Raw genomic sequence first — 63625 nt, forward strand, 5'->3', positions numbered from 1 at the left:
TAAACAAAACCCAAGAATATACCTGCTGAAAAAAAGATATTGGTAAAGTTCAGGTGTCTGACCAGTGCTTACGTTTGTGACTATATTTATATCTGAAAGCAGAAGCAGTAGACAAATCTCACTGAGGCACTCTCTCTCATATGGTCTCCCATATGTGGGGCTCTGCCCTGAACCTGCCCCGCTCTTGGTGGACCTGAAGCTTGGTCCCTCTCCTAGGGCAGGGATGATGGTCATGGTCTCACCAGCAGCCCATTGCACCTAGGTACTCTATAACTTCAGTCAGGACACTCTGGTTAAACAGACTTACATCACACAGCATGTGTTTTCTTTATCTTAGAGGGGAAAAGCACAGGCTTTGCATATTGCTTGCAGCAACAGGGCAGGAGGCTGGGAGCCTCCTTTTCTTCCTTTTTCTTCCCACCTCTTTTACCCTTCCCCAGCACCTCACTGGGTTTGGCATCAGAGAAATAAACTGCATCATCAGCTTATTACATCTGACCACTTTATTTTTAAAAGTCCGCAAACACAAAATGCTGCTAAAGTTGTTTCAGCTTAGCTTAGCATCTGCGCCCATCAGCTCTTGTGTTTCTTTGTAATATTAAAATTGTGTATTTTGGTTCTGCAGATTTACTACTTGGATGTTTTTCAATATCTTAATTTTTTTTGAGACCTTAGAATGTTAGACAGTTTGGGTTAATCTTTTTGCCTTTTATATTCTCATCATTTCGGTCCACTAAAAATAAAGTATAAATAATTGGCTTTACTCCTATCTGCTCTGGTTAAAGTTTTGATAACTTAAATGTGGGCAAATTCTTCTCTGAAGCCAATTAAACTAAAGACTTTTGTAAAGAACAGGACTTAAAGTAGAAAAAACAGATACAATATCATATATTAAATAATGTAGGATTCCATTCCTTTTACCACAATAATAGCCTTGAAGGGTTTGCTTTCACAAATGAATTCAACCCTGGTGAAAGTGATATAACTCAGCTGAAATCAGTGGAGTTTGCAACAGCTCTGAACTTTGATTCACTGTTTTTCTGAAATGGTTTAAATTTTGGTATGTAATTTAATAAAGACAAAATGGAACCGTCTATCCTAGCTGCTACTGAGTAATTTAATACACCCTCTTTCTAGCTATAAACAAAAAATACTATATCATCTATAGAAATACCCTCTTTGGAAGGAGACTGTTATGGGAAGTCTTAAACTAAAGTACATTCTTAAAGTATATGCTCTTGTTATCACGAGAGACACTGACTTAAAATGCCTGGATCTTGAGTATGCTCATTTTCCTCAGTTTATGAAGTTATGACATCCCCTGCTTTGTTGCTGATGTGCCCTCACAGCCATACAAAAGCCCTCCTCCGTGACCTGGCAAGAACTGCCCTGGACAGAAGGGAGGAGGAGGTGCTTGTTGGACCTCTTGGCTATCCTGCTCTCTCCCACTGCTGTGAGACTAGCATTTAAATCCTGTAGACACAGCACAACTCGGAGTGGTCAGATCCTGCATACCTCTGCAAGGGTTCCACCTAAGAGAGCTTCCTCTGATTGTGCTTTACCTATGTACCCAGAAGATCCTATCAGTAATTTCATGCCAGTGTGTTTCATATCAAGAAACTCCCCTTCCCCAGACAGATCAGCCTTCCCAGCTGCAGGGCCAGGATGCAGGGAGGAGGAGGAGGAAGGGCAGCCAGCGAGTAGGGAGATGTGATAATGTTGGTGCGCCAGCCAGAAGTTTGCCTTTGCTAGCCTAGATTAATTAGATATGTATGTGGTTTAAGTATGTATTTCAGAATATAGAAGGAGAATAAAAAAAACAATACAAGACGTGAAGGAGCTATAATCTTAATATTTAGATATTCCCAAATGATTTATACATGATTTATTTCTCTGTGTTTATTTTAAGCTCAAAAGACTGCTAGAGGGCAAAATGACATGCCTTATCCCCAGGTCTTATACCCAAGACTTACTTACATTGGATGTGCAGTGCAACACAGTCCTTCTGCTCCCTCAGCCAGTGCTAGGCAGGATACAAAAAACCTGGAATAAATACAAACGTTCATTATTCAGAGTGCTGGTATGGTTTTCAGAAGTGTGCGCGTGAAGTTATTTCTGCGTCTTTGCCATTACTGCCATTTCACTGAGTAACAGATACATGCAAAGGACTGGTTATAGGCAGAACTAACTGTGTGCCCAGGCAAACATTGCGTTCTGACATGCCCACGATTAAAAATCGGACCTCATATGTTCATAACTGACAGCCAATACCTTGGGGGCAAACCAGATATTAGCAGGAAGGGTACATGAACTTTTCTGTAAGTAACTATTTGAAAATGCCAGCAATAACACAGACTATTAAATATACCATGGTAGCTGTCTTGTTGCTGCCTTTGCTTACAGAGAAATTCTTAAGGTATTAATTAGGCTAAATGAAATTTACCTTTAGTTTTTGAACACTGAATTTGCAAGTTGTTTAAAAGAATGAACATACCCAGACATTTTAGTCAGTAACTCCAACAATCAGTCATTTAATGTTTTATTCAAGAACGTACTATTCCTATCAGAAATACTAGAAGTGAGATATAAACTACTGTTTTTGTTCTGGACTACATTGGTCAAAAATGAATTGACTGGTTTTGATGGACCTTTGCTACTAGGTGATTGGTGCAAGCAAAGTCAGAATCAGACCAGGATTATTTTTGCAGGAGACACCTTTAGAGAACAGCCAGCAAAAGCACCTGTAGCATCTGTAGGCATTTATTAAACTAGTGTCAAAACTGATATGTTCGCTTCATGAAGCAATTCCCTAGCCCTAGGAAATGGCATTGGAGAGAGGGGAACTCTTCAAAAAGCAGCTAAATAATCAGCAGCAATCCTAGCTGTGATAATAAAATTATGCAGAAGACTCTTCAAAGACCAGCGTTATTGAAGGTTTCTCCTAAATGACCAGAAGCAAGACCTGTCCATTAAGACTGTAGCTATTGCTGAGATAATTAGCTTTGAGAAAGCTTCTTGGAGTGTATGCGACTTCCTTTCTTCTCAGCAGAAGTAACTGTATTTCCTCTCAGAAAAGGAATTTCATTTGCTTTCTTTACATTATGGCCAAAGTAAACATACAAGAAATCTCAGGGCCAAATCATATTTTTTTTTAATTATTATTTTAAGGCAAAATAAGACCCCTATTCTTTAATGTTTCTTACCAGATAAAGCCACACAATTTGTCATGTTCTCCCCATAGAGGGGAAAAGCTCCTATCTAATCAGGGAGTGCAGATGTCACAAAGTTAGGATTTAGGTACACAGAGTAATTTTGTCTATCACTACTGTCACAGTACTAACTTACAGCTTTTTGGCCACTGCATAAGGATTCACAGCTTTCACTTAAGCACGCAGGCTCCCTATATATTGTAAACACATGCATACTCTGTAAGTAACTTGACTCTGACTGATCTCTAAAACCAGATGATCTAAAAGATGCTACCTCAGTATAGCATGCTAGAACTGCAGCATAGGCAAGTGCCCAGTTTTCAATATGAAACATTGAGGATATGAAGGAGATTTAAATTCTATATCTCAGAGGACATGTGCATCATAAAATACAAAAGAAAGAAATGATGCCTTCAACTACAATAGGGCTACTGATAACGCAAACCTGCTCTGCTAAGTAATACAACAGAGTAAAGAACACAGCTTTTGCTTTACACTTTAAGGCAGTAGTTCCCACTATCTCTGGTGTTCTTCCTTTTCTGAGAACTCTCACACATGTATGTGGATCACACCCACAATCCAGACTACCTGTTTTAGAATTTACAAACCAGAATTCCCCATAAGAAGCTGCAGCACGGGGACCATATTTCCTTCTTATTAATATTCCAATAGGCATATGGAGACAATCTTATTTGCGGGAGTTAAAATAATAACCTATCTTCTATTAAAAAAGCAAGTCAATAAGAAAACATACAAATTTTGCCTAGACATTGATACCATACCAATTCAGAGAATCTCCATTCTGAACTTCAGTTCTTCAGAGCTCACTTTGCTCCTTTTACGCTGTGTGGAACAGGAAATGCATTGATCTAATCCAGGTGTTACAGACAACACTATCATCAGGAATTTGTTTTCTTATAATCATTAGCTGTAGATGCTATCAAAAAGTGAAGCACAGCTGAATCCTTTTATCTAAGCCTCCTGCTTTGGTAGGGCTTTCTATTGCCTCAGTATTCCGCAACAGGTTATTTTTCTTGGGTCATTTACTTCTGGTCCCAAGTAGCATTCAATAACTGCAGAAAAAATATTTCCTTTGGTATCCGAATTCCACCTACTGAGCACACTCTAAGGTGAACCTCCTTCCAGCTGCTCATTACCTGCAAGAGTCTCTTTAAAGTACAACTTCCTACATTGAACTTTATGGCTACAATATAGGAGCAGAGAACCTTTCACCATATGGTAAAACGTATGAGTAGGGTACTGCTTCCACCTCTTCTTGGGAGATATTTTAAAAGAAAGTAATGAACGTTGCTATATTTCACTTGAAGTCTAATACGGTAGACACACTGTATATGTAGGTATATATTTGTACACTCACTCAGGCAGGATAATTTAAGGAATACCGTTATCAATTACTTGAAAGGCAAAATCAGAACTTGAGCTTCCAGACGTAGAATCATAGAATATCCCATACTGGAAGGAACCTACTTTGTCCTACTTTGCTCACAGCAGAACAGTGCAGTGGAGGAAAGAGCTGCTCAGTACCCTGAATAAGAAAGAGTCAAGTTGGAGCAATGGATGGGCACAGAGTCTCATCTCCAGGTCAGCTACCCGTAACAGTTTTTAAAATACCTTGTCCTATGACAATTTTTATGACCTGTGCAAAATATGCAGGCTTAGTTTGCTCTCTGGGATATCCCAACTGCAACTTAAACTTCACTGTTTGATCCTGTTGATATAAATGAAACTGTTGTCAGCACCCAGCATTAATGGCATATATATGTACAGGTCTATTCTGTTATTTCTCCTACCAGACTGTTTCTCCTTGGACAGTGAGGTCAGCACACTGGTCACAGCATCACATGGGGGCACACATCTTCTCTGTAGCTAGGATTCAGCTAGAATATGGCAATGCTCCATAACATTGTCTGGGTGTTAAGCTATCATCCAAGCCTCAAGGCACTTGAATTCTTTCAGAGTACTCTATTTCATTTTCCTTGCCTTTGTGTGAGGAGATTTCTTGCTTTCATAGGCTGGATCTTGGTTTTGATCCCTCTAGGACTGGTTTGCACAGTTATTTACTCCAAACCCTCCGCATGGACAAGGCTGTGCAAGTCTCTGCCTCCAGCACATTAATCCTCAACCACCTCATGAGACTGAAATCAACGAGAAATTTTTTGAATACAATGTCACTAGTGGACAAGTAAAATGATATAGATGTCAAGGCTGATGAAAGGCAAAAATATGGGAGAAGAGCTAAACAAAACCATGAGGAAGTACACAAGGCAAGCAGCTCTGTCAATGCTGGCCACTCAGGTTTTTCTATGGTGAGCCACAGGCTGTGCTTCAGACATATAACAAGGCCACCGTCTTTCCATAATTTTCATTTCTCGCCTTTCTCAGATCTTTTTAAATCTATATTTATAACATTTTTAAAGGGGTGAGAGAAGGGGACAGGCAATCAATTGATCATTAATCTCCCATCTTGCTGTCAGAAATGAAAACAGTCTTTCGACAGAGTTAATTTAATTATTTTTTATGAGAGTCTTAAATCTCATTAAGAGCATTATTTAGTAACAGAAAATCCCCAGGAGTGGAGGCACTGGAAGGCAAAGCCGAACCTTTCTTCATATGAGCATTCCCAGCTCCCTTGCCCCAGAGCTCTCTGCTCCTTGAGCAGAGCTTGTGCCCTCTCTCTTCAGGGGAAAAAAAAATCAAACTAGCAGAGGAAAAAGAGAATGGGGCACTTGGAAATGGAGCAGCAGAAAGATATGATTTAAAAGCCACCTAAGAAAATTCATTTGTATGATAGAAAGACAATTTGGTTTATCTAGCTGAAATCATGGGCTAATTTCTGTGTCTTCTCTTGAAAGACTGGGATCAACTGTTAGTTGATGAAGGTAGACATATGTCTGGTGTGCATGTTCCCGGTATCCCTAGGCAGGTAACAAAGGAAAACCAGCAAATGCTAACTGGACAGATTCTGCTTGGATAACACAATTCACCTCAAATAGAAGATGGCTGCTTTCCAAGAGGCCACAACAAATGCGAACTCGTATTCAGCCTCTCCTTGAAGACAGAGGTTTTCACTGAAACAGAGCAAAACAACAGAAATGTAGAAATGTGAGGGACTACCTGGAGTACAAAAGGGCTTTTTTTAGTATATGTGCGCTTTCTCTCAAGGGGTGAAGTAGCAGCAGACTAGAACAACAATGTGAAAGGTTTTTTTTGTTTGTTTTTGTTTTAATTGCTTCTCATCTGGCTGCACTCAATACCACCCCTTTGTTGTTGTCTCCTTATGTTTTGTGATTTGGGTAGCACCCATTCTGCTTTGTCTCTCAGCCCACAATGAGATAACATGCGGTGTCACACCAACCACGGGCATTGGGCCCAAACTGAGGACCGGCTAAAAGCAGTGCCATCAGGAGCACCTCTGCTGGCAGGAATTGCTTCTAGGTCCTCTCAAGTGTTTAAAACCTCAGATTCCCATTGAGATCAACACAAATGTAAAAGACTCAAAGAAGCTGCAAGTTCTGTGGCACTGGGAGCCCTGGAAACACAGAAGTGGTGGTGTCCTCCAGCGTACCAAAGGAGACTCAATGTGAACATCTGTATCTACATCCTTTTAACGTTTGTGTTGCAAAGGATGAAGTGCATGGGGAAGGTATAAGGCAGAAACATGGCTGCATTCTGTTATTATCTAGCAGCTAAACATGGAAAAGCAGACATAAAAAGAGGAGTAAGATATATGAATAAACCCTTCTGGAGGAACAAAGAAACCTCTGCCTGGAATTTGGCCCTCTTGACAAATCCTTAATCCATAATGCTTGCCTCAACCTTGTTCCAGTCTTGGGTTTATTGACCGAAAATGCTAGGCACATGCGAGAGTGTTTAAGAGAGGCATGTGCTTCATGTCACACTTATCTTTTAGAACAGGAAAAAGGAGGACAATTGTTTTTCCTCCATGTTTCAGCTTCAGCCAAAATCTGAAAGGGATGATAGAATAGTATCTAGGTCTGCTCTTTTAGGCAGTTTTTATGCTAGATAAAATTCAAACCAGAAACTATCCTACCATAAAAACAAACACAGAAAGATAAAAACTTTGTAGCAGAAAGTGGAAAATGATGGTTGTATACTGGATGTCCCTGTAGCTATTTGAGCTTCAGTATGAAAGTCATGAACAAAAAGAAATTGAGCTTTAACACTTGGAGCAGAGTTTATTGTGCTGAAAGTTTTGATTTGGGCCCCGAACCTCCGGGTCACTAGTAAAAGATATCTCAAGACTGAAAAAATCTTACACTAAAAGAATGCAAGATCAGGTCGGCTAGGGAATGCTTCCTTGCCGTGGCATAAAAGCTTGACTCTGGAGGCACTGACTGATTCAAATGCAAGGCTGAACCTGGGTCTGAGTAAGATCAAAAATGTGTTCTCTTCAGAAACAGTTGCCATGCTAAACCTCTTTGCTCACCATTTTTAATATGAAGAAACTGGGCTGAAATGCAAAGTTATTATGTTTGTTTTATTAATTTACTCTGTTTGCTCAACCTCATATGCAAGGAATTTCAGAGCATCACCAGAAGTACAGATGTCAGCAGTTGGCAGCCAGTGATTTCTGGTTGCTCAGAGGTCATTTTTCTCTTGGATTCCCCCTGCAAAAGGTTTGAAATTCACCATTTAACAATATCACATTTCATGCCTGCTTGCTACTTCAGGTCCAGGAACTAAATTTCTTCCAAATAATGTAACAGTAAAAGTCAGAGAGGTTGTTTGCTTTTTGATGTTGGATGGTTCCTATGTATGACTGCAGTGCCATAAACTGTTTGTACCTGTGATCAGATCATACATCATAAAATAAATAACACACACTTCTGCCCACAAATGGATTTTAAAAAAGTTTAGATTTTTTTTTCCAAAGTAGGAGATTAACAACTTAAATAATAATAATCATAATAATAACCATCATTTTAGATTTTGAAACAACATTTCTTGGTGATTTTATTTTTTACTAGCAAACAATTGGTTGCTAGATACTCCCAAAGAAATCTTATTCATCCCCACATTATCACTTCATTACATTTATTTACTTGGAGTTTAGCTTGAACTGTGTAGGAGTGAACAGCAACAATGATGCTGTCTGCTCCACGTTCAAGTTAGCTACTAAGGAAGTTCTGCATTTGAGGAAAGTGGAAAACAAAGTCACGCTGGATGTCAACACCACACAGATAACTGGTTATCTAGTCCTTGGGCAGGTAAGTGTGGGCACAAGACAGGCCCCCAGAAACCTTCTGTGTCTGACCAGCAGGTGTGGAACCACCTCTGTTTTGGGAATAAAGCACTCAGCTGTGACTGAGTCACACAGCTTGTTCCACAGCTCTTGCTGTAGCCCATGAACTGCCTTATACATGGAGGTACACTGTAGGTGTACATGTAATAAAACCGGCTTGCTATATATTGATATATTTAACTTTAAAACAAACTTGAAGCTTTTATTGTACTTTACAAGCAGAAGTTCAGCATTATTTTACTGGAAGTGTAATAACAGCCCAAAGTTTAAATGTCTTATTCTAGACACATAGGATGCCTGTGTGTTTAGAGCGATGACCCAGGAATAACTACCCACTCCCCAAATAAAGTTCTCTTCATACTGAAAATCTGCGAATGAACACCCAGTGAGTGTAATAGAGTTCTAAGGTTTCATCCAGACAGAAATGTAATAGAGATATTTCATCTGTTCCGGAGACATATATTTTAAAACAACAACATTACAGTTATGAAATTGATTTTTTTTTTCAAAAGGTGACATAATTGACGGCCACTTTTCTGACATCTAACTAAAAAGTACATCATGCAGATGAACTTAATAATATGGTGTTACATGCTGATCATCTGAGTTATAGCTGATGAGCATATTCTTCTATCAACAACAATTAATCAGTTAGCTTTAAAAAGTTAGTATACAGTGTTTTTCACCTCCAATAAATCAAACTGTAGAAAAACATAAACATGCAAGAGACTGTTTATAGATGGAAACTCTGACCTAAGGCTTTAAACAGACTCAGACCACCAGAGTTTTGTCCGCTAGCGATTCACATGCCCTGTGCAAACTGTCATCTGTGTGGCACTGGTGGCTTCTCAGATCAAATCCAGAGCACAGCCCCTCACAGCAGGGCTCTTTAGCACGGGGAGTGACACACCAAGTGGCAATAATGTGTTTTATGTCAGCAAATGCTCTTCGGGTCTCAAAAGGGCAAGGCTGCTCAGTACTTGCCCTGACTTCCTGACAGTAGGCATTGGTGAGCAGCTTAGCGGTGACACTCATCTAGCAGGAGTTTTTAACTAAAAGGACAACAACAAAAGTAATGGAGCTTTTTTCCTAAAGCTATTGCTTGAGCACAAGGGACGAATGGAAGAGAAAAATTAGGGAGAAGCTTGTAGCTATGAACAAAACTAAACTGGTAAAGACAGAATATAAATTTTTTCAGTGAGGAAAGAGCTTTCATAACAGCAACATAAAGCAAATGTGGCAATTTAAGAAATACAAAGTGCAAAAAACCAGCACCGAAAGATTTTTATTTTCATTTTTTACTTCCCTGGCAGTGGGACATTTAACCCCCCTGAAGGAGGTAGCAAGCCCAGGGTTTCAGATCTTTAGCTTGCATTAACAGGAGGAGAAAGGAATGGAGAGACTGGACACGGTTGGCAAGTCCATTTAACATGTCCTTAAAACTTTACTTCAAAATACCATAAATGCATTGTAAGACAGTATATATTCATATTTCCCACTACAGCATGGCTTATACAATGTGTCTCATGACATACTTCCATCAAAGCAAATCAACCCTAAGCAGAGGAAATCTACCTGAGGGATTTTGCCAGCTAATTCAAGACTCACCTGGAGGTGATTTCATAGGCACAAGGGTCCCCCATGCCCTTCTGTCAGAGATCCTTGTTGCAAAAACATCTAGTTGTTGCGACCTAGTGGAAGCGTTCTGGTCCTTTTTTCCTCACACAGCACAACCACAGCCTTGCATTTTGATTTTAAGCAGTAGCTGGTTTTGATTTCAAGCCCCCAGCCTTTAAACCACATGCGAAACAGGGCCAGGGCAAGCCACCTGCGAAGCAGGGCAGGACCTTCGAGGATCATGCCAGCATAGTTCACCAGACCTCACCTGGGGAATTTACCAACCTCTCTGGCTGCAATGACAGTCAGCGCTGCTTCGGACAAGAGGTTTTTTTCATTACAGAGAGATCTTTGTGCACAGATTATGAAGTCCAGATTTGATTTGCAGAGCTCCAGCCCAGAGTCTGAGGAGACAGAGTGACCATTGTCCTGAGCAGACCCAGAGCAGAGATCAGCCCAGCTTCTTGCTACCTTCTGGACCTACAGGAGTTAACAGCAGTAAAGGTGATTTGCTTGAATCAGTCTTTTATACACAGACACCAGACCCTCCCACAGAAAGCTTTAAAACCGCTGTGAACATCTTAGTCTTACCCAGTAAATCAAATAGACGTCCTAAGTTTTCAAATTTATGCTCTCATAATAATAATTCCTTGACAGTATTAGCAACCTCTTCCTCTGTGTAAGCATGCTGCTTTTCATGATCTTAAACAAGCTTTTTTTTTTTTTTTTTTTTTTTTTCATTACAAAGAGATCTTTGTGCAGAGATTAAGAAACTGCTCAGGAGGCTGATGTTCAAGATGTAGTCAGCATGTTACTGACACTGTGAACAACAGCTAAATAGGGAAGTTAGATGCCATAATGTGTACACATATACCTTGGGCCTGCCCCAGGTCTGCGGCTTCCCTGCCGCTGCCCAACCAAGGCAGATTTTTTTGTTTTATTTGCTTGCAAATTTTGCGCTGTTTTCACTCTGTCTGCTTGAATATCAGGTGTAGTTTAATTCTCCTGGCTGGTACAGCACTGAGCAAGTGCTGTGTGCAGTTCTGGGCCCTGCAGTACAAGAAGGACATCGAGGCCCTGGAGCGTGTCCAGAGAAGGCCTTTGAAGCTGGTGAAGGGCCTGGAACACTAGTCCTATGGGGAGCGGCTGAGGGAACTGGGGTTGTTTAGTCTGGAGAAGAGGAGGAGAAGAACCTTAATGATTCTATGATTCTATACAAGCTATATTGCTATGAATATATTCCTGTTGGAGAAGAACATTTGTGTTTCTGAGTTTTTTTTGTGTTCTGTTACTGGTTACATGATAGAAATAGATAAAAGAAAATATTATATACATGTAAATATACATAAAAAGAAAATAAAAGTAAGAAATATAAAATAAAGACATAAAATACAAAATAAATAGATAACATTAAAAAGGTAAAAATATGGTTAAAGGAAAAAAGGAATTCCCTGGAGAACAGGCCACCTCAGCACTGCAGAACTCCTAGCAGGCTTGCCCACTCATTTTGGCACAGGCTGCAGTGCCAGCTGAGGAAGGACAATGGTGGAAGGGTGGTCCAGGACCCTCACCAGACTGTCACGCAGAGTTCTTTGGTCCACTTACAGAATCATACACAAGTGACTGCAGAGTCTGTAAAAGCTGTTTACATGATATTTACATCCTTTTTTTTTTTTTTTTTTAAACAGAAACAGTATATTCTGTCATTTTTTTTGAAAAGGCCTAAACGTTCACTTTGGATTTAAATCATAAGGAGCCAGAACTGCCACTGAAATGTAACACAGATAAACATTACCATAATGTAATGTTACCATAATGTAATTAATTGATAAGTCATATAAAAAGTTTTAAATAATTTAAAAAAAAATTGAAAGTGTGAGGTAATTTCTTTTATTTCACTGCCATGAATTCCCTCTTTATCCTTTGCACTGGGGGAGAACAAGTGGATTCATTTTGGTCTCTGGCACAAAGCACATGTTATAAACACTACTTTTTTTACGGCCTCTTTAGCTCACTAAGGTATTCAAAGTTTCACTAGATTTCATTCTGTGTAAGATGCTAGGCACCTTTGGACATAGGATGCTTGGCAGAGGCTGCTCATGTTTTATTTGCCAAGACTCTAACAAGAATTTTGCCTTTGAATTGTTCTCCTACTTGCTGTAGGACCGCCTTGTCCTATGTCAATCCCCTTAACTAAAAAAGTATTTTTGACCTACCTATCATTTTCAGTTGGAGATTACGTAGCCTTATATCGGGGGCTGGGGGAAATACAATTTCTTGATTAATCTGATTTCTGGTTAGTGAATGGGTGGATTGTTGCTTTCTCAGCAGCTGTCTGCTATAGAAAACATAGCTCTAAATCACTCAGTGGAATTAGTTTCCTTGTTCTTTATACTCTTAAAAAAGAACAAGTAAGAAATCCGTATTCATATCTATACCCTAGAAAAATCTAACACGAGTTTTCATTACAGTCAGGCAGCCTTTACAGTCATGACATGCACTGAAATTATGATTTTGGAGTCATTATTAATACATAAATATGAATTACAAATTGAAACAATATTCCAAATTTTTCAAGAGAAAATTTTTTATTAGGCTGTTAACAAGTGAGTTTCAAATACCCCTGGCCTGGAAATGAATAGCGGTACTTCATACTTTGCCAAAAGCTGGAGAAAGTGGTTGGTCTCTGCATGAACTATGAATATAACCAAGAAGACAAGGTTTTTTGAATCAGTATATTCTTGAAACCCAACAGGTAAGCCTTTGATGAGCCATGCTAGAGACTAAAGCACCATAACATTGCGAGAGAAAAATTCACAAGTTAGCTCACTTAAAGGTAATTCAGCTCAGGTGTCCCTTTTTACTTACCCATACAAACTGTTATTCTGTTGTTTTGTACTAAATATCTGGACTACTGCTCATATTGTGGATGTCAAACAAGAAGAAATGCAGTCTATGAAGAGCAGACTGCAGTTATCCAAGGAGAAGAAGGAAATGTGATTTTAAGGAGGACCATCTGAAAGCCCTCAAACGGGATAGTTGATTAGTGAATGTTATGAAGTGACTATTTCAAATTCTTTAAATGTCAGTCTTTCTGCAACATGCAAAACTGATTTGATTTACTGAATATCAACATATTTTTATGCTTCTGGGTATTCTCATACCAAAACTTACTGAGGATCCATTCTTTTCTTATGTGAGGTTGTTGTATCTACATAGTTCTTAGTTTTTTTGTTTGTTTGTTTTAATTTCATAGTGTTTGAATGCCCTGTCAAAAAAATCAGTTTTGTTACAAATAATAGTTATTCATATTTACTGGACCATAGCAGGCAGGTAAAGACTCCATTATTTCAAATTAGAAGATTTATATTGAACAAGGAAAAGGGTTTGAGCATTGTAACCTAAGAGAGTTTGCCAAGAGGATTTTTTTCCCCCAAAGGGAAAGGTTCCCCCCATTCAAAGATTGAGGCCTTTGGATAGTTGCTTTCTGAACACACTCAGGAGCTGAGGCCCCTTAAGGATGACTTCATTTAAAGAACAAAACCTAAGGTTCCTATTGTCCTGATCACTGTCTTTCAGAACACAGAAAGCATTAGGAAAAGTGCATTTAAAACACAATGTATATGAAACCTGAAGAAATTCATTTAAAAAAAATATTCAAAGGACTATTACAAATGTATTTTTACTTAATTAGAGATCAAATGCTAACAAAAGCTATGTGAAGCTGCCTGAGATTAGAGTACTTTGCTATCCTATTTATGAAGTGATAATAGAAAAACAATAAAAATAAAAAAATAAAAACATCAAAAGCTGTTTGCTCTTGAATTAGTGCACAGATTGATGCATAAAACTACACAATCATGAATAAATGAATATTACCTTCAAAATTTCTTAAAAAAGGAAGTGTTGTAACGTCTCTTTTGTAACAGCTAACTTTTTTCTATTTTACAGACAGTTAAGATATGTGATAACTCCTCAGTTGTCACATTAACGTTAGTGTTTCTTCCAAGTTTTTTCTCTGGCTCCATACACTTCATGCTCTAAATACTACAGCTCCCAGTACTTATAAATGATTTACACAGATTACACAGTGCTTCATTTATGTATAGAAATTATACAAATGCATTGGAGTATGAATTGAGAAAACAGAGTTAGCTTTATGTACTATATTTTCCAGTTTCCATAGTACTTTCTTAATTCTGTCAAGTTAATTCATGTACTTCTAGACAGTTGACTTTTAAACAGACTCTGATTGTTGGTTCAAGACAATTATAATGAATGTTATTTGTTCCCCTTCATTACTATGCATTTGTAAATGGCAACAGTCATATTCCACCAAAGGAAAATAGTTTCCTATGATAGGAGAAACCTGGTTCTTTTTCTCAAAACTATATGTTTTCTTTCATGAACAGTACCCTCATAAAACTTAACCATAAGAGAGAACCAAGAAAGCTTACTGTAAACTTTGTTAGAGAGACTTTGATGTCTGAGAATATCTTGACAGTAGCAAGACCCAAGGGTCTAGTACTGTCCTGTACTGATACAGAACATTTTTTTTCCTTTCGTATCTTTTTAGTTGGTTCTTTCCTACCCTTCAGTGTGATCTCTCACCAGAATCAATGACTGCACTGTACTTCATATTGCTGCTAGATGGTATTCCAATCTAAGTCATAGAAACAGCAGAAGATTCGACTCTACAATTTATACTGAAAAATATTGGAGGCTGTGATCTGCTGAGATAGATATCACTGAGACCTCCATCCCCGTATGCAAAGGTACAACCAGAGAAAGTATTGGCTTTTCTCAGGGTCAAAAAAAAAAAAAAAAAATTATTAAAACCATTGTTACCAGAGATCAAAAATCTTCCAGATTTTCCTGGCTGGTCATTGTAAAGCTGACATCTCCCTTGGCATTTTTGCCCTCTTCTCTTGTACAGCTAGGAGCATCAGCACACCCATACCAGAATCAAAGCTCCGAATGTCATCAGGATCCCAATGTTTCTCTTCTCCAAAATGTCCTCATTCTGCCTGCACCCACCTGGTAAACTTGCTCAGAGGGAGAATCAGAGGGGCAATAAGTAGAATATTTTCACTTGCAGAAAAGCATTAACAGGGTACTGACCAATAAGACTTGAGCTTGAATTCAAGACTGGAAGCTGACCTTTAGGCTATGTATTTTAACTTTTTATTTATTTATTTATTCTGTTCATAATTAAAATTGAGCCTAATAAACATTGCAAACATGTTTTCCTGTGTCTAATATCTTCACCTGATATATATCTTCTCTCATGATGACCGTGAACAAAGTCACAGTCTCACCCATCAGGCTTTCCCCACGCCATGAATTCCATGAGAAGTGAGCAGTCAATATCACACTTGCTTTTCACTTGACTCCCATGGTTGAGCCATCTGCAACCAACAAGGAGAAGGCCTCCCCCATAAACGTATCAGAGGCAAAGACAGTTCCACACCTACATTTCCAATACCTAAAAATATTAACTAGTTTTATTTATTTCTTTGGATTTTCACAGCTTGCATTTGTAATGACGACCTTCAGGTTTGGCATTTCCTGTCAGTTAATGACTTGTGAAGCTCAGGCTTGGTAGTTCCACCATACTTTTCACCCCAGGTAGTCATTAGCAGTAAGGAAATCCCCTCCCTATTGGTCATTACTCCCTAAATATGTTCACTGAGTCCACCTGTGAAATGCATCCTGGGTGTATTTTGAAGCATTATAGGGGTGTGTCACTGAAAATGTTGGTGACGACCTTTTTTTTGTCTAATGGGTGATGTATGCTATTTGCACTTTTAGAGTTAAGGCTATTTCAACTTTTTTCCATTATATAATCCCCCCTCCCCCATGGTTTATAACTGTGCAATATAAAATTCACTCAGTTTCAATCTTGGCAAACAAGGTTTAAAGTTGGGAAAAAAAGTCACTAAAGCCAAGTTGGAGTTTAAAGAGTTTGAAACATAAAGGAAGCTGAATTTTCTTAAATGCATTTCTGTGCTTGTATAAATGCATAATGGATTAATTCTTTATATTTATTGAAATTTAATTGCCATACAAAAAATAAGTTCACTGTTGAGTGTGTTTTCCTTGGTCCAAGAGTACAGGCATGTTAAATATACTAATTATTGTCAGAATATGGAATAGAGAAAGGTGGTACCTAGGAAAGAAAAATAATCACATGAATAATTAATTGAAATTAGGCTCAGAATATGAGGTTTTCCCAAGATTGTCTATTTAAGTAAGGAACTAAAGTATTCATTTGAAAGAAATGTAATCTGTCTCCCAGTCTCAGAAACTCAGGAGCCTCTTTCGCCATAAGAAATTCACTATGCTTAACACATCATATGTTTACGTGATTTTTATTCACCAGTTGGACATCTTCAGAGGACTGATTTAACATAGGATCCACCTGAAGCAAGATGCTCAAATACATGACTTGGTTGTTTTAGAAACATTTCAGAGGCTGCTGGTGTAGGATGGAAAACAGCTAGCCCCTTTGGATAAGTGCATAGATGCAACAGTATGGTGGAGGAAAGGTACCTTGAAACACAAAATACTGTTCAAAAATATTACTTTGTTGTGGACAAACAAGCTCCTTTTGTACACCATGTAAGACAGATGAACTACTTTTATCACTTTCCATACAGTGATTGAAGTAGCGCATTTGATGTCAGTGAGGAAAAGTGCTGTTAGAGCAAAACTCCTCAAAGTGCCCAGAATTTGGACATCCAGCTGTGTGAAAGAGGTAAATGATGTTTCAAAACCAAGTAGATTAAGAGAGTCTTGGTTCCACTACACTTGAAAGTTGTCCGATTTGATATTGCTACACAGTCTCTTTTAAAACTTTTTCCACTTTAAGTACAAGATGCTCCGAGCTCTGGAGTCATTCATGAAAGGATTTTAGCCACAACCATTGTGAATGAGTGCTGGGCCAGAGGCTTTAGTTAGGCTTTAAAAAATTATTAAGCATTTAGTTCTATTAGTGATCTTCACAGGAAAAATAAAAGTGACTGAGAAGGAAGGTGATGAGAAACATGAGCAGAAAGCCAAGACTTAAGATGAACCCAGCAGTCTCAGGTCCCCTCCTGAATATTGCAACAATTTCTCTTCTGAAATATGCACTTACTTCTCCTTTTAGTGGAGCAACTGCTCATCCACCCAGTGAATTGCCAGCATTTTGTTTAGGGCCATCTTTATTTTCAGAGCAAACTGTCTTCTCAACAGTTTGCATTTTACTACTCAGTCAGTCTAGAATTCAGTTTCTGAGACTTCAGATTTTTATCTGAACTAAGCTGAGTGACCTTCACCCATCCCTACTCTTAGGTATGAGATAATCTGCAAATATACTTGACAATTGTCACTTAATCCATTACAGTATTAACAAAGATGAGAAAAGTCTGAATAACTATTTTTTCTTTCCCTCTCATCCCAGCCTTAGCAAACATTTCCAGTTTCACGTAAAGAAAATGACCTTCTCTTTTCTTTATGGTCAGTGTACAACGTCATTAGGAGTCTAAAAGCTGAAGACCACGGGAAGGGGAGAGCAGCAAGATACCTCCTGTTTGGGCTACTATCTATTCCCTTTTGAAAGGCATGCTGTCTTATCCCATCTATTCACTTACTTTATTGAGTCTCAAAAGATTCCATTGTCATATGGTTCTTTCAATTAAAAGTACTTCAGATTTTGGAAAATGGAAATGACTTCCTAAAATTTTTTATGTATTCCCTCTCCAAAATAACAAACCTTTTTAAAACGTTAATATAGAATTGAAACTGCTCATTGCTTTGAATAACAGTCCAAGAATCACAGTTCCTGATTTTTGTTGTTAACTTGGCCACACAGTTATTCTCTGGCTTTGTCAAGTCATTTACTTAGTTCCTCCTTGTTTCTAGCTTTATTTTTTTACTGTGTACTAATATAAGATGTATAATACATCTAATAAATATGATGTAACATATTATACAATACATACTTTATAAATGTGGAATAAAAATGTATGTCAGTGTTCGTAAAGAACTCTGAAGACCTCCAGTAGAAGCACATATATGCAAATGATTCAAAACACGCCTAATAACCACAATTTAAATATTTCAAGCAATGTATTCCAATGCATTGTATGCCATTGACAATGGTGAATTAAAGGAATACAGTAAATTTGTCAAAAAGTTATAATCTCATATAGATGTTTAGTGTTGCACTGAGAATAAGCTGGTGGAGGCTACTCCAGACTTTTCTTCAGAGATTAGTAATCATGAGAAAGTAAGAAATGTATTCCACTTCGTACAGTTTCCCACAATAGTCCAACACAAAATATATTAGGAGAACTTTGGGAATCCCCTAATATAATAAAATATCCAGTTTACAAAGCAGAATGTGTGCCCCTTTTTCTTTCATAAATCTACCATAACAGGCAAAAAAAATGTGGAAAAAAAACAACAACAACAACAAAACAATTCTGAACACAGAGAAAACACAGATTACCACATAATCATGATGTAATTGGTTGAAAGCCACCATGGCTGTCTTCTGTTGCAAGACGTATAAAAGGTTTTTGACTGTTTTAAGTTCAGGACAAAATGAAGTGAGAGGAAGCCTCCACAGATTTAACTTTGCTGGAAGTCACATGAGCAAATGAAATGAGATCAACTTGTAAAGTAAAGGCAAGCTGTAGCTGGAAAGATTTCCTCATGGCTGTTGCATTACTAAACTCAGAGGAGAGCTAAAGTAACGTAGACCATTACTATGTAGTTACTAGGTTGCATACATTGCCCTTATTTCTATTATACACTTTTACATCAAGTTAACTGGTATAGATGGTAGCTCATTCATGAATCAGCATAGCAACACAACTTTTAAACATACAAAATACCAGTGCAGAAATTAATCCTCTTTCCAATAAGTGCTGTACATTTGGCTGTTCCTATGAACAAATAAGTGATTTTTCCAGGGAGAAGTATTAGAAATCACTCACAAATATGTAGCTTTGATCCAAAGCATTTATAATCATTTAATTTTGTTTTGGGGCACAGTTTCCATTTGCACATGCACACAGGCAGACAGATCCTCCCCGTCTCCCTCTCTCTCATGCTCTCTTATAAAAGCAACTGCTATTTCCTGACTGGCTTCCTTCCAAATTTGTGAACTAATTTAATTTGGCACCTTTTAACTCATTCCATTATGCCCACCACAAACTTAGCTTTCTAAGAAAGAGAAAAAGGAGAAAGAGAAAACATGGAGTTGAAGGAGGAGACAGGCAGAGAGAAAAACTAAAGGAGGCAGAGAGCCACATGTACATGTGTACATGTTGGTGAGTGAAACGTACGGGGCTACCAAAAGGAACGTGTACAGCACAATAACAACCCTGCAAACCCAAGTGTTAGGTGGAAGTGGTACGGCTGTGATTGCAGGCTGCTCAACCTGAGCCTGGCATAGTGCCAATGTGGCACTAGAGCTCTCAGTCCTGGGTGAGCATCCGTGCACAGACAGCCTGCCTTGGGATGCCTCTGTTCTCTCCAAGAGGTATGCCAGGTGATGAGTCCCTCTGGCAGCAAGGAGGAAACTGCAAAGTGTGACCCTCACAGCTCAGCATTGAGTCAGCACAGATGCACACTCAACCACCTCCCCAGCCACGGTCCAGCTGTGCGAGTAAAAAGTCCCTGTGTCACCACCAAGGAAAAGTACAGCTGGAGCGAATAGGTGCTTTTTTTCTTTCCCAGGAGCTCTTCAAGCAGCTCAGAGCAGTTCTTCAAGAGGTGTAATGCATTTGCTAAGTGTTATGAGTAGTTTGAATTTGCAACATCAATTTCCATGCTTTCCAAGTTCTTTACAAAGGCATTAAAAAGTAATTTTGTAAAAACGTTTTTGTAAAAGGGGAAAAAGAGTTTTATCATAAACTGTACATTTCTCATACAACTAGTAGGAAAATTACTTCTCTGTCTTCATCATATTATGCAAAAACACCTCAAGAAATAAATTCATAATACTTAAATCACATTAGCCTAAATACCTCTTCTTCAAAAACTGAGTGGTCAGGATCCCTCATTGAACTGATATACAATTTATGATGTGCAAAATTTGTTATATACGTCACCATAGGGGAATCAATATGAAAATGTTTCTGTGCTACTTCCAGATCGAATAAACTTAAATAAAAGTCATTTAAATAAAAACAATCCAGAAAAATAAATGATTAACTCATGTGACAAGCATTAGGGCTAAATACATTTTCTGCACTAGATATATGAGCTCAGTCATAATTCATCTGCCCAAGGCTTCCATTGCATTCCCCCATTCCCATAATGTGAAGACACAGCAGACATTTATATCTTGCCTGTTCCAGCTGGGAATATTTAAATATCTAGAGGAAGCACGAACACCCCGTTTTGCATGCTGCATCCCCTCCAACTGAGCCCTGAGGTCCTGCCCTGAGCATTCTTAATGGTTAACCACTTTGGGATGAGGAGTGGGGTTATTTAATGAGCCCCATGCCCAATTCAGGGGTGGCAGCTGCACTGGGAGAAATAACTGCTCCACCTAGCAGACAGCAAGACTTACATAAAGTGACACATGAGCTCCCACAGGAAGGCTGGGAACTATGCATGGCTGAAGAGGGCGTCATGTCCTTCTGATGTCCTACAACAATATTATCTTGTATAAACAGTCACTTGAAATTCATCTCTGCATGTTATCACAGTTAGACTGGTCAGAAGTGATGTCTGAATCAATGCAGTGACACTATACAGGACTTTTGCATCTTCACAGTTCCAAAAATTTTCCCTCTTCAGAAAGGGCCACCTCCTAACGCATTAAGATTTTTGTCACAGTGAACTATTAAAAAAAACAAATCAAAACTCCCCAAACCACTGCTGCCTTGAAACCAGAATTTCCCAGAGTTACCTATCAAAACTTGGCTGGAAAAACATAAAAGTTTTTCTTTTTCTTCTGAGCACAGTGTTAAAGAGAAGGAACACTGATTTCTTGTTCACAGCTCTGATCAGGGCTGTATTTTCTGGGAGCAGTCCATCTGTGCTTTGCCTTGTGTGTCAAGAAGAAAGTCATCCCTTGTCCTACTTGCATAAGTTTGACAGATGTGTTTATCTTTCTTGAAGTGAGGTTCTTTCTCTGTTTCTTGAAAACAGCAATTGCAAATTATTTTCTTGAATTCAGAATAACACAGTGAACAGGTGAAATGCATCAGGAACTATAATGCTGTCTCTCAGAAAACACATTCCCACTTAAAATACAGAGATATTTGGAGCACATTGTTAAAAATAGGAGCATAGCAAATGGTTTTCCACATGCAGAAGAAAGAATGCAACTTTTGATCAGATAGAGTACTGATACCACCATAAAAGTGAATGCTTTTCAATTTTTTAGCCTATATATTTTGAAAGCTTGATTAAGCTTTTTTTCTCAGGCACTGAACCCCAAACTTGCACAGGATATCTAAGAGAGGAGTTATACACCTACTTACAGGAACAGAAAATCAGCTGAGACACTCATGCCATATGGACTGCCTTCGTGACAAAGATGTAAAAATCCTTTTTTTTTTTTTTTACATATATCTGTAACTTTTAAACTCATGTAAAGGAGACATTATTTAGAGTATGTCACATAGAACATATGGAATTTGTTGATTTGTTTTCAACAGGATGCTTTATCCGGACAATAGACTAAATATGAGAAAGCTGAAGAGTCTAAAAATAATATATTAATTATAAAACTGTGTTGGGTAACTCGGTTAGTTAACCTCACTAACATATTTTTCAGCAGAGTTACTCTGTTTCTTATATCCACTGTTTTAACAACAAAACAATCTTAAAATTGGAAAAGAAACTCAAATTGTAAAATTTCCTTTCCATAAAGCGAAAAAACACATCTGTCCATCTTCTTTTCCAGTCGCTTCTCAGAGTCTCCTGAGAAGAGTAATTAACTCTTTCCGTTAATGCCAGTGGCCCTAAGTTGACTGTCATCATTAGCTCATTTTCATCATTTTCAGTTCCACCTTTAGATATAAAGTAAATTGGAGAAATAAATACAACAGTTAAAAGTGTGCTGTAACTGTACTAATGTGCTATAATCCAATAGTTGCAAATTATAACTTGCAAAAGTATGTGATAAAAAGAGGTCACTCCTGATAAAAATTCATAAAGATCATAAATAACGTAAGTGGGAGCTTATCCATACACAAGTACACAAAACAAAACAAAACTCTCCTTTTCCTTCATATGACACTTGTCAAGATAAAATTGTTTACAGTCTTTATAACTATGCAATACCCTTTCTCTAAAGAGCTTCTTTACACAATACTTTAATATTGTTATATGATGAATAAGCCCTTTTCACTATTGTTCCCATACAAGTAAGTTTAATCTAGATTTAATATGTGTATGTCTCTCAGTATTTTTTTCAGGAATCAGTAAAAGGATAGCTGAAAATTATTCCTTTCTATTTCATTTCATGTTGAAACTGCATTTTTGCCAGAAACAATTCTGCTTGAAATATTCAGAGTGCAAGGCTGTTTTCAATATGGACAGAAGCTTTGGGGAAAATTCTCCTCATTTACTGAGGCCTGGTAGTGCTGGCAAAAATTCAGGAGCAGCTGCAAAAATTACCAATGCAAACGGAGGGGGGTGGGGGGCAAAACTTCATAAAATCTGAAGTCAAACATCTGCCCAAATTGTAGAAGCTGGGAAGAAGGCAATTAAGAAGCTCTCTTTTAAGAGAGGTATTGTGTCCTGCTAAGCAGACGCAGTCCTTGATGGCAGTACAGAGGACCTCCACCAGTTTTGCTGATTACTGATACACCTCACCCAGACCTGCTGTCCCAAGGGGCTGGTACTGGGCAGTGCATAAGCATAGTCCCACAACGGGGGATGCAACAGCAGAGGCATCAGTTTACCCATGTCTCCTCCACACCAACACTCAGAGATGTGCCAGAGCATCATGGTCGCACTGACCCATGATGATCAGAAGCTACAGATAAGAGACATGAGACTGTGAGAAGGCAGCAGGGCATGTGTGATCACTTTCTCTCTAGTCTGAGTGCTGTCTCAAGGTGTTTGGTTACAGCAGAAAGGTGCCAAATGATCAGAGGGAGCAGACTATGAAGAGAGCCATAAATCTATTTAGATTAACTGAAATTTTCACCATTTGGCTCCAAGTGGAAGAACTAAATATTATATATTTTTTTTTGCAACTAATCTGTTTTGACTGTATGAAAAACATTTTCATTGCAATAAAGTTATTAAAGTCTTAGCACTTACTGTTTTGTAGTTAATATAGGAACTTTTTTTTCTCGCTGCCTGTTAGTTTCTTTGCAATAAATTTCTTTGCACAGGTCAGCTCCTCACTCTAGTTCTCTTATTACTTCATTTAAGAGAATAATTTATTTTAAACCCCAAACCAAACAGAGGATTGAAGAGTAGAGGTTAAGAGATGGAATAAAAAGAAAACAGACCTTCACCTTTCATTATGTTTGTCTTAAGTATCTGCTTTATTAAACTCACTCAGTGTTTAAATCTGGTTTATTAAAAACCATCAATGTTTAGCTTATGCTATTTTTAAAGCAGTCTGTACTTTACAGTATTTAATAGATTGTCCAAAACAGATGAGTCTCGTTGTTGTTGTTTTTGAAAGCAAACAAATGTGGAATGCTGCAAGACATACAATTGCATAGAACAGTTAGCATTCATATAACTGTGACCAGTTCTGTATCAAGTTAATTTTGTAAATCAAAATCTGAATTGAGTTTATTGAGTTTATTGAATCTAGCAATGACAACTCATTAAAGATATATTCCAGTTCCCTATTAGAATTTTCTTCACCGATCAACACTTACATTAGTGTTTAACCACGCTCTTTACATTTATACAAATCTCTTTAGATTGTCAAAATCATGTGAAGAAGCATCTGTCAGTAGTAAAAAGATTTTTCTCTTCTACTTCTAAAATCTAGCTGATATACCAAGAATCACTTATAATCAGCTCATTTATCACCACTCAGTGAAATCAATGGGAACTTTGTTATTGAATTAGATAATGGCAGGGTTGGTGTATGATGTATTTAGAAGCACAGTCCAACAGGATCTACTGCATTAGAAATCTTACCTCTGAGACACTGTTCCCATGATATCCACAGGGAACGTTGCCAAAATAAGGAACGTGATTAGGGTTCTCAAGTGTTATTAGATCTGAAGCAGCATAATTGTAACATCTTCACTGTACTGTCATTTTTAATAATAGGGAATTTTGTGTGAATCCTGTGCCTCTCTTATTTGTGAATGTTTGCCCTTTGTCTTTGTATGATGCAGTCTGGAAAGCTAAAGCAAGAGACATAATGCCTCAATCCAGCCAAGAATGTCCTGGTTTCTGTGGCCCTGATAAAAATAAGATTACCTAACACAAAATAACAGCAGCTATAAAAGATACAATGAGATCTTTCTCAGCTCTGTATAAACAGCAGATATTGTTTGGGTGTCTAGAAAAGGCATCACTCCATTCCCTGCAATACTCCACTTTGTCTCCAGCCATAGTCATTTCATCACCTGGCTGGTTTCCCAGCTCCTTGGGGTGATCAGTAGATCCTAAGGTCCTTATGGGGCTGGTGGCTTGCAGCACACGCATTTTCACCTTCACCAACCTGACATATGTTTGGTCACATCCAGAATCTCATGGCCACTCAGCAGGACTCCTCAGCCATGCCTTGGAGCTTCACAAAGAGACAGTGGGCTTGATGGCACCCATCCGAGGAATCCCACAGCTGCCACCAGAAGGGCCAACACTGTCTTTAGGTGCGAGGGAGCACTTTGCACGTATCAGGAGGGGCTGGATGTGATCCTGCCCGTGCACTGCCCTTTCTTGCAACTGAGCCTTACGAAGTACAGCTCACTGAAAGTCTGTTCCCCTTCCCCCCAAAAATACATTAGTATTTTACAAAAACAAACAAAAAAGCCTTAAACTTTTCTCCATGTCAGAATGAAAAGTGGAAATTTTTAAATTCCCTGTAGATAAGGCCATGTTTGAGCAAAACCAAATTTCTGGACCTCACAAGTTGCCACATAGCAGAGTTGTTGTTGTCCTTCAGTTAGCTTTAATTATGAACTAATTGGATGAGTTTTTTGTTTCAGACATTTCTCTGAATAGCCTTGAACTACAGATTCATAGCCAAAGTTCTTCATTTAAAAATCTGCTGTTGCCTTTATACTGCTCCTGTTTTCAAACATATCACACACCCTTTTGGAATACCTTGGAAAGTGGATAAATCAAAATTTGTAGCTTTCCAGTTTATCCCTAAATCTAAAGCCTAACATATTATAGAAATAACAGTAAAAGGAAATAAATGCAATAGGGAGAAGTCATAAAAACAAAGCTCTATCAGGTTCCCATGGAAGGTCACCAGAAGAGCTTAGTACATTGTTTTTCTTCTCCTTAATAGAGGGGCCTAAATTTAATTTCTCTTTTTATTTTCTACTTTCCTCTGCTCTCTTTCTCTCAATCTCTGTCCTCCTCCTCCTCCTCCTTTCTTCTCCCCAGTTTGAAATTCCATGCTCAGCCATGTGTTTCTCATTGCGATCCACCTTCCATTTTTGGTCATACAGCAAAATGTGGTTTGAAGATCCAAGAAAGTCAGAGCGTGTTGACACAGGAACGTTGGATTCTAGGTTTTGTCAACACTGAGCTGAAGAGCTTTGGGTCTTGAATCAATTTTAGCCTCCTTGACCAAGGAAACCCTGCCGAGAGTCAGACTAAGATCAACGAGAACAGATTTTCAAGTGAACAGAGCCATATAAGTATATCTTGCACAACAGGGGAGTGCTTTTTATTTTCTGTATTATCTGCCCTTGCTCTAATATTAAATCCAAACACTACTCAATTTTGTTTGGCATGCAGCTCTCTGCAACAAAACCAAAAAGCTTTCTCGTAGGTGATAAACAGGAGTGAGAACTTTGAGACAAACCTGAATTTCAAACAGCAAATGACTTTTTTTTTCCTAAAAACTGAGATAAATAGCAAACCCAAACAACTCCAAAGTCTCACAGTGACCTATTCAGAAAGCAGTACAGCTGGCAAATGACAGAAAATCCCACTCCTTTTCCAGATGGCTTGGGGAATTTCCTGTTAAAATACTGTGCTTCCCGATGTCTGGACAACCCAGGCCATGTGAACATGGGTCCACTGGCTACCAGCTAAAAGTCCATCCCTAGTTTGCAATTCAACTAAAAACATGTATATAAAGCTGGGGAATGAAAGAGGGTGTAAGGGAAGGAAAATTAAACTGATGTTGACATTGTTTGAAATTTGCTTTAATTCACGCTCTGCCAGATAGCTAAAGATTAATCTCAAACTGTTTATTTTAATGTATTATATTTCTGACTTCCAGTTAGTTATCAGCTGGTGTAATATAAGTTTAATTTTGGCACCACCAAGTCTTCGTTGTGTTTACGTTTTCACTCACACTTTCTTTGGTTTTATCATAAGCAATTTCATGATTTAATGGCACTCACTTCCCTGAATAAGAACAGGTGTAGTTAATTTTAGAGATGGGAAAAAGACTTTTATAAACTACCTATTTTCCACGTGTAGGTGTTTAGGATGTCAGCAGCTTGGAAGATACCTTAGTTACATGGTCATTTCCAGGGGAAAGTGAAAATGAAACAGAGGGTTATCTATTTTTAAATTCTGGATTAAAGATTGGGCTGATCTGGCTAAGTCTGAAAAGTTTTAATTCTTTTTCTAACCAGGACTCCAAACTCCATGTTGAAAATACCATTTTTTAATTTAACTCTGACAGAGCTATATTATAATCAGGAAATAATCAGGAAAACAATGGCAAATTATCATCATTGCAACTAGTAATGAAGATGCATACTTGCTGAGTGAACAGAGTTACTCCAGTGTAATACATTCTTTGAAAGAATTTGGACTAATTCATTTGGTCTAAATATCTTGAACTGCTCAGAAGTATTGCTTCCTTTTGATAGCGTAAATTCAGACTGACTGACTTCCTCACCCTTTCCTGTGTGGTTCCCAGTAGCCTCAGATAGTGGCTCACTGCTGTCACCTCTCCGGGTGCGGAGCAAAGAGCCGTGTTCCCAGCTTCCTGAGGACAGGACTGGCTTTGGTGCTCAAGCCTCTTCTGGCTCCTTTTGTCCCGCCAAAGGAAGAGCCCTACTCCAGGCTAAATCTGCAACTGCTGGCCTGGGTTTAGGATCTTTGGCAGGTTTTTCAAGATGACATACGGGTGTGTTCAGATGCCTCCAGTAAGCAGCAATGACAAGCCTAAGTGAGAGGAAGTTTTTATAAAATTCATGAATATGAAATTCAAGGACTCATGTTTTACTTGGTGAAAACAGGCAATGCAGTCTTAAGGTTCAGTGTGTCTCACCAAGGCGATAATGCTGAATTGTCTGAAACTATGCTCCAAATATTACGTCTCACAAAAATACTGTAAGACCTCACAGGTGTGGAGAAACAAGTAGGAGGCAAAATATATCATATCTTCTAGCCAGCTTTCTTGGCTTGAGAAAGGTTAAGTTAGAGAAACTTACTCTGGTTTTGGAGCACACTAGAGAAATTCCAACAGAGGCAATTAAATTTTGAAGGTGCATAAAATAGTGGGAAAAAAAAGACAAAAATTTGCATGCACGTCTGCAGCTTTTATCCGTTTGGGACATAGAGAATTCACACATAGAGTCTGTGGGAGAAATTGAAGTGTGTAGGGGTAACGAAAACAGAGAATAAGAAATTATAAAGGCGGCAATTAAAAAAAAAAAAAAAAAGAAGAAGAAGAAGAATAGGAGACAACTCCTAGACCTCACACAGCCTCTGTTAAACAATGGGAAGAAAATCTTTTAGGAATTCAGTAAGACCTGAGAAGAAATAGAGGACTGTTGGAACAAATGGCTGCTGGCTCCATTTCTACTGAATGACCTTGACTGTGCACATTAGAGCTAGTTGTTACATCAGGCACTGAAATAGAGAACAGACCATAAAAAACTCTGAACATTTCCTCCCATAAGATTCCTTTGTTATAGGACTCTTTTGTAGCATTTAGTAATAATTTCCTCTCTGACTAATGTTCTTGTGCAAATTATAATGCCATTATGCTGTGATGCGAGCTTTTCCCTCATTTCTTAGTTACTTCATCTTTATAAAAGTTCCCCATTTTCCAGCCAATACTAAAACGTTATTAATTTCAAGTGCCTGGGAGCTGAGAAGAAGTTTAGCAAGCTCTCAAAATGTTTCTTTACCAACATTTGACTGAATATTGTATTTGTTCACTAATTCATTTTTCTTTGCTGGAAATCCTTCACCTGAGTCTTTGCCTTGGCTCATGACTTTCTGCTCTGACAAGGAAGAATAGCTATGTTGCCAATAGGAAGCATAGGAAAGACCAAGAATGAACCTGCTTTATCCCCTGTTTTCATGGTAGGTTAATCACAGGTTTACTGTAAAACCTCTCCTCCGTTCCTTTCTGCACAAAATGTTAATTTTGTTACACATACAGCAGAGCCAGGGAAGTCAGACAAAGCAAGCAAGAAAAAGAGCTTCTCAGACTATTCTTTCCTGTGTGGTTGGCCACATCCAGCTATCAAAGTAAAGGTGTCTCAAGACAGCAAAAACTTATTGCTCAGCTATTATTTTTCTTCTGATTTTTCAGAGTACTTCTCTCACATTTTCATCCTCTACACTCTGGTGCATCTACAAACCCTAATACACTCTCCAGGTTATAGTGTAGTGGTGTCGATACCTTCACAAATTATTATTCTCTCTGCTAAGCAGATAACTTAGACTCAATTTGATTAAAAAACCTGACAAAAGATGCATCAAAAAAAAAAAAAAAAAAAGCCTTTGGGAATTCATCTAATACTTGCACAAAAGATCATAGAAAAATGCCTATAAAACAACATGTAGGAAACTCAGGTTGAAGGAGGAACCAGAAAACCTGTTTGCATGTTTACAGTTGGAATCATGTCTGAGATTACACTATTTATTCTAAATAACTCTATTAATAATACTAAGTTTGTTTGCTTTAAGTATCTGGCATTCAGTACCTGGCAATCACTCAACTGATCAAGAAGAAAGACACCTTCTTGTTCTGAACAACCTCAGAGGAACCCCACAAATGGGAGCTTACTCATCCTAAAGAAAGCATTCTGGGGAAGGGAATATTTCATCCTTTTGTAAGTTTCCAAAAAGGATTCCTCTGCCTGGCTGTGAAAGTCAGCATGATCTCTCTTTTCTTCTGTTTAGCTTTGTTCAAGTTCAACACAAACAGCTTAAATTCTGTGTGGTTACTGGAACAAAATATACTGCCAAAGACTGAAACTATTAAATCTTTTCTTTTATCTGTTCCTCATGAATATCACATGCCCTGCTGAATTAGGTTGTTCGTAACAGTCTGAGCTTAAAGTTTTCTATGCTAAAAAGAAAATACTATTGATAATGTATATAAATGCGCCCCTCCACAGTGAATTTGTTGCATCTTTTTCCAATGATTCTGATTAAAGAGATTCAAAAATGTTGCAGCTGAACACTGTTAATTTTGCAAGTCATATACATCTTCTGTGATGCCATGTTCAGAAGCTTGCTCAAGACCCATGTGGTACCCAAGGCACTTTAAAAATCATAAAGAAATGTCTTCTTTTCAACAAATTAATTGCACCAGAGGACAATTTTGGGTGGCTGGCAGACCAGTTAAATAAATTATCAGCCAAGTGCTGCTCACTTAGCCATCCCAAGATTAATAGTCTAAGACCTTCAACAGGTCATTACATTCAGCACCCATACCAAATGAGTGAAGCAACCCACATGAGGAACAGTGGTAGAGGAGAAAGTAACATGCTGTCTGAACAATATGGGCATTTAAACCAGCACTTCGTCTGACTGAAGGGCAAGGCTGAAAGCCAGGGTATCCGGGGATCTGTTGGAATGAAACTGTCTATAAGGCTGTATGGAACCCAGGAATATGTCCAAACTGATCTGACACAATCCTTTGCAGTGAACCAATGCCACACAAAATTAGATCACTACCCATGTATGTCCCCTGCTTATGTGTCTGAGGAAACAGGCGCAGCCTCACCAGTTAGTGTAGACACAGCCTCAGTTCACACGGAGCAGCATCCTCCTTGCGAGATGTGGTGTTGGAGGATAGCTAGGAAGCAGCAAGTAGGAGTGGAAATATCTGGTTCTTCTATCACAATTTCTTGTTTGTCTCTCCAGGCATACTTCATTGTGTCTTCTCCTTGATGCCTCCTTCCTTCTTTGAGCTGGCAGGAGTAATAGGAAGAAAAGCAATGTCTTGCTGAATGCCATCAGCAAAGATATCACTGATTATCACACCAGGAGATTACAGTGAGCGTCTGTAACTACCAGCTGTGAACTGAAGCAGTGATGAGGTGTCCAGATTCCCATTGCTGTGACCCTCGTGTGCTCAAACCACTGTACATCTGTCACTGGTCATGTTGGGTGGGTAGGAAGGCACAGTCTCTCTCTCAGAGAAAAGGAAGATGAGCTTGTTGGAAAGGATCACAAACAGCAGTCAGACTGAGCAGTGGACAAGATTGCACCAGTCACAGTGCATTTCTCACCAAAATGCAGTAACGTTATTAATACGTAAATAAGTCAGGTGTCTACATTAAAACTAAAGCCTGATCAAGTATGAGAAGAAAATAAAATGTTATGTTAAATCACAGGGTATTTTTAAACATGATACTTATGCTATATATTTAGCTGTTTTTCTACAGGTCCCAATAGTGCAGGTAAGAATATAGTATCTATACAACTAGTCTTGATAACAAGACCAGAAAGGGGGAGGGAGGAAATTAAAAGGAGAAACCCTGAAATGAGGTGAAAGCAAGCCACTGAAAAATACGTATTATAGGAGGCTTGCATGGAATACCAAAAATTCAAAGCTTGTCTCTTTTTTCATTGAATTATAGTCCAGCCTGGTTGAAATAAGATCGCTTCTGTGTATGGCTACTTTGTGACTACAGTTAGTATGACAGAGGCTGAGAGGCTCTGTTAGCATGGTCTTGAAAGCAAAAAAGACAAATAATAATTGTATTTAACTCTTTTTTTATTAAGCTATTTAATCATTCAAAATTGTTTGTAATACCTTTCCCTCCAGCCAGCTGACTTGGTTTTGTTCTGGCGTTATTTGTGCAGACTTGGAAACCTTCACAGCCTTACAAGAAGCAACAGTGCTCAATCATCAGTCACACCACAGGTAAATAATAACCTAACATACTGATCTATTCTTTCGCCACTGCAAAGTGCGATAAGAAAGTACAGTCTTGCAACTTACTGCTGTTTCTCTTTTTGTGCAAGTAAAAACTGCCACCTAACTTGCTCTTTGCTGACAATCCCAAAGTGTGATAGAAGTCTTTTTAGTAGAAGAGCTATATTCTTTAACAGTAAATACATGAAAGTATAAATCTGAAATCATAGCCAAACTAAGAAAGTCTGTTTATGGTATCTTTGGTGTTATGTAAGAGAATTCAAGCAAATCTCTGATATATATGAAAATACTTTGAACCTTCATATTACCAAATGTTTGGTTTCCATAGTGGTGACATACAGTCAATATGTATCACCTCTTGTGCTTGGATCCCTCCTCAAGTTTTTCATATCACTGTAGGAGCAGAAAGTCATTTCAGCATGCTGAACAGCCCCACCATGACATCAAGGTGGACAAAACTCAGAGTTCAGCCAGCCATAGGAGGGAGGTAGCAGGTTTGCTGACATAAGCAGAGATTAAATTGCTCCACAAGCCCCAAAATGCACCACCATCTGAAGCTCTGTTAGTAACCCCTGCACTCACCAGATCACATTTTGTAAACATGAGCTCTGCCTTTCAATGGCAAAGTTGTTACTTCAGATTCTTTTAGGATATCTGGAGCAGAGAGAATATCTGCTACATTTAAAAAATATTATAGTAAACCCTCCTGTAAGTTTTAAATTTGTAGAGCTTCTCATTTATTTTAAAGAATTTCTGACTCATTTCTTTTGCCTGGAATTCTGATTTTAATTCAGTAGACCACCCATTGCTTTGATTTCATAACTATATTATTAAGTAATTAATAGGAAGGGATAAAATTTCTTTTTGAAATAGATGGATAGTATTAGTAAGATTTAAAAAAAAAAACAACCAGGGAGAGGAAGCTGAAAGAATAAGTCAATTTGTTGAGCGTCATGCCGGAGTGCCTAAGCATAGCAATAAAAGCACATGCAAAAGTTATCTTTTTAATATTGTTGTTCAACTCAATGTATTATATTTGGAGTTGTTTAATTGGTGAAGTGCTCCATAACAGATCATTCTATAACTATTAAGAATCTTGGGATGGTATTGAGTTACAACTAGACAGGAATTTCGTTTTTTCCTTTTTTTTTTTTTCTTATCATGCACATTTTGCTCATGTACGTGCACTTCTTGAGAAAAAAAAAAAAAAAGAATGTGGTCAAGACAAACAAATCCATTTGAAAACAGTGAGAAGCACTATCTGTGAGAAGCACATGACCAATGCCCATGGAAGATTTTTGTCTTTGAAGTTATTTACTTAAGGTGAGCTTTTACTTTGGAATCTGAAGCCTTCAAACCTATAAGCACTGTGTAAGTTTAATTGCTTGAATATTCCAATCAAGTTCACTTGAACTAACAGCAATATTAAGAAATGGAGTTTGCTAAATATGAGTATATAGATCTCATGGAGGAGGAGAAAGAAGAATATATGCAAGTACTTCTATTGTTCCCTTTAGGTGTTTCAACATGAATCAGATCTGATTTATTGAGTTTTTAAATAAAAAATGCAAACAGGACAAAAAAAAAACAGGTTGTTACCTTAAAAGGAGAAAGAGCTCTAGAAATGAAAACTACATGAGAAGGAGGAGCTAAAATATTGTTAGTTACATGGAGGTAATGAGGATAAAGTACTAGCATCAGGTGTTCTGGAGTTTAACAAAACCTTCACTCTGAAGATGATAAACTAAAAGTCTCAGTGTCTACAGAAGCTGCTGCCAAAAACCTGGCACCTTCAGTTGGCTTTCTTAATGTAACTACTGAGTAGCAGAGCAAAGATTTATCTGTCTTTGCCTGCTTAGTACAAATATTCTGTGAGCATTATAAAAATATAATAGTTTTTTGCTAGGGTTTTATGAGGGCCATTTCAATATCAACTAGTACTCATCAAGGAAGAAACAGACAAAAAAAAACTTCAAAAAGAAGAGTTGCATTTGCTTAGATATATTAGTAAGAAATTCATTAACCTTCCCTAAAAGGGTAAAAAAAAAGTTTTAAATCTACATAAAATAAAAATGAAGGTACTGTGTATCCACAGAATTACTATTTTCCTCAAGAAAAAGATATTTAGAGTAAGATTTAGTTCCTTTCATGGAAAAATTGGTAACAATAAGAGATATGAATACAAACATTTTAACAGCAGTCATGTTGCTGCAGCTGTAACAGTTGAAGGGCGTAGTAGAGGAATCATTAATAAGGAAATGCAATGTCTTTTTATTAGACTGACACAGCTGTAAAACACCGAGAAATCTTGGACAAAGAACACGTATCCCAGAAGAAAAGCAAATGCAGAAATACGGTAAATCAAGCATAGATGTCCTCCTCTATGAGGACATCCTCCATTGAGGCTGCCAATACTGGAAAGTTTCACCCCAGCCAAGGTTCAGACATTGCACAGCAAGGTGTGCCAATGCGAATCTAATTAAGTACAGCTGTGCCTATGTATGCTTACCACTTTAAAAGAAACATATCAGCCTGTGAGAAGAGGTCATATTTCTTCAGAGCTGGGACAACGAACTTCAGGGAATAAACTAGGAGAGATGTCATTCAAAGTGATTTGTTCTTCTGGAATTTTATTTATGACTGCTGTACTTAAAACCACATTGAAGTGCTGGCCAAAGCCAGACTTAAATTTAAATTTGGATTAACCCTGACTAAAGTTTATCCTTAAGAGCATGGCTTTGTATTTATATCTGAGACTCAAGGCAACAGTTTTCTCTCTGGTCCTATCCCTGCACTTGAGCAATGTGGAGAAGCTGAAGTCTGCTCATCTACTGAGGAAGCAAAAACAATTGCAGTGATTTATAGTCAGGCAGTCCCATTTACTTGTAATGAAATGTAGGTGCTTAATACTGAGATAAAATTTAAAACCTTAAACTAAGGTTTATGGTCATATCCAGGAGATCAAGCATTTTGTACATTAAATCAAGATGGCACGCCACTAAAGAGTGGCCAAAACTAGAATTCATTTTGGAAGAAAAATGTGATGAAGGATCACTAGACCATCAGTTCTTTCTAACATTAGAAAAAGTGTCTCTCTGGAGTTTGTTTGCCTTTTCCTTGCTATACATGCCTTCAGCAGGAGTCAGCTCTCAGGAGTTCTCCAGAGAGCTTGACATAAACCTAAACACTCCCAGAATTAAAACAGATCTGTGCAAACATATAAACAACAATTTTTAGTCAGTCACATGTTCAAAACAATTTGTTAATTTCACTCTCATTACATACATATTTACATACAATAAAAAAATCCCTCCTGTTGCACAAAACAGATGTAGATTCACCTGTATAAATGTTAGCTTTATGTATGTGTTAGTATATTTGTGTACTTCTTTCTGATAAACTTGACAGGAAAAAAAAAGAGAACAAAACTCTTTTTTTAAAGAGCTAGGCAAAAACATGTTTCTGAATATCATAATTCTTTCAACCCTTATTTGTTTGAAGTGCTATTCACAAGCATTGCAGCGTAATTTACATGCAAAAAAAAAAGAATTGGGATATTGCCCTCTGGAGCATATTTTCTTTCCAAGTTATATATCTATAAGTTATTGAATGTAATTGAATGTGTAATCTAGTCACAACAAAGACATTGGAAACCTAAATTCAGTCTAGAAAGAAAACAGGAAATTTACTAACCACCCTTTTTCATATAAGAGAGATTCCCAGAAGATCTTTGTTAGAATATAGGCTAGATTCAGCCTCAATTTTAAGTGCTATCTTAAACGTGCATTTCTACATTTCTTGTAAAAATCTTTGAAAATAGCATTGAATAGAAACGTTGTCAAAGAATAAACAAATCCTTGGGGGGGGGGGGGGGGGGGGGGGGAGGGGATGTACTAAAAATAGTTTTCATGTGTATTAAGATGTAAGGAGTCGAACTTCAAACCACTTCATTAACACTAGAAAGTGCTTAGAAATGGTAGAATATTGCTTCTGCAGTTTTTAAAGTTTATTCAGTTAAGCAAAGATAGAGGGAATAAAAACTATAATATAGAACAGAGAAATAAGATGGCATTTCCCTCCCTTCAAGAACACTCAAGCAGCATGGCCAGCTGTATCATTTAGACTCTCGTTTTCTTGGGTTGATGTGGCCACACTGCTGAAGAAAAATGACTGTCACAACCCATTAGATTTTCACAAGTTTTGAAGATTTCATCATAAATGAAAGTGCTGTAATAAAAACTGTTTCTCTCTCCTCCCAACATAGTAGGTTTGACTGGATCACAGCTATACTTGTTTTATTGTAATGGGCTTAAACCTGTTATGTCAGGTGAAAGAAAACAGATGATAAACTGTTGGAGCTCTGACTCTGAAAAGAACAAGACAGATAAAATAAGATGCTACACAGCTCTGCCAGCTTCCTGATGTGTTACTTACATTTTCTAGTTACACAGGCAGGCAGGTACATAATTAATTTGTTCTATAAGCAGCCTTGCTCTTCAGATTCACACCAAAGTTTTGAGGAGCAGCAGTGTTAAGTCACACAGCTGAAATCCTTACACCAGACTTCTTTAGTTAACTTCTCAGGAATATGCAAACTGAAAGAAAGGCATTGGTAGCTAGAAACGGGAAGCATTTTTGTAGATAAAAAGGTTCATAAAACATTTCTATCTAGCTGCATAACTCATGAGAGCAAGGGAGACAGTCTTCGGATCCGAGTTCATTGCTGTTCAACTCTGTCAAACTTTAGAAACATTAGTAGCAGAGAGCTGAGCTTAGTCAAAAAAATTTCTTTCCTTCTAATGTATGTATATAACTCCATTAATATTAATCAAGAAATACCTGATACCCTACAAAATTACTTCCTCTAGTCACTGGAGTTTAACCCATAAACGTCTGTTTATAGTGACAAGAACAACTCGTCAATTAGTGTTACTAGCTTATGATACATGAACAATCTCTCTATCAAATCACTACAGCTGTAGTAACTTTAGGGTTCAAGACTACACAGAATTTGACTGACCGTCCAATAAACCTTGCTTTCTAAACTTTTGAGTTATAAAAGAAGGAGTTTTTCTTTGTTACCTTTCTCATTCCTACTGAATATCATGTAAAATACTTTAAAATGAGTTATTGTATGCATTCTCAAACTGAAGTTTTTATGTAAATAGTCCACTCAATTTATAGCATTCTTGTTTATGTAACATTCTGGCTTATTGGCATTTGTCCTATGAATATACTGTTTAGGAAATTATGTACCAAGGTTATAAAACGTTGTTTTCCCAATACACTATTTAAGAAAAGAGAAAAAAAAAAGAAGGAAAGAAAGAAAAATCAGTCTTGAAAGACTCACCTGGTAAAATATTTTAAATTTAAAAATCACAGTGAATACATTCTTTCATGATGTAAGAAGCTATTAGCTCGTTATTAGAGCAATGCAGAAATACAGATAAACTTTGCAATTTTACAGGTATCCAGTGAAGTCTACAAGGCTTCAGCACAGACATGAATGTTATTTATATTTCAGAGTCCTTAGCGATGCTAACCAGCTCGTATTGACAGCAAGAATATCCATGGCCTGAAGAAATGCTATCAGAAAGAGAAAAAGCAGGCAGTATTGAAGGCAGCTGGATGAGATAAATGGAATTGCCTAAGCTCAACTAACATGCCAATGAGTTCTAATGAGGCCCAAATCCAGGGTATTTTCCCTGTATACAGCTGATCCTGAGCCCTCAGTGTTTTTCATGTTGATGCATAGTAGCATTTGACCCAAATAAGCAAACAAATACAAAAACACATGCAAATTCAGAGTCAAAAAACATGACATTCTTGCTTGCATGGGAACCAGTAAAAGATGTTTTTGCACTTTGAGTCAGTCAAGCATATTTCCTTCAAATTAGTCATGATTTAGTTGCACATTTGTTGCATCAACATCTTAAGTACCTGCAATAGTGTTTGAGCAGAAGCACATAGCATGCAAATATCCTTAGTAAAATACTAGATATAATTCAGAAAAAATGGTATTGCATTCAGAGTGCTCTCTCTGGTTTAGAAGACAATACTGTTTCTTCATTCACATAATGATCTTTGCTTCATCCTCAGGTCTTTCTTTGCCTGCATTCTCTCTAAAGTCTATCAAAGGCTTCAGAAAGATGAAAAGTTCCAACAGTCATGATTCCTCCAGGAGGAGATTGAGAGGAAGAAAGGATAGATGTCTGTACAGTAACTGAAACCAAAAGTATCAAGGCATAAAGTAATAACAAGAGGATTCCGTATCCCCAGGATAACAGGGAACTCATTTTTACTCTGCAAGGTTGTATGTGATTTGGACACAGCCTCTAATCACAGAATCGTCTAGGTTGGAAGAGACCTCCAAGATCACCTAGTCCAACCTCTGACCTAACACTAACAAGTCCTCCACTAAACCATATCACTAAGTTCAACATCTAAATGTCTCTTAAAGACCTCCAGGGATGGTGACTCAACCACTTCCCTGGGCAGCCCATTCCAATGCCTAACAACCCTTTTGGTAAAGAAGTTCTTCCTAATATCCAACCTAAACCTCCCCTGGCGCAACTTTAGCCCATTCCCCCTTGTCCTGTCACCAGGCATGTGGGAGAATAGACCAACCCCTACCTCTCTACGGCCTCCTTTAAGGTACCTATAGAGAGCGATGAGGTCTCCCCTGAGCCTCCTCTTCTCCAGGCTGAACAACCCCAGCTCCCTCAGCTGCTCCTCGTAAGACTTGTTCTCCAGACCTCACACCAGCTTCGTTGCCCTCCTCTGGACTTGCTTGAGCACCTCCATGTCCTTCTTGTAGCGAGGGGCCCAAAACTGAACACAGTACTCGAGGTGCGGCCTCGCCAGAGCCGAGTACAGGGGGACAATCACTTCCCTAGACCTGCTGGCCACACTGCTTCTTATACAAGCCAGGATGCTGTTGGCCTTCTTGGCCACCTGAGCACACTGCTGGCTCATATTCAGCTGCCTATCAACCAATACTCCCAGGTCCTTCTCGGCCAGGCAGCTTTCCAACCACTCATCTCCCAGCCTGTAGCGCTGCTTGGGGTTGTTGCGTCCCAGGTGCAGGACCCGGCACTAGGCCTTGTTGAACTTCATACAGTTGGCCTCAGCCCATTGGTCCAGCCTATCCAGATCCTCCTGCAGAGCCTTCCTACCCTCGAGCAGAACAACACAGGCACCTAACTTGGTGTCATCTGCAAACTTACTGAGGGTGCACTCGATCCCCTCATCCAGATCATCGATAGAGATGTTAAAGAGGACTGGCCCCAGTACTGAGCCCTGGGGGACTCCACTAGTAACCGGCCTCCAACTGGATTTGACTCCATTCACCACAACTCTTTGGGCCTGGCTATCCAGCCAGTTTTTAACCCAACAAAGCGTATGCCAGTCCAAGCCACGAGCAGCCACTTTCTTGAGGAGAATGTTGTGGGAAACGGTATCAAAAGCCTTACTGAAGTCAAGGTAGACCACATCCACAGCCTTCCCCTCATCCACTAAGCGTGTCACTTTGTCATAGAAGGAGATTAGGTTCGTCAAGCAGGACCTGCCTTTCATAAACCCATGCTGACTGGGCCTGATTGCCTGGTTGCCCTGTAAGCGCCGTGTGATGACACTCAAGATAATCTGCTCCATGAGCTTCCCTGGCACTGAGGTCAAACTAACAGGCCTATAGTTCCCCAGGTCTACCCTCCGGCTCTTCTTGTAGATGGGCGTCATGTTTGCTAGCCGCCAGTCGACTGGGACCTCCCCTGATAGCCAGGACTGCTGATAAATGATGGAAAGCGGCTTGGCAGCTCCTCCGCCAGTTCTCTCAGTACCCTCGGGTGGATCCCATCTGGCCCCATTGACTTGCGTACATCCAAGTGCTGTAGCAGGTCGCCAGCCATTTCCTCGTGGACAGTGAGGGCCACATCCTGCTCCCCATCCTCTTCCACCAGCTCAGGGTACCGGGTATCCAGAGAACAACTGGTTTTGCCGCTAAAGACTGAGGCAAAGAAAGCATTAAGCACCTCAGCCTTTTCCTCATCTTTTGTAACTAAGTTTCCCCCTGCATCCAGTAAAGGATGGAAATTCTCCTTAGTCCTCCTTTTTTGTGTTGATGTATTTGTAAAAACATTTTTTGTTATCTTTAACGACAGTAGCCAGATTGAGCTCCAGATGAGCTTTGGCCTTTATAATTTTGTCCATGCACAGCCTTGCAACATCCCTATAGTCCTCCTGAGTGGCCCGCCCTCTTTTCCAAAGATTACCCTCTTTGTTCTCCTAAGCTCGAGCCACAACCCTCTGTTCAGCCAGGCCGGTCTTCTTCTGTGCCAGCTCGTCTTTGGGCACGTGGGGACAGACCACTCCTGAGCCATTAAGATTTTCTTCTTGAAGACTGCCCAGCCGTCCTGGACTCCTCTGCCCTTCAGAACCACCTCCCAAGGGACTCTGCCAACCAGTGTCCTGAACAGCTCAAAGTCAGCCCTCCGGAAGTCCAATACAGCGGTTTTACTGGTCCCCTTCCTGACTTCGCCAAGAATAGAGAACTCTACCATTTTGTGGTCACTCTGCCCAAGAGAGCTCCCGACCACCACATCTCCCACCAGTCCTTCTCTGTTTGTGAACAGAAGTTCTAGCGGGGCACAATGTGACTGACAAAAGATAGTATTTTATCTTCCCAACACATTAAAAACACATGTATCAGATTTAAAAACACACAAATTATTTCCAGCAAACAGGCTAAATAATGGATGCAAAAACAGTAAACGAAGGAAGCAAAATAAGCTAAGCTAAACTTTATAGTTATTATAAACTTAAAGTATCATTACTATATGCAAACCATTTACTAGTTTCAAAGTTTTATCAATTTTACAATTATTAATGCAGACATCTAAAGTATCAATGATGTGGTACCTCTAGCTCCCATTTGTTTGTTGTTTAGTCTATACAAGCTAGCCTTGGACTCTTCCTTTAGGTGCTCAGTATGTTCCTGTAAAAATAAAAGTAGAGAAATGTTCTCATTGTGACCTTTCAATACTTAAAGGGGTCGCATAGAAAAGATGGAAAAGGACTCTTTACTTGGGTAGAGAATGATAGGACAAGGGGGAATGGTCTTAAACTAAACGAAGATAGATTTAGACTAGACATTAGGAGGAAATTCTTCACTCACAGGGTGGTGAGGCACTGGCACAGGCTGCCCAGAGAAGCCGTGGTTGCCCCATCCCTGGAGATGTTCAAGGTCAGGCTGGATGGGGCCTTGGCCAACCTGATTTAGCGGGTGGCATCCCTGCCTATAGAAGGGGGTTAGAGTTGGATGATCTTTAAGGTCCCTTCCAACATGAGCCATTCTATGATTTTTTCCATTTACTCCCTCCCCTATCTACATGCCACCAGAGATGGGAGATGTCAATTTGAATAAGGTATGTTCAGTAGTGTTTCACATACCCCACAGAATAGACATTTCATCATGACAGTAAAGAACCCTACAGAACAACAGAAGTATTTAAATATGTAATTCTTCAGATTCTTACTAACACGGTTAACTTGAGCAACTCTAGCAGCAATTTGAGCAATGCTAGCAGTCACATGCTGAACAGTCTTCTAAAAGTCCTTTGGCTTCAATGACACTTAAACATATGCGTAAGGCTAGAAGGAATCAGGATTTAATTAAGAGCTCAATAGACATGGAACCAGTATTTTAAAAAGTATTCTGGCCCTAAGCTTCCTTCTATCACCTTCCCCCCCACCCCACCCCACCCCCCAAAAAAAAGTAAAAATGTAATCCTTAGGTCTGTTATTTACCAAACACTGCATTTCCCATAGCTGATGATTTATTATGTTCTCATTATGTTATTGCTTACCTCAAATTCATAAAGGAGAGCTGCTGAACAGGATGCTACCTGAAAGACCAAATTGCATGACCATGTAACAAAGGAGATATTACAAATAAGCTTAGAGTATGTTTTACATTGTAGAAGGGTCTTGCAAGTCAATGACTTGCATGTCCATCCAGGCTTTAGTGCTACAGTTGAGAAAGATAACTAATGTAATACAAACAGACATTAAGAGATCCTGAAGCAAGACAAAGAAAAAAAAAAAAAAAGGAGATTCTGCTTCACAGAAGAACAATCAGCTTCTGACCACAGTCATATGGGAAAAACATTTCCCTTTGCATATCACAGCAGCAATCACAATCTGAGGGATTAGGTTTGTAGGAAGAGTGTTTTCAGTTTAATTGCAATCAAAGGCTGAGCCTTCTGCAGCCTGTGTGGGACAACAAACATTTGCTTTCAAGGAGCTGGTACAGGTTGCTCTTAAGCTCTTTCCTGGACTTCCTCAGTTTATATTGATTTGTGACTCATCGCACCAATATTGGCTAGGATTTTACATTGTTTGGATATTTTGAGTATTGAGACATCCAGCTTCTTGAAACTCCACCTTCTGAGAAAACCAGAGCTGTCTAATTGCCTCCAGCACCTGTAAATACAAAATCACAGTTGTCTACAAAATAGACAACTCTATTTTAAAATCTCACCATCAGGCTCTTTTGTAGTCTAACCCACCCCACTCTCATTTCTCCCTGAACCTCCAGGGTTTTCTCTAACCCACACTGTGCTTGTCCCCTTGTCACCCCTGCACAGACCTGTGCCCTGCAGTGCTGGGAGGCTTGTCCAACTCTCAGCTTAGGACAGAAAGTGATGCCATGCTCTGAACTCACCAAAAACCTGACACTAAGGCAAGCCTCCCCTCCTGCAACCCTCCACATTTCTGCTTTTGCTCTTCTGGGTAAAATATATGCTTTAGCCCATATTCTTTATAAATACAAACCCTAGGATTTTTATACCTGTTTTTATAATGGGTGTGTTATTTCTGCAAGCCACACGCCTCTTGGCCATCTCAGCTCTGCAGCGCTCCAGCTCCTCTGTTTTTAAAACCCTTCTCCCCAGCAGGCTGGTGGAAGTGGGAGGCAGGCAGCCAGACAGATAGCTATGTAGCAGGCACTGCAGAGTGGCTTTCTGCTGCCTTGCTCTGCCCAGCATAAACATTGCCCAAGCACACTCAAAGTCTCCTGCCTAAACGGAGAGCCACAAATAAACTTTTGATCTCATCCGAAGTCAGGCTGCTCCTGTTGTTTCTTTACTATGTGGCTTTGTGCTTTATTTGTAAATCTTCTGACTGGCAGAATGAAGCAGTGTGGTGCCTTGTCTGTTTACCTTTCAAACCTTGATAACCAAATAATTAAAATAAGAAACTTTGTTTTTTTCCCCACAGACATCAAAAAAAAATGATATTGCTATGAGCCCATGTATAAACAGATTTCTTAAATCCTTTTAGAAACCTAATCAGTATTAGTAAGTGTTCAGCCTCCTTCCTCTAGAAGTCCTCTGTCTTAGACTGGCAACAGTATTTGCCATGTGAAACACAGCCAAACATTTTCTCACTTTTTTAATACTTTGTCTACCCAAACAGCATTTGGGTAATTTAGCTTTCTCCCAGCTGGGGAAAAACAGTTGTGGTGACTATAACTATAGCAGCCCTTAACAGTACTTTACATTTGAGGAGCAGTACAGGCTGTGTCTAATAAAAGAAAGCCTTGCACATCTCTCCCTCCTCAGACGTGCTTCAAGGGACTGACTTTCAAGCAAGCCTCTGATGTATCTAATTCATTCATTGATTGGCAGAAATGCGAGAGAAACGTAGCCAAGTATGTCCCCATCTACATCTCTGAATAACAGCTATATTTCCAGATAATTTAAACGTTTCATTCTAATCCAAGTTAGTTGTTAGATTGAGTGTAAAGATTAAAAAAAAAAAAAAAAAAAAAAAACTGCAATGCATAGAGCCAGACATAACATCTGTGTAATTTTTAAGAGCTTAGTCAAATGTAAAGAAAAAGCAGGTTATCTGTTATCCACCCAGTTATTTACAGCTATCAGAAAGGAACATGGAGCAAAATGTATGCTTGTAAACTACTATCCTAGGGATTTATTGAAGTGCAGTGCCTTATCAGTTCTTTTGTTTGGACTGCCTAAAGACACACTAACCTTAATAACTGAGATTACAGACATGCTCAGCTTAAGTCAAGCACCATACAAGACTACAGAGTTGTACTCCTCTTTCAAATATCTCCTTGTCCAAATTACAAAGGTAAAAATCCTCTTTTCTATTAATCTGTTACAAGAAAAAAACAAACAAAAAAATCTCTAAGGAGATAAAGAGAAGTAAAAATGATGAAATTCAAGAAAATTCCCAACATGGAAAAAAGCAAAAGAGACAATAAGAAAATAAGAAAAACAAACAAACAAACCCCACTTCATTTCACAATTCCTTACAAAAGCACAAACACTCCCTCTTCCAAGCTCCTCCTGACTCTGCTCTGTAACCCTGCAGGCACAGCTTTCTCAGGCTGCTCAAAAGAACCATCAGTAGGGATGGGCTACAGGTGGCTTCCCTCTTTTCCTCCCTGGGGAGGCTTTCTCTTTTAACCCTCTCCTTGTCCTAACCTGCGTGTAATGAAGTTGGACCCATGGCTTGCTTAGATAAGCCATGCACACCCAATGTGTGAATCCTTGCTCTGCTCAAGGTGTAGACTGGCTCGACGTGGCCAGTTCCCATTTCAGAGCCAGCCATGAGTGCCGTGCCTGGGACAACACGTCCCCTTCCCTGACACTAATCCAGGCATCCCCAGCATGGGCACATCTGTACCCAGTCTGGGCAGGAGATGGCAGGAGTCCAGAGAGCTGGAAGTGGCAGCAGAAGAATTCATGCTTGTCTACACCTAAGTGCACAGACCTGTTTTAAATTTGGCCATGCCACATACCAACCTTTCTGCATCCTAAAATCCATCCAGGACTCTAAATCCTTTATTCATCAGTGTGCAAAGATACTTCCAGCCTGTTACAATTCATGGGCTTAAGCTAGCTTTTAGAGGGGTGAATAAAGCCAATGGGGGTATTTTTCCTTTCAGAAAAATAAGTTAGCTGTACCCACCTTCTCTTTTTTACCATTAACTGAGAAGCTCACATCTAACATATAAAACACCTAGTTAAATTTATCCTTCTTCTTTCCTCGAATCCCTGATTTTGGTATCTTGGGACTGTAAGTCCCCACAAAACTCTTCTGATCTGCTCCCTCACTGTTGGAAACACCAGCGTGATCGATGACAGATCTTCAGGAGTCAGCTGAATATCTGTGTCACCAGCCACCACAAGCAACGTGTTGCAATGCTCTTTCCAAAGCCCTCTGAGCTTAGCACCAAAAGTTTATCTCACAACGGTGCTTTGTTGCTGAGCCATTGGAATTTGAGATTGAAAAGGGCTCTTCCCCTTTATATGGCGTTCTTTAGTCAATCCAAGGAAATGGGTGCAGCTCTATGAAGCAGATGTCAGAGTATATGCCTGGAGGGCAGATCTAGGTTTCAATCCCTTACTCCAGTGACTATTTTTTTAAGGTATTCAAAATTCATTGGAACAGGCCTTGGAGATTCACTGATCCCTTCCTCCTTGGAAAACACTCTCATCAGAGTTGCTTGGCCCCTCAGCTTCTCGCTCCCATTCAGCGAAGGTGCAATTGGACCATGCACAAAGCAGCGGCTCCAGCCTAGCGGGGGTGGAGGGGTGGGGGATACAGGCTGAGAAGCTGGGGAGAGGTATGCTGAAAATGTAGTTCCTGATGGGTCATAAGAAAAAGGCAGCTTCTTATGACTAATGTGACTGGTCTTGCTTGTGAACAGAATTTCAAGTGTATTGGGAATTAAGGACTGGAATGTTGGTTAAATATAAAACCACACAATTTACAGTCCCTGAAAGTCAAATGAAACTCTTTTCAAGGTGGGTTAAAAGTCCATAGTTTTTAATAAATAGAGATGTTTGTCTTTACAGAACTGGGCTCTTGATAACTATTTCTCTGCTGTTTTGGTATGCATTTAGCCTGCGGCAACTGTAGGGTTCATGCAGTTCACAGCAAAGTCCCCACCACTTGCTTCCACCCAGCTGTCCCCTTCGCTGTGCTGGTACAAGTGCCTGGGGAATGTGGATGATTCGAGCTAAAAACCATGTGGTCTGAAAAGGTAGGTTGTTTTGATCTCACCTCACTTCTGTGATCTCGTTCCTCCACAGCCCCCAAAAGAGCAGTACATGTGCTTATAACATATACGAGGTAACAAGTAGCTAAGAATGAGGGAGAAGCTTGCAAAACATCCCTGGTATCACTACAGCTGATGTCCTGCCTCAAGAAGAGGAGACCATGAAAGTCAGTATTGTCCTGAGGGGTCTGCTTCAGGATGTGCCATCAGCTGTACTCACAGCCGTCGAAGGTGAAGAAGCACCCAAAATTGCGGGGACCAAGCTGTGTGTACTCCTGACTGCATGCCCTGGTTGTGGTGAGCGTGGGCTCTGTCGGAGATGTCAGAGTTTCTTGAAGCAAATGAAGGTACTGCACTGCCTGACTCTCATCCCTCTCCAGACAGCAAAGCAGGAAAGTGAGAAGCCTGAGAACAGAGCCCATGTTCAGACCACAATTCTAGGGGAGAAGAAGAGATGCAATTGAAGAAAATCAAAATGAATTCTCCTTGGGGTTGCCAAATACTCTCTATGCAGATTCTTCTGATATAGAAAATTTTATTCACAGATGTGAGTTTTTTAATAGTTTAGCTGCCAATTATTTTCCTTTTTTTAGAGAACTCCCACAGCAATATAGGGAAAGACTTCTCCTAATATTAAAATAGTGTTTTTCAATTCCTAATGTTAAAACAAACAAACAAAGCAGTTCCTTAAGACATTACACTGAATGTGACAGGACTCTGTGGGAAATTGTGCTAGCACTGAATCCTGATGTAGGCTCTTCCACCTTTATCCAAATCAGCAGGCTGGAGAGTGGGAGGAAAATCTCAAATATAAGCATAGAAATTCCCATACCGATTCAGAGTAGCTAACCACTTTATCCTTTCTTTCAGATAAGAGCCAATAGGAGAGGTCTCAAAAGATAATACAAAGAGAAAAAAAGGTCCCCAGGGAAAGCACTGTGAATTAATGGTTGGCTTATGCCACAAGGAATGAGGATTTTTTTTTTCTCTCTCTCATTTTAATCCTACTTTTCTTCCTTTTTTTTTCTTCTTCCTGCATAATACAGATATGATTTTACATAAATGTCTAAATCAATGCCTGTTAGATTCTGTATATTGGTAATAACTTCTGAGAATGTGTTTTACATATTTATTATAATATACAGATACACGCATGTGTGTGTGCATGCATATATTTTTTCTGTTTTAAGTTTTTAAAGTGCTGCTATTGTGTTTTGTGGATGATTGTTTAATTATCCAAGAAAAACTGAAATAGCAGCAAAAAGTTATTTAGAAACAGAATAGGAAAAACACCATTGAGACACACATAGGGGAAAAAAGGAGAAGGAATTTATAATATTATGCTGCAAAGTCATACATTTTGCAGGTAATAGAAGTATTAGCACAATTCTTTCAGCAGTGAAATAGCCCTCCCTTTACTTGCTCCTCCAGTGGATGGCCCCTGCCTGCCTTAGCCATCTCCTCTCATTATAGCAGTTTAAAATCTGGATATGCTGAGCGCAGAAAAATAGATATAAAATTGCCTGTATTAAATTTACACATCTCAAATTCAGAAGAGGGAATAGAAGAAGTAGAAATTTAGGTGGGTTCTTTCTTAGCCTACATACAGGACTGAAACACATCTCTGTTTCTGAACAGATATCTTTGCTGGTCTCGAGTAGTAGCTGAAACGTGGCACATGAGTATTTTATCAGTTTAAATGTATTTAAAGACCTACTTTCTCTTAGATTGTTAGAGGATTTTTACTGAAAAATCCTTTGCCAGGTTAAATATTTGTGTTTGTTTTTGTAAGGCTGGAGACCCCATTTGCCAATGTTTCATACTAATCCAATTACCATAACCAAACAGAGATTAGATTGGGACCCTCTTGGAGAAGTATCACAAAAAAATCACTGTTGTTCTATCTTCCTCTGTTATCTCTTATGACAATTTTCCCATGCAAACCAAAGCTACACACAAGAAAAAATAAAATAAAGAGAGAGAGAGAAAAAAGAAAACAAACAAAAAAAAACACAAGCAAAAATTGAGTTTTCTGTTCTTGAATAATTACTATCAAAAGGCCAGAACTACCCGTGCAGCTCTGACAGGACTGGCAGGAGTCATTGGTCTCTGTCTACTGGGAAGTTAGTGCCAGATGAAAACTTTTCTTTATCCAAAGCTTAGATGTTTAGTTAAATCATTGCATACGTACTTTATATTACCTATTACACATGACACGAAATATTTGCCTGATTTTAATTAGACCAATGTTATTTGAGCATCACGGAGAAACTAGAATGAGATCAGAGTACAAAAAAGGACAAATACCATTTAAGCCACAACAGAGGGTGGCTGTGCTGTTACTGAGATGCCTGTCAGAGTGGTAGTGTGGAAGTCTGTATTTAATGTCTTCCAGCAATTTTCACATTAAATTTGCTCACTGTAAAGGAATAACAGTGGTAAAAACCCAACTGTTTCTAAAATGGAGCTGGACATGCTTGAAAAAGAGTAGGAGGATATCAGCCTTCTGATAGCCCATCTGATAACTTGATGAGGTCCCATATACTTACACACACACACGTAGCATAAGCCAACCTAGCTTTGCTGAAGTCAGTAGAATTGCTAGATTCACAGCAGGAAAGAATTTGCCACATACTTTTCCTAATTGCCAGGTGCCAAAAATATCCAGCAGCAACTCAGTTTCTGGACTCAGGCATCGAATGTCAAAATTTTATTCATATATTTTTACATTACGAATTAGGTAGTTATAAAATATCCCTCATGAGGGCAACAGATAATTTTCTGCCTGTATTGCCTTGTCTTCTAGGACAGGAGGGCACACTCAATCTGAGTCTACTCACCAGTAAGTAAACTTCAGTGTGATCTCAGCCCATTTGAAGATCACAGAGACCTTCAGTCAGTGATTGACAAATTGACTATAAATTGCCAGAAAAATATGCTCCCAGATCTACATATATATTTGAGTGACTCTTACTAAATTTGATGTAAGATGCACTTCTGTTTTCCCCAACATGTTACAGTAATTTTATTTACTTATTATTTTTTTTTCTGTTTGGAAGTGAAGTGTTTAACTGTAATTAAGTGCTAAACCATAAAGAATTACTTTTTGTTAGGCTTGTTTCTTATAGAAAGTTCTTTTTTACACTGATCCATGCAAAACTTCAGAAGTAACGAGCTGGCTAGGGAGCAAGAGAGGCAGTTGGCACCATACACATTGCATAAGAGCTAGGAGCATTTGAACTATTGACAGGTTTTTGTCTCCTTTTCTTTTCTCCTCTGCCTGGTTACTTTAAAGCTCCTTCTGTGAAGACCAAAACAACAGTAGCAGTTAATGTGCTGGCATAGCCTTTGAAGAGCCCCTGAAATCTTGGGACTGTTTCTTTTCTTTGCAGAACATTCTAGCAGAATATGACCATTTGCATCCAGCAGCCAGATACAAACATTACTGAATATTTTGCCTTCAGAGATGGAGTCGGAGACATGTAGGGCACTTTACATGCCCAACGTGCAGGGATTGCCCTGCAATACTAAGGCTTAATATATAGGCACACCTTGCAAGAGTGGCCCTCTTGGAAGGTTTCACTGCCTCCAGACACAGTCATAACCTTTCCTCCCTCTCAAATCAGAAAGTAAGACCACTAAGTCTGAACTGAAGTTAAGCTAAAAAAAAAAAATTGATTTTAAGGTCATCATCAACCTCATGTTCATCAGCACACTAAATTGAAAAGTTTGAGTTTTTTTTTGCCCAAGCCTGGAACTACAGCAATATTGAAGACATAAGGAGCTGTTGTCCCAGTCCATCTGTAATCCCCCCCAAACAAAGAGCCCCTCTGCCAGGAAAAATTAGACCAAACCCTAGCTCCAATTTCCTGCCTTTTTTTTATTCTTCTAATGCTATAATGTCATTATGCTATGTTTCACATCTCTAATTTTGATTGACACAGACTAGCTTAGAAGGAGAAGCAGGACTAAGTCAAATTCGGGATCCGCTGGAGGGTCAGGACGCATACAGTGACCAGCTGTAACGCAAATGCTGGGGCAGGCTGTCCGTGAGCTCATGCAGCTGAGGCTGGGGAAAGGCAGCTTTAAGACTACCCAAAACATCACTGCAAACAAACCCTGTTTTCCCAGGTGAATCACGGCCCTGTGGTTAGGCTCTGCTGTTGAAACACAACAGTGTACACTAAAATGGGTAACTATGGCTCAGACCATGAAATCAGTGCAGCACAACCTAATTTCCCCCCACCTCCTTTATCAGGTCCAAAGTGCAGAAAACACCAGGACGGCATCCAAATGTATTGCAGTGCGTTTGGTAAACTCTTGAGTAATTTATCACAAGTTTTGGTGTTACGTTTGTTTATAGAAATGGATAATGCCTGAAAGCTGGGATATTCTTTCCAGTCTTATCTGAATCATCACAAACTTCCTTAAAAGGTAAGTTTTGGACTACATGTTCATGAAGGATTTCTGCTAATTTTAAGACCCTTTTCTTTTGGGAAAGGCCCTAGAACAATTCTTCTTGCTGTATTTCAATAACGCTGGATCCTTAAATCACTACAAATGTCTGAGAAGCAAGCCTAGGGCAGTAGAGAATGTACATACAGATATGTAAATATACATATATTTCTTTATAACATGTTCACCTATTAAAAACAAACAATCAGATCTTCAGAATAAAAAAAATAAATAAATAACATTTTTTTTTAAAAAAAGTATCACTTCTAATTTCCTTCAAATCGGTTTATTTCATCTGACAATATTGAATCGTCACAGAAGCAGAATGGCCAAAATTTTACTCACAACACACTAACGCATTTTGAATGAAGTCAATGACTCCACTATGGTTTTATTTTGGTTTTGCTGTTAAGTTCAATTTGCAGATTGGATCCTGCTCTCGGTTACCTTGGTGCATGGCTGAGGTACAGCAGCCTGAGCCACCCAGTGCCGCAGAAGCACAGATGTGCATCTGAACAAAGCTCATGCTCAGAAAATCGGTCTGTCAGGGGAGAGCCCATACATTTGGGAGCGCGCTGCATGTGCCTGGCTTGCTGTGAGATGCTGCCTTGCTTTACTTTCAGCCCCTCAGCCTCTTCCAGGCTCAGCTCGTTTCCTATCTGATTAAAACGCAATCAGTGTGACTGAAGCACAGTACAAAAAGTCGAGGAACAGCAAACCTCAGTAACGCTAGGCTGTAGTTAACTGGCACTGACTGAAAGAAGCCAATGAATCTCTGCGGTGTCAAGGGCACTGAAAGAAAAGTCGTAGGGAGACACTAAGCCTCTGTCGCTTTAAATGTTATTAATTCCCCAAACAAGCTCGGCTGCTGAGTGAACATTTCATTTTGAGAAATAAGGCTTGAAGGTCCAGCAGTGCAGTCTGTCTGTAGCAGCTACGCTATAGCACAGTATGAACAATCATGGCAACGCTGGCCTTCAGCACCATTGTAAACTATTTATCAGCAAGCTGTGTTTGACTGAACAAGCACTTTTCTTTGCAGAGAGGCCGCCTATGAAAGCGGAGAGTAATTCTGCTAATGGCTTCTCCTTACCTCTGAGAAGAAGGCATGGTGAGCCTCAGGGCGATACCCAGGATGCCAGCAGGGCTTGCAGGATGCCACAGCCCAGCACCACTAAGTGCCGCCAGGCCCATTTCTGCGGGACCGCTATGCAGCTGTAAACACAACGGGTTTTCATAACGTCTGGCATCTGATTCTGATATTGGTTATCTCTGTGCAAATCAGAAATAACTCCAGCCAAGCCAATGGGGTTCCACTAATTTAAAACTCAGTCTGAGCTCTCCCTCATCCCTATTCTCTGCTGATTACTGCTTTCTGTAAAGGCATAGTTTTCCTTATGAGGCAGCAGCCTGGGGTGGAGCACCCAAGCCAGCTGGTGCTTGTCTCCCCCTCTACATCACCCAGAGCACCCACACAGGCCTGCTCCCAGTGGCCCAGCCCAGCCTGGCCACTCCAGCAGCTGCTCTGCCAGGGACAGCCAGCAACAAGTACCATGTGGGCTGGGCACATGCATGGGGAAAGCTCCGGTCCTGTTCTCGGAAAACAGGTGGAAACATTCAAGGCAAGATGTTTTTATCCTTGCTTGCATTTCAAGATTCAAGCTGTAGACATTCAAGGTGCCTTCACTGGGTCTGTGCTCTGACCAGCCCAGGATCTGTTTGTAATTCATCAAGAAGGAAAGCAAAGGACGCAAAAAGAAAAGGCCTGCTGGCCTAGAAAGCTGCGAGGAAGGACTGGTAGGGAGGCAAAGGAAAGACTTCCTGCTGAGTGGTGCAGCATCAGTCCAGAACCAAACGGGTGTTCTGCCTGTGTCTTTCAGGCTGACAGGCCATACAGAAACTGTGCTAAAGCTACTGTAAATGATTAAATCAGGGCAGCTATTTTATGCATTCTCAGAGGTGGCTTGACTGCAATTTAGTGCTGGGAATTTGAAAGCAATTGCTCTCGAATTTCTGTTCCCATCCCTGCCACCATCTCAGACCCTTATCGAGTCTGATGGTGAATTTGGGACGAGGTTTTAGCTCTCCCCTCCTCTGAAAAATGCAACCAAATATTCTGTGGCTTGGTGTGATGCCAGTATACGCCACAGTATACTGGGTAGAAAATAAGTGGCAGAAGAAGAGAAAATCACAGAACAAAAGAGAAAAAAGGGAAAGAAAAGGACCATATGAGCAAACTCACTGCAGCTTGCTAGTTCCTTGACAGATGGAAATAGCTTCAGCAAGTACTGTTTTGGACGGTTCATTACTGTTTTCTCTCACTAGCATTTTCTGGAATGATGCTGGTAAAGTTTTACTGGTCAGACTGGCAATATATACAATGATAATACAATAATAAACATACACAGTCATGACTCCAGAGCCGGGTTGTTGAAAGAGTAAAGCTTTAGAAACACAATGCTTTACTGAGGGCAGGCCCCTCTTCCTCCCTCCAATCCCAGGAAGCTTATTTATTTTTTCAAGGTCTTTTTATCATTGAGTATTAAAAACAACCCTTCTCCTCCAATGAAGGAACCACCCAGCAACACAAAGATAGCCTCTCTTGTAAAGACAACGTGCAGATAGCAAGAATACTGTTGCTATTTTTTGCTATTCTACGATAAAGTTTTTGCTCCCAGTTAATCCATAAGAAGTCTATCTTTATTTCAAGGAACTCATTCAAAGTATAAATGCCAGTAGGACCTTCCAACAGCTGTTATAGCAATAAGCCACTTTGACAACGCTCTACTGTTTCCCCTTTCTTATGAAACCAAAATAAAATTAATTGTGTTCTGATAACTCCATATTTTGGAATCACTAGATTCTGGCTTACTTTTGCTGTAGAAAGAAGTTTGTTCTAGGAAATATATGACTTGCAGGACACCGAATGGCCCTGCTTTATGTAATGCTATTTAGGGTCCATGAGAGAAGAGCACAGGGTAAAGTGGGGCTGCTCTGACAGGCTGAAAGATAGTCATCACTACCTCTTGGATTCAGGAACTCTGAGGCACCATGTGGGTAAACTGGAGACCTGAGACTGGCTTCAACAAGAATATTCAAACCTGAGCAACTGCTTTTTTGATGGTCTCTTATCTGCTGTCTGAAGAGCTATCCCTTCAAACCAGGGATAGATTTCACTAGCTGAACATAACAGCTCTCTCAGCTAAAAATCTCAAAAAGTGGACAATACAAACACTACATTTTGTGGTTAACAGCATTGAACATAGACACCAGAGAAGCCACTGTACTCAGTGGTATGAGTCGCTGAATGGTTCTTATTATGACCTGCATTATTCCTACAGCACGTCAGAGTGTTCTTCTCAAAGCCTTAGGTGCCTTGACACAAGCAGCAAAGTTAATGCATGTGGTATCAGTCCTTCAGAAACGACCATTCTCTCTCAAAATTCACATACATCCATGCAGCTCTAACCCCTCTTAGCATCAATGAAGCCTAATAAATCTGCCCTTAATTAGTAAGGGGAGGAGTGGGGAACAGTCATTGCCTAGTCAAGCAATGCTGAGCACCCCAGGGGATTTTCTGCAGAGAAGAGAGGGTTAAAACTCCATTTGGGTGTGCCTCCATCAGCACTGTGCTAAGTGCTGCATTTTCTCTGGAGGTTTTTCCCACAGATTTACAGCTTCTAGCTATAATTGATCAGCCATATACAGATCACATAAACCACTAAAACAAACACAGTATGAACAAGTGGAAAAAGTCATCCAAAGCCAGGAAAGACTGAACAAAGTGCAGATCAATTACCTCTGTTCTTTGCAGACTGTGGAGCTAGGAAGTGGGCCTAAATGCTGCCCACGTATCACTGCCTATATCTGGAATTTGGAGAACAGTTGGATGATTATATGGTATTAAGAAGAAAGCAGAAAAGTGTCCCTGTAGGACCCTTATAGCCTTAGTTCTTTAGATGAGATTTGCTCTGGAAAACAGTCGTACATCCTCCCAATATATTACTGAGATGAGGTTCAGATGAGGAAGATCTAATCGTTTTTAAGAGTCTGTAACTAATGATCCCCTTTGCTCTGGGAACAGAGATTTGAGCTCAAATGTAGCATTTTTTAAGTGGGGAAAGGAGGAGAGGAGAGGATAAACCACAGCTGGTGTCCTTAGGGGAAAAAACAGAGTGGCAAGTCTGCAGTGGGGAGCTCCTTAAGACAGCCTTTCATGCGGTTCTGCATCAGACGAATTCATTTACTCAGCTTTTTCAGCATTTTTGGTTAGTGGGTGACCAGAGCATTTGGGTGTAAAACATAGACTATGTAGATTTCTCTCTTTGTTCTTGATTTTCTTAACCTAAAATCCCTCTGGCCCAGGGAAAATCTAACTCACTGGATGTATTTGTGAAGGCTAATGCAGCATTTTTGTCCATGACTTTAAAAAAAACACAAAACAAAACAAAAAAAGAGTTTCAATGCTTAAAGCTGCATTCTGCTACTAAACCAAGAATAACATGCTATGTTTCCATTTCAGCCTGTGAATCTTTGTGGACATGCTTATTATCCTCAGGAGCACCTCTAAGATCCTAAACTTGTGTATATGACAGTGTCCTGTGCATGCACTTCTGATTTCTATGAACATGATCCCTTGGAGGGCTGTGTAGGTGTGCATGGGTGTGCATCTCTGTGACTGTCTGAGTCAGGCAGTTTGCCTGCCTTACCCTGAAGAAGCACCCCTTCCCCTCTGTTTTTCTTCTTGCTCTGTTCCAGTCACCAAGGTTATATCCAGCAGCAAAGTCCCTGGTCTGCTGTGGCTCCCAGGAGAACAAACCTGCCTCTCTTCACCAAGCTGGCTCCAAAGCACCACAGAAGCTCTAGATAACTGATGGCTGGGCTCTGCCAAAAAAAAAAAAAAAAAAAAAAACAAACCTGAAACACCTTGAATACCTCATGGAAGTTTAATGGTCTAAACATTTGGGACTGACATACTTCAGAAATGATCAGATGTTGTACAAGCAAGAAAACACCCTCACCGAACCCTCACATCTTACCCCACTAGCAGGAGACTTGCATGTACTTATTTTCTTATTTTCTTTAATTCTGTGATGAGCAAGTAGCAAGTAGGTATGGAGGGCTAGCTTGCATCCCCAGCCAAAGGGATGTCAGGGAGAAGAGGGCAATCACTGATTCCCAGAAACACTCTACGTTGCTACAAGTGTCAGAAATCAGGAAGAAAGAGGAAAGAACGCATCATCCTACCACAGCAGCTCCCAGGACAGCAATCTCCAGTGATGTATAGAGAGGAAAATGTGTCAAAGTAGTTAGAAGGGAAAAAAAAAAAACAAACACATGATGAAGAGAAGGGCGGCTGAGTAACAAAAGAGTCATGGAGCAAACATCCAACCACAAATAATTTGAGGGTTTGATTTGTTCGTGTTACACTGCTGACACGGCATGTTTTCCCCTGCTAGCTGCCTTTGCTGTAATAGTGTTAACGTCTGGCAAACTTGGAGACTGCTTTCTCACTAACGAAAGTGATTATTATCAATAGGCAGCCCCTTGCGTGTCACCCGTGTCTAGATATGAGATCATTATAATCAAGAAAGAGGGACCATGAATATTTAGGTCACTTTGATGTGTTTTCCTGCAACACGGAGAAGAAGATGGTGTTCTTGCTGAAGCTGCTGCTGTGACAGCACAGAACTGCTCACTGTTTCATGCCCTTGACTCTTGGTGCTGGCTGTGAACACACATAAGTTGTTGCTTTTAGTGGTCTGGTAGCCAGGAAATTGGCTGAGATCCTTTTGCTGGCCATGGGGGTTGCATAACCTTGTTGTGATGGTTGTTCATGTTATCTGTGTCTTCTGAAAATGAGTTTGACTGAGGTTGGAAGGGACTTCTGGAAGTCATCTGGTCTGGCTCCCATGGTCAAGCAGGGTCACACAGAGCAAGCTGCCCAAGACCATGTCCAGGCGGGTTGTGAAGATCTCCAAGGAGGGAGACTCCACAACCTCTATGGGCAACCAGTGCCAGTGCTTCACCACCTGCACAGTAAAGAAGTGCCTCCTGATAGTCAAGGGGAACCTCCTCTGTTCCAGTTTGTGCCTGTTGGGCTGTATAGCCCAAGTCCTTGAATGTACATCATGATCACAAGACTCTACCTGGGGTCAACTAAAAAGACTAAAGAAAATCCAATTCGGTTGAATATGGCCACATCACATTGGGTCTAGAAGCAAGACAAGCAAAAGAAAATGTTCAGGGTAGAAGCTGAGCCCTGGTGCCTTTCCAAGATGGACAAGTATTTCTCTCTTCCATGTGTGTTTGGTCTGGCATGCAATGTCATCTGGAAGTTGTGTGTAACCTTCCCAACAAATTTGTTAAGCCTCAGTAAGCAGAGGAAAGATCTCACCAGAGCAAGAAGCAAGGAAAGCACAGTAGAGCAATTAAGACCAGAAAGGACTGTGGAAAAGAACCTGAAAAGATTTTCTTTCCACAGAACTCTTAGAGTTTACAACAAATGTAAAGGACCCCTTGAAAATACTAGGTTGCCTGCTGCTTTTTGTTTAGGAACCTCCATCCAGCCGTCACAGGGAAGATACACAGCCTCTTAGACATTTCCCTAGCAGCTCTCATTTTAGGTAATGTAAATAACATTTTTTACATTAACATCTTATTTATGTAGAATCTTCTGTCTCAGCAGATGTCCTGCAGCTGTAGGTGTATAAAATACAGAGTAAAGGGGTGGGGAGGATTAATCTCTTCCTTATACTTGTGCAAAGAAAGAGCCACTGCAGTGGATGTTGTGAAGCAATGGGAGCATTACCAGACATCAAATATCACATGCCAGACATCAGGCCCAGAGCTGAGGCTCAGGGTTACTGTCATGCCACATAGTCAACAGGCGTGTAGCATAGCGTACATGTAACTTAGACTCAAAATAAGTCCTTTATCTTTATAACCTCCTTGCCACTCAGTGAAAAATGATAACATTTGTGGACCACTGATGTGTGTAACTTGGGAATTCATTTTCCTTTGTAACCTTGGAAATTTTTTGGCTTGCCTTGTCAGGGATAACTTCTTATTGCCATCTTCCCACTGAGACCAGGACCAGACATGTAGTGGATATAAATCAGCTCAGGCATTAGCATCAACTTTTAAAACAAGATAAAATAAGCACTTGAACAGAGATATGTTACATGAAGCACAGGTCTGCAGAAACACAATGTTTGGTACATTTTGGTGAGTTCTGTTTTGAAAAAGCTGCTACACGAGCTCCACCACACCTTTATAGCAACAGAGAGGGTAATTAACACACTAAACATTTGGCAGCAGGGGGGAAGGTAAACGAGCCTTTGCAGATGTGGGTGCTGTGCCTTTGCCAAGTCAGCTGCCTTTTTAAGAGGCTGGAGCGTCTTGTCCAACCCAGCAATTACCACGTGTGTCAGCACGTGGGTTCGAAAGGCACAGATTTCCCCTGACATGCTGCTTCTCTGCTTGCTTGTGAGCTCACCTGTTGCCAGATTGCACCTTTTCTGACTCGCTGCTTCAGAAGTACAACTGAGCCCATGCTGTGTTGATTCTGAAATACAGCAGCCTGTAGCCACTGAGACCGCGTGAGTCTGTGTCTACAAGGGAATGGGCAGCAGCTGACACACTGATGCTCTGCCTAATAGCTGTGTCCAACAGTCTTATGTGGATAATGGGGCTAGTTAATTAGTGGAGAAACACTCAGTGTGTCTGAACTGCACCAGGATAATTGCTAATATGGGAACTTTGCACATTTGAGTCAACATTTTGTGGAGCTGGTATCTCAGGAGGAGAGGCACTTGTGCTATTGTCCTTATCCACCCACCAGGAGTGAGCCCTTCAGCTGTTATACCTCGCAGGGTGCCCCTGCTTTCAGCGGAGAGGTGCCCATTTTACCAAGCCTTCAGAGCAAAGCACGGGAGGAAGCAGCTACACCCAGGAACCTCCACTATTTGGTCTCATTAGAAACATTTATTAAGGGCAGGTGTTAGCTTTGCAACCTGTTGCATGTTGTACAGGAACTCTACAGTTTTCCTTATTAGCCTTGTTTTTCAGATATTGAAGACTCCGCAGCTTTGTTTTTCAGAAAAGTGACAGTGTCTACTGACAGAGGGCAGGGAAATGCTGATGAGACAATATGGAAGATGTTCTCTTAATTGCTATGTATACCACAGCTCTTCTCTTGTCACTGACATTTGCCAGGGTAAGTACTCTTTGTGCTATACAGAAGTCATAAAGTTCATTTATAAGCATTAAAAAAATCCCAAGCCTAGACTCCTAAGCTGGCTGCAGACAAATACTATTAAAAATCTAGGACATATTGTACTGCACCAGCAGAACAGTTAGATATGTACAAGTCTAGTGATTTCATGGATGGAAAAAGAAAAATTGACATAATTACAAACTTGTCATATTCCACTTCTTTTTTCAGAGCGTTGAATGTCACTTAAAACAAAACAAACAGCCAAGTTCATTTCCCGTGACAAACATCCAGGGACATCTTAAAATTAAAACAGAAGCAACCCAAATCAGAAGGCAAAGGAAACTTTGACAAAGCTTCAGAGACTTGTCAGATACAATCATTCACTAAGTGTACTCAAATCAACCAAAAAGAAGGGCCCCCTTCACCACAATCTGCTGAGCAGTATTGAAAGATTTCACTTGCATTGCTATCCACAAAATTAGCTTAACAAAAAACTGCCACAGGTTTTAATGCTAAGAACAAGCAAACAAAAATTATATTGAGAAAATAAATCAAATGGGTTCAAAAAAAAAAAAACAAACAAAAAACAAGCAAACAGCAACAGAATCTCTGCTCACAGTAGGAAAAGTAAGTCAAAAAGTCAAAGCGCATATTATTTAAGGTAATCCAAAATCTCCCTCCAATTAAAAACTTCAATCAAAAAAAAAAATCAGTTATGTTGAAGTAATGAGACTATTTCTCACCTCTTTCACATGACTCAAGCTGCAAGCTACTTTGGAAAAGAAAAATGGATCAAACATATAAACATAACAGGATTAGAAAAGCCCCAAACAACAATAGCACATGATTTGCCCTAGCTGAAAAGTTATTTCCTAATGAAATTGAGAGGACAAGTTTCAGGTATCACTGGCAGTTACCAGGAATGTGTGTTCAGGAGAAGCAGGGAGTAACTGTCATCCTCTGGGACTTATTTGTTTCATCAGGAATTGTTTTCTACCTGTGGTGCTTCAAGTAACTAAGTGATCAAGTAACTTATTCAGCCAAAAAGCTGTTGAAGGAGAGCATGGACAAGGGCATGAATGAAAGGAACGCTGAGAAGATGAGAAGCTTTTGCCTGTCCTTTTTCTTGGTAACAATAATGGGTGCAGACCAAAATGCCAGTCAATGTCCCATTGCGAAAACATTTTCTCCTTTGTAAATAAACATGTAGGCAGTTATATATTGCAAATAAGTATGAGGCAGAATATAAATTATTCACAGGCAATTATGAATGTTGTCACGGTAATAACTCAACAAGCAGCTGCATTTGGGACAGGAGCCTGGTCCAAGTGCTCTGATGCTGAGGATGTGTTTCTGTTTCAGAACTCACCATTCTTTTTCAAACTCAGTATCCTGCCTCTGGCAAAACAGCATAGTACCTTTCTTTCTAAAAACATTTTGCCAATTGTAAACCCCCGTCTACAAAGTGGGGGGATGTCATCAACCTTATCTCCACATAATTATAAAAATGGTATTCTCTGCCACATAACGTTATGTGGCTCTGCAATATCCAGCCTGGTTTGATGACTGCAATGAACTTTACCAGCTGATTTTATAGTCTGTGTAAAAAATTATTCCTTTTTACTTTTATTTCTGTATGCTTAGCAACAGTAGTTTTAAGAGAGACCAACCATTCCAATTCTCAGTTATCTTTCTACAAACTACAAGAAATTCTTACAAAACAGAGCTGTCACATGATATCTTTGCCAAGGCTTAACAAAGTGTTTTAATAAAGATTTGCATTATTCAGAGGGAGCTGTATTTTAAAGGGAATTATAATGTATATTTGGAATTATTTTTGGTCATTAACACCAAAGTACATTTTTTCAATGACTCCAGAATGGCTATTTTTCATCCAGTATGCTTTCTTTTATATTAATGTTTGTTTTTTATATTAATGTTTATTTCTTATTCCCTAATTTGCTGTTTTAGCTAATTGCACAAGATGTGCAAGTATGAACACTAATTGCTAAATCAGGCTCTGGCTTTTAAAAGACTCGGGGGAAATAAACCAACAAATGTGAGGACAAGGACCTGTTTATTTTCCCTGTGCCTTTTCTGATGGGCTGCAGGAAAAGTCCCAGTATTTTAAGAGAATACACAATTATGCTGAAGAGTGGCTTATTTTTATTTTATTACTGGGGGGGATGGAGAGAGGTTGCTAATCCCTTTTCCAATCATGGAGTCTTGCCAGGGAATTTGCAAGGTATTAATTGCCATATGGAAATCATGTTCATGAATGTGTACATATGTTGCTATGTATACATACAAGCTTATGTACGTATGAGTAGAATGTCTTTGTAGAGACAGTTTTAGTCAACATATTTTGCGGGCTACACAACAGTTGCTGACCACACACACCTGAACTGTTGCCTTGTGCATGCTGACTGTGGAAACGAGTGTGCTCAGTGAGGGTGGAGGTTCTTGGAAGAACACAGAGAAGTTCCATCCTATTTGGATCTCTCTTTCTCTGTTCTTTTCAGTCTGGCACATCTTTTCACGCTGAAGTTTCTGATCTCCAGTGACTACTGCTTTATGATTCAGCCCTGAGCTATCTCCCTTTCTTTTGGCAATTTTAACACAACTGTTGACACAAAATGAGTTATCTGCAATAGTGCATGTCATCCTTGGGACACAGGCAGAAGTCTAGAAAGACAGTAAGGACTTCAGCTTTTAGTTGGTATGCTGTAGAGATTTGTCCTGACTCTGGAACAAATTTTGGGATGTGGGGCTTTTATCTTGATTTTCTTCTAGTTGACACCTTTTGATGACTCCCTAAAATGCTCTAAGATTTAAATTAAACTTAAATGCATTGTCAGTAAGATTCTTGTTTACCAATAGTAAGGAGGACCTATTTCTACTCACTCTCTGTCTATCACTAGCTGTGCTTTCTGACTGTAAGAGTGAGAGTGAAAAACAGCATCCTTCTGGATCCTCGTTTTGCCCTGTGCCGAAAGCAGAGAAGCAGGAACATTGTGTAAGATAGGGGATGATGTAGAGCTGCAAGAAGTCACAGTGTGCTCCATAGCAGCCACAAAGAAGAGGCAGAGCATACAACTGTTTGACTTGCATAAGGCACTGTACAGGGTATTGCCATAAACAGCACTTCATGAGTGCTGAGCTGAAAAAAGGCTTAAGGAGCTCGAGCCAAGTTGGTGGAAACTTCTGAAAACTGTGTCCCACAAAACTTAACACTTCCTTGGAACAACAGATTGAGAGCCTTTTTCCTCCCCGCCAATAAATGGCAAATTAGAGGAACAGAATTCAGTCATTCATGTGGAATCACTTCAGTCACCCCTGGGAACCAGCCTTTTGCCTGAGTCTGAGGCACAAGATAGCATTACTCGTGATCTTACCCTGAGCTAAGTCTTTTGAAAAACATGAAGCGTGCTTGTAAGAGCCTTGGGCTTTGGGTGCTCCCTGAAGCAAGCAGATCCCAGATGAGGCCTGCAAAGTGGCCAGCTCTGACAGACACCTCACGCAGGTTGGCTCTACGCTGTCCCTGCTGAGGGTGTTTCACCATCAGCCGATTAAACATCAAGCAATTTTCATCATTAGTAGTAGACATGCTTGCTGATATTTTCTCCCCAGTGGAGAATGCAATCAACTGAAATGCCCTGCGGTTTTGTTTTAGCAGGTTGCCAAACCTTTTGGCATTGCTTTTGTAGATTCTTCCCCACCATGTTTAGAAGTTGTTGAGAAACTTGCCTGCTACTATTACAGTGATTTATTTATTTATTTATTTATTTTGTAACATGCTCCTAGATGAAATGCACATGGCCATAAAATTGGAGAGTGGTTCTGTAGCAGATTTCCTTTGTGAAGGCCTTTTACAGAGATAAAGGTACTTTATAACACAAACTCCAATGCAGAAACACTCTATCCTCTGCTGACCATCCCCATACAGCAGGATGCTGAAACCTGGAAGTCACTTGGAAAAAGAGAAGACTATAAAACCGACTAAGAATCCATCTGGATTGGTTTGCTGGGAAAAGACTGTGTAAAGCTTGACTTAGTGAAAGGTGAGGTTCATACAAAGTAAAGGAAAGGCAAATTGAGTGCAAATATCCAAATATTTGGAAAAAAAAAAAAAAAAAAGGTTGTGATGATCACTGGCAACCTGAACACATGCTGTCAGTCACCCTCATTAAGTGCTACTTACAGGAAACCAAAGTGAAGATGTTGGGATGAGCAACGCACTGACTTTAAAGAACAGAGGGAAGAGAGGGAAGATTACTGAATATGTATATAGACATGGAAAAGGAAAATGATAAAAGAGGGAACACTTACAGGAGAAAGCAGAGAGAGACCAACCCGTTCACTTACTTCTTCCCTCAGTTCTACTAAAAATATGGCAACTTTTTTTTTTTTTTCTGATTCCTCTTTTTTTCCCTCATTCTCCCTCCCAAATTTCAACACAAAAGATTAATTAGGAGCCTTTTATGGATTTCAGTTAAGAAAATGGCTTTTACATGGCAATATTTTAAAACACTACGAAGGCTAATATCATTTGAATTTTATGCTTAAGAAATATAATCTACAGTACAAAAAAAAAAAAAAAAGACTTACTTCCAAAGTGGCACAGGAGATTATCAGTATGTACAGTAAAAGCACACAATACATCCTGTTGTCTCAGGGGTATTTCAGCTCCTATAGGAGCTGGCTGGCAAAAAATTAAATATGATCAATGTTACACAGAAGAAACATGAAATACAGTAAATTTCAGTAGTGAAACTAGGCTAACTTAAAACAGCCAGTAATCAAACTGGCTAATCGTTGTTGGTTTTGTAGCAGAGGCAGGAATGAGAATCCAAGGCCGCCTGCCCACTACTTTCCTAATGCAGAAGAGAAACTGCAGATTTGGGACAGTGAGGCCAATACTGTTCCCCCTGTCTGAGGAAGAGCATCAGAGCTGGGATCATCTTACGGTGCCCTTTGTATTCCTCATTTGTGCCTCTGATGGACAGATCTTCAAATGCTTCGGTGCTAAGGAAGGGCTGGTGCCCCAGCACAGCATGTCTCTCTTGTTTCTTTCTCTAACAACCAGAAGGGGAACTGGAGCGTGCTGGACTTACCTGGAATCACAGGATGGCATAGGCTGGAAGAAACTTCTAGAGGTCACACGGTCCAAAACAGGGCTAGCCTTGATGTTGGATAAGCATGTTGTCCAAGCAAGTTTTGAGTACGTCCAGTGACAGGAATGCCACAACACCACTGGGCAACCTCTTGCAGCGCCTAACTACTTCCAGTGCCAGAATAGTTTTCATTATCATTCAACAGGAATTTACCTTTCTGCCATTTGTGGCTCTAGTCCTTTTGCTGTACACCTCTGAGGAACGCCTGGATCCATCTTCCTTTGTTGAAGGCATCTGTGAGATCTCCAACTCCTCCCTACCCCAAGCCTTCTTATTTCCAGTCTGGAATAATACATCCCCAGCTGGATTTTACACTGCTAACCAATACT

At 39.7% G+C, this 63625-nt stretch overlaps 1 long non-coding RNA gene across 4 annotated transcripts; it reads right to left on the reverse strand.

Moving 5' to 3' along the window:
* Positions 1 to 25520: 25520 nt before the first annotated feature.
* On the reverse strand, positions 25521 to 43813 carry LOC121069903. 4 transcript variants are annotated; one of them, XR_005819747.1, is made up of 6 exons: positions 43699 to 43805; positions 41804 to 41842; positions 41227 to 41265; positions 40280 to 40355; positions 30206 to 30392; positions 25521 to 27402 (listed from the first exon to the last, which is right to left on the reverse strand). It is a non-coding gene; the product is annotated as an uncharacterized LOC121069903 (long non-coding RNA). The 4 variants fall into 4 exon arrangements; XR_005819746.1 differs by lacking the exon at positions 41804 to 41842 and adding an exon at positions 30496 to 30610 and having other exon boundaries at positions 43679 to 43805; XR_005819748.1 differs by lacking the exon at positions 41804 to 41842 and having other exon boundaries at positions 43699 to 43813.
* Between the last annotated feature and the right edge of the window lie 19812 nt (positions 43814 to 63625).

This window comes from Cygnus olor, chromosome 4 (assembly GCF_009769625.2).
Source record: "Cygnus olor isolate bCygOlo1 chromosome 4, bCygOlo1.pri.v2, whole genome shotgun sequence".
NCBI classification, from domain to species: domain Eukaryota; kingdom Metazoa; phylum Chordata; class Aves; order Anseriformes; family Anatidae; genus Cygnus; species Cygnus olor.